This window comes from Macrotis lagotis, chromosome 3 (genome assembly GCF_037893015.1).
Source record: "Macrotis lagotis isolate mMagLag1 chromosome 3, bilby.v1.9.chrom.fasta, whole genome shotgun sequence".
Lineage (NCBI taxonomy): Eukaryota > Metazoa > Chordata > Mammalia > Peramelemorphia > Peramelidae > Macrotis > Macrotis lagotis.
In genome coordinates, this window is record NC_133660.1 from 282,776,929 (window position 1) to 282,845,527 (window position 68,599).

The window sequence follows — 68,599 nt, forward strand, 5'->3', positions numbered from 1 at the left end:
ACCTCCAGGGGCCAGAGCTCTGCTGTACCAGGGTCTCCTCCCTTGCCTCCTGGGCTCTGGTAATGGGTCCAGCTGTCTCTGCCTCCACCCTTTTATTCTGTCTAGAATTCCATTAGAGCCCTGTTCCAAAGTCATCGAGTGGAGAAGCAGAGCCTTCAGAGGATCCTGGGGGAAGTGCCCTTGGGACACTGAGGGTTCCCATCTCCTTGGCTGTGGGCAGCAGGAAGTCTGTGCTGGAGGGCAGTGGGGCAGGCTCAGGGGGGATCTGAAGGGAGAGAACCTGCCTACCACATACCTATTTACCAACTGTTGTGACTTGCCCCAACTGGGCCAATACTTGCTCTTGTTTTGCTTCTTGGGTTGTGTGATGGGGATATAGGTGTGTTCCAGCTGTCTCTAGGGATGTGTAGGGGGGTGTGCCCAGATCTCTAGGCCGGGAGGATACACATGAAAGGGAGAGAGACGATTCCTGATCTCCACCCCCCCCCCCCAGAAGCCCTAACAGGCCTCGTCTACCTACCACTATCTCCTGCAAAATCCTCCATGGAAGCTGAAGGGTGAGATTAGTTTTCCCACTTGGGACAGCCCAGTCTGGCCCTGGAGGATGGGCAGAGGCCAGGTCTAATCCCCCCACTCATTGATGTTTTTAATCTTTGTGTCCCCAGCCCTCTGCACAATATCTGGCAAAAGCTCTCGATATTTCCTGGGAGAGACCTGTGCCCTCCCTCTTCTCCCCTCCCCCTCCCCCTAGGCCCTAGCTTGGAGCAGGGAGAAATGAGCAGAAGAGGCAATTGATTCTTCATTTATTCAGACCGACATGGCCAATGTTCAATCACCAGAGCCTTTGGAAGGTCCCTCCACCCCAAGCGCCCCTGTGCCTTCCTGGGCAGTGCTGGGCAGTGCTGGGCCAAGCCAGGCCCTTCTTAGATGGGAACACAAGAAATCTGTTGAAGAGTGTTCTGCTTTTTCCAGGGAACCACCAGGATCTCAAAGTCACATTTGATTTTCTGGGGAAACAGAGACAAGCCCAAAGGTTGGAGAAGGTCCTCCCTCTCATTTGAGCCTTCTGCCCATGCCAGCCCCATTCTCCTTGGCCACGCTACCTGCCCCCAGGGGGATCGGCAGAGGTTGGCCAGCTGGTCCAGAAGCACCAAGGGTCCCTTGTACAATGAACTCACTCAGACTCAGCCTAGGGGGCTCTGGGGATGGAGAAGCTCCAGCCCCCCACTCCAGCAGCCTATCTCCCTGAGCTGGGGCTGGAAACCAAGGCTGGCCTGGCCAGAGTCTCTGGCTCTCTGGCTATAGCCCACCTCCCTTTTCTGAGCTCTTTTACTCCATAGCCTGGGAGGGAAGTGATGCTAAGTCTCTAAGGATCCTAAATCTGAAAGCACAAGCGTGTGGGCCTTATGGTGGCTGGGACCACCAGGCCAGGAAGAAGCATCTGACCAAAGATTTAGGTCTGGAAGGGACCCTGAAGTCCCTCTTTCTCATTTTACAAGTAGAGGAAACTGAGGCCCAGAGAAGGGAAGGTTTCCTGGGCAGTGCTGAGATTTGAACTCAACTCCTTTGACGCCAGGAGGATGCCAGAAGCAGCTGGCCACACCCCCCTCCCCATCTGCCCCTTGGTTCTTGTGCCAACCCCCCCCCAACCTCTCCTTCCCTGCCCAGGAATCAGGAAGTGAATCAGAGGCCTCTAGGCCATTTTGGCTTCAATGGCTACTTCAGGAGACCAGGGATGGGGTTGGGGTGGGGGTGGGGGGCAGGTAAGGCAGAGGGGTCCCAGCCTGACAAAGATGGATAGGCCCTGATTCTTCTCTGGGAGTGAGACTTCTAGGCAAGTGAAGACAGACTATACACAATGACCACTAGACACAGACAGCACTTCCCTTGGTGCTTGATGCCCAGTCTCTCTGAGGTGGCTGCTGGGGTCTCAGGGGCTCACTAGTTTTCAGCAGCATTAGCTCTCCCCTCCAGCTCCCCTCCTCCCAGAGCCAAGGTGGACTTCAAGAGATAGGATCTTACCTCCTCTTCTGTGGAAAAGGGGCAGCCGGCCAAGTTCTCTCCTTCAAGGAGGGTCATGCCCTTCCTACATTCTGTGCTCCCCATCTCCATGGTCAGGAAGTATTTGACACCAGACACGAGCTAGACACAACATTTCCTTAGGCGTGGGGCCAGTTGCCAAACTGGCCAGCACCACCCGCTCCCCATGCCGGAAGGGGCCCCATCCAAGCCATAAGGGAATTAGAATCCCTCCTGCAGGTCACTCCTAGCAGGTTACCCCTCTAGTCTCTCCTTGAATATTTGCAGGGCTGGGGAAATCACTACCTTTCAAATCAGTCCATTTTGGATCCTTCTAAGGATTTAGCTTTTCCTCACAGACCTTCCTCCCAGCCCTCCAACAACGCTGCCCTTAGTTTAGGTGTCCTGCCTAAGGATGCAGACCCTTGTATGGGGATCCCACTGCCCTGGGGCTCTTCCCAGGCTACCCAAAACAAGATGAGTTCAACAGAAAAAAATAAGATGGAAACCTTCAAGACCCACAGATGGACCTGGCAAAAGCTGGGATGGCTTCGAAAGTTGGAAGCTGAGGACGATGGAGGTGGCCCAGACCCTTCAGAGCTCCCACCTGCCCAGCTCCAGTGGAGGTCTCTGGGAAAGGCCCCAGAGCCCAGCAGACTCGGGGCTCTGCTCTCTAGGCCTCTCTATGGACCTGTCTGGGTCCAAGAAGTCCCTTGCCCTCCCAGTCTGGCCCACTGCCCATACCCCCGGGGCTCTCACCTGCCTCTCGGCTTTGAGGATTTTGGTGTCTCGGAAATAGTACATATTGTTGCTGTCTTTGTTGAAACTTTCCACAGCAAACTGAGCCACCTTCTTCACCTCTGGGTGGGAAGGAGACAGCTGTGTCCGGGCACCCAGCATGTTCCCTGGTTGGGGAGGTGAGCCATTGGTACTGCCACCCTCGTCTCCATGGGCCAAGGGCAGAGTTAGGGAGGCCAGACAGAGCACCAGCAGGCCTAGGAACATCTTGGGACTATTCAGCAGGGCCTCAAAGAGCACTGGTGAGAAGGCCTGGCCCCACCAGCCTTTTACCTGCTTTGGGAGCCCCACCCCCTGGGCAGGGGGCTGGAACTTCTTGGAGAGTCCCCTCCTCCTCCTCCTCCTTCTCCTCCTCCTCCTCCTCCTCCTCCTCCTCCTCCTCCTCCTCTCCCACCTCCTCCTCTTTGGGCAAAAGGCCCCACCCAGTAGAGTTGTCTGACAGGTCTTGGACCTCATTCCTCCCCAGTCTCAGGGCCTGGATGGAAACTGCCTCTGCCCTCCCTGCGTCCTCCTAGGACACAGAAGCCTGGAGTCCTGGGGGACAGGGAGGATGAGGGGGCTCGGCTGAGGAGCCCCCAGCCCATCCCAGAGCTCGGGGCAGAGGGCTAGCTCCCTCAGTTTGGAAGCTCTCTCCCATCCTTTGTTTAAGAGGAAAGGATCTAGAAGACAGGAGAGCCCTGGGAGGATGGCATTGGTGGGGGGAAGAAGTGTGAGAGGCTTTATTGAATGAACCCTTTCCCACCCTCAGTGCTCGGCAGAGAGCTGGCCAGCATACAATTAATCAACGAACGATTGTTGCCCAACTGCACGACTGGTAGTCTATGATTCCCTGAAACTAGTCCCCTACAGAGTTCTCTACTCCCCCCACACCCAATTTGTTTTGAAAGCTGGCCTCCCCCTAGCAGCCTCCTAAACTATGGCCTGTCCCTCATCTCTTTGGACCTCTCAGAGCTGACCTTTGCATCTGGGCAAGGAGGCAGAAAATGGGCATTAGATGGCCAGATCTTTATTCTTCCCAGAGGTGGGCAGGCAGGGTCTTGTGGGAGATGCCAAAGAACATTGGGCTGTCTTCTATGTCTATGCACTAGGCTATCCAGATGACACAGCAGCTCCTCCTGGACATGTCAAGCTGAGGTGGGGATGGGGGACTGTGAACCCTAAAACTGTACCAAAAACAATAATATAGGATTAAAACAAAATTGATGGGGTGGCTAGGCAGTGTAGTGGATAAAGCACCAGCCCTGGAGTCAGGAGGACCTGAGTTCAATTCTTACCTCAGACACTTAATCCGTTTTCCTTGGAAAGAAGAAAAAAATCCACAGATTATAAATTAGACATAAAGTTTTAGTCTCTGGGATTTACCATCTAACCCTTAAGGTGGAGGCCATTTCAGAAAATAGGACAGACTTTGAATTATATAAAAAAACAGAGAATAGTGAAAATTATTCACCTCCTTTGTGTGGTCTGACAGTGAAGGTTGCACAAGCTCTCTGCCCAAAACTGCTCTTCAGACTCTCATCCTTGTACAATCCTATCTGGTCTCTTTTCCTGGCAGGACCAGTCTCCCAGTATCCTGGTCATTGTCCTCCCGAATCAGTAGTTAACATAAGAGAGACACCCAGGTGTCTGTATTTCTTACAAGTTTGACCGAAGGTGACCAATTTGAAGGCCGAGTATGCTCTAAAGAAATCAATTGTTTTACCAGGAATATAGTTTTGAGAATCTTATGCTTTGACAGGACAGAGAACTGAGAGACTGGACATAGCTACTCCCCCCCAAAAGAAAAATGAGAATGGTTTGATTAAGGGACCCTCTTGGGGTCAAAAAGAACTGAGAACATCCTCTGATGCAAAATCGGAACCATGGTTGATGGAATCTAACCCTCAACTCTTCATTCCAAAAGCAATTTTTTTCTGAGTTGGGTTTTCTCTAGGAGGGAAAGGAATCAACTTTGGATTGGGTCAACAAACAGAATCCTAAACTTGGAGCTCCGAGGCACCTGAGAGGCTGTTGGATTCCATCTCTCCATTTCAGAGAGGAAAGTGAAGCCCAAAGGGGTCTCATCCCTTACCCAAGTCATCCTGAAGGTCAAATATAAACATTCATGGAATTGGACTGAATTGAATCCACCTTGACTGGTCTAAGTGACCAACATTTCCTGTGGGGTCCTTATTGTGTCCCAACTGAAAACTAGAGGGTGAATCCTCTTAAACAAAGGTATCCCCAGACCCAAAGCCCTTTGGTGGAGCTGAATTTCCTTGGTCCCAATGGGACCCAGAGAAAGTTCCCTGAAATCTCTAGTGTAGCAGACTGGGGCCAGGGATGTGAGGAGTCTGCCAGTTCTGCTCATGCTGGCTTCTTCCCAGCATCTATTCTTCTGCCTTCCATCTTCCATCTTCTATCTTCAAGCCTGTGATGCCCCAAGAGACTGAAGATGATTTGAAGAACACTTGGAGACTTTCCTCTCTCTCCAATTGTGCCCACCCTATGTAGGGACAGGATATTCATCTCCATCAATAAGGATAGAGTCCCATATCAATGGATAACAATGGATTTCACAGATCTTGTCAGGACCTTCAGGCAGAGTTAGGGGCTCCTCATCTGCTCCACTGCTCTAAGCCCCCTCTCTCCCAATCCCCTTCCATTTCTTGCTCACTCTCCCTCATAGATAAAACACCATCATCTTGTTCCTGGGAAGGGCCAACTGCATTCTGTGATTCTATGTCCTAGACAGCCCAGACTGAAGCTTCCTTCCCTGACCACCACTTTCCTCTTCCTCAGACCTAATCTGGCAGACTCCATTCCTCTTGTAACTTTACATCCTTTTAGCCACTCCTTCCGTTGTGCCCTCTGGAATGCTTGGTTTATTGTTAATAAAATACCTTTGAATTAAACTTGCAGCAACTATATACCTTTGAATTAAACTTGTAGCAACTATCTCTCCCTAAAATTATTTTGTTTGCATTTTATATTCAACTGTCCATGTGTCTCCACCCCCCACAACTTCCTCCCCCTCGTGTAACCAAGAGAATATAAACTCTCTGAGGACAGGGCACAGCTAGTTCTGTTTTTGCATCCTCATCACCCAACAGGAGCCTCAACACAGTGCAGGGGATGGAGCTCCTGGCCTGGAGTGGGGAAGACTCACCTTTGCGATTTTAAATCTGGCCTCAGATACATCCTAGCTGTGTGGCAAGTCACTTCACCCTATTTACCTCAATTTCCTTATGTGCAAAATGATTTGGAGAGGGAAATGGCTAAAATTATTCCAGGATTTCTGCTTGAAATGACTAAAAATGACTGGACAGCCACCTCTAGCCCCAAGCTTATCAAATCTTATCAAGATTTTCATTGTTAAGTGACAAAACTTTCACCCAAGTCTTCTGCTCTTCTGCCTGCTAGGTCTTTTGTGTGCCTTCACCCTCCCCATAGTCCTGAGCTCTGGAATCAGAGGACCCAAGTTCGAATGTCACCTCTGCTGCTGGGTGACTTTGGAGGACTTTTGGTCTCTGGCTCTCTGTTTACTCATCTGTAAAATGAGGGGGTGGCACCAGATGGCTTCTAAGGACACTTTCTGCTCAGATCTATGATCCTGGAACTTTCTGTTCATTCCAACACCCTCTCTGAAACCCCGGTTTAGAAACCAGATGTGATGGAGAGTGGGCAGCTGACCAGGTTGTTACCTTAAAGGGACAGAAGGAGCAAAACATGGTGGGCAGCTGACGAGCTGTTCCCTGTGGGGGAGAAGCTGGGCAGGGCCCAGAACAGATGAGGAGGCCAAGTGAGTCAATCCAACACATTCACCTGGACTCATTCCTGAGGTTTGTGTCCTCTTGTGTTCCTTGGCTGGAGGCCTAGCCCAGAGCACCAGATGAAGTTTCTTCTCCTTCCTTTTGACTACAGGCAAGCCCTAGGTCCAAGAAGCCTGGGTTGGTTCTGGATCTGGCCTCTTCTACAGTTAGTGTAGCATAGTGACGCCCCCTCTGCTCCCTGGGCCTCAGTTTCCCTATTGGTCAAGTGCAGAGGGTTAGATGAGTTGAGCCCCCGGGTCCCTTTCTGCTCTGACAGTCCATGATGCCCAGGATGGCAGAGCCATCCCAAGAGTTGGGAAGCCAAGTACCTGAGCCATAGTCAAGAGAACCCAGATGAAATCTGACTGGCCGCTGGCTGGCTCAGTGCCCTTCCCTGTCTCGTACCCTCTTCTTCAGCTATAACATAGAAACAACAACTCCTTGCAGACAGTGACTCAGACCCTTGTCATTGTTATTCTTTTATTTTATGTCCTTCCTGTGGGGGTCCAGCCTCCGCGGGGTCCTTGAAACCTGACAGGAGGGAGAGAGTCGGCGAAATGAGTTGAGTCAACAAATGGATAAAGGCAGGAGCAGGTTGACTGACTGTCAGCTGCTTGGATTTATTTTTATAGTCTTAGAATCATATGAAACAAGCAAACTAAAATCATTTCCTTGGTTACAAGAGTGTACAATTTTCATCATTAATAATATAGTTCATATGGTTACAAGTCTGATCATGTAGTGGTTACAAGGGTGATTATCAATCATGTCGTTAATTTTCTTGTCCCTGCTCAGACTGTGAGGACCTCAACCTGCCTGTTGCCTAGTTTTTTTTTTTTTTGTTTTTTTTTTTGTTTTTAGGTTTTTGCAAGGCAATGGGGTTAAGTGGCTTGCCCAAGGCCACACAGCTAGGTAATTAGTAAGTGTCTGAGACCAGACTTGAACCCAGGTACTCGTGACTCCAAGGCCGGTGCTTTATCCACTACGCCACCTAGCTGCCCCAAAAGGGGGACCATCTGTTGCCTAGTTTGTCGCTGCATAGCAAAGTTATTAATTAAATAGAACTTTCCTTATAATAATCTTTGATATAATTTCTTTAATGGAATGCTTCTATGTTTTTGTACCGCATATGTAATGTTTTTGATATGCTCCCTTGACAACCTATAGTGCGGGTAGTTAATGTTCGTCCACCTGTCCGTTGACTCCTTCAATAACTAATTTTCCTTTGAGCCCTTGTTGGTAGACGCTACGGTTTCTATGACTTTTTATTCTTTCCCAATAAACTAAGGCTGTTAGAGTTCACATATTGGTTACCTATACTATTCTCTCACCATCTTTATCATATATTCCTGTGTATGATAAGGGGGGCAAAACTGTTAATTTCCCTGGAATTCTATCTGATCCATCTTGTATCTGGTTTCCCTGTATATATTCTGACATCTCCCTGGAACTCCCAGTGCTGTATCTTCCAAAGATTTCATAATGCTGAAGCCTTTTGTATGTCTCAGGGAGAGGCAGTCCTGTTAAATTTGGACAGAGTTCACAATCTGTTTTATTCAAGGAATTTCTCTGAAATCCTTCCTTTATAGTCATTGCACTATTAGGATGAGTAAGTTTTGCAATCAATAATAGACCTATAAATATGGGTATATGTGGAATCCCTATATATATTGAAGAAGGAAATGTTGTTCCACCAGGCAGTGTGACTGCCCTGAGTCTTCTTGCCACGACTGTGTCAAACAGCTTAGAGACCCTGGCTCCCAACACCTTCCCACCCCCCATGGTCACAAATCTCTCCCAATGACCGACAGGCAGGACTCAGTCCCTAGCCTTCCAGGTTTAGGTCATTGCTTAGATTAGTTCACATTAGCAGAGAGAGCAGGGCCAGAGGAGGGGAGACACAAGAGACATTTGAAAGGGACTATTTACAAAGATGAAGGGAGGAAGAGACCCAGGGGAATGGAACACAACCTGAATGTTACTCAGTGCATGTCTCTCTAGGCCTCAGTTTCCCCACCTATATAATGGGGAATATGCCCAAATGATGACAGAGGTCAGTCACAGACCCTAGCACCACCTCTAACAGGTGACCCTGGAAACAGTTGGTCATCTAAGTATTCTCTGGGCTGGGGTCTCCCAGGACTCAGCTTGTCCTCCCAAGGGAGGCAGCTTGGGGAAAGGAAGGGAGTGACTTGGCCTGGCCTGGTCCCATCAGGTTCAGCCCCAGGACCATTTTTTTTTTTTATCTGTGGCCAGTTAGGAGGGGGGAAGGTTCACCTTGGGGAGGACTATTGGAGGAAATCACTTTCCACGGAAAGGGGAAGCCCTGAATGTCCACCCTTCAAGAAACCAAAAGTCATTTCCCTGAAATCACACTCTCTTCATTCTTGAAGGACAAATGACAATAACAAGTGGTCAACAGACACACTTCCTGTCCTGTCACTACTCACCCATCAACACCACGGAGCCCTGGACTCTTCCTGCATCTGTTCTTCTACTCACAAGGGCCTGAACACGAGGTGAAGGAGGTCCTGCATTCACTACACACGCACCCCATCTACTCTCCAGTCGGCCTCAGATACTTCCTGGTTGCGTGACCTGGACAAGTCACTTCACCCTCCTTGCCTCAGCATCCTCACTCGTAAAATGAGCTAAGGACATGGCAAACCAGTATCTTTGCCAAGAAAACCCCAAGTGGCATCACCAAAAGTTGGACATGGCTGAAACAACTAAAAAAATCTCAACTAGACCCTATTTCAGCCAGATAATTCTTTTTTAAAAATATTTTTTTCAATTACAAGCACTTATTTTCTCTCCCTCCTGTTTCTCCACCCCCCCAACACACATTGGACACACACACACACACACACACACACACAATCTATGTAATGAATATGAAATGTCTAAATGCAGATTTCACATCCCTCTCCTACTGCATCACTTCTCTATCAAGGCAGTGCTTTGACTTTTCCATGACAGATCTGCTCTCTCTCCACAGGGGTGGTTCCCAGCCTTCTCTTCTCATCCCCAGCCTCCCACATCTGGGCAATTGAGATTAGATAAGATCGAATATAGAGATAGTTTGCAGGTCAATTGGGTGACTTCCTCAAGCTCAGTTTCAGCTGGTTAGGAGTGGGAGAAGAATAGATGGGATAGTGGGAGTGATCCAGAGTTGTCTTTTATTGAGGTGTGAGCAATGAAAATGTTGGAATTTATCTCTCCAAAATACTGGAGTTTGGCATAAGATGCCTGAATAAGAATGCATGAGGCATGGGCTCTCTCCAGGCAAGTGGGCATTTTATTGGGCATTGTGATGGCACAGTGGACTGAGAGTTGGAAGATGCTGTGGGCAAGATGGATCTGACATATTCTCATTTATATAGGGAGAGTTGGAAGGAGAGAGAAAAAATGCTCTCAGATAATTAAGTCTGTTTTAAGTGGGTCTGGTTGTTAGAAGTTAGAAGGGACAGAACTTATAACTGAGTTATTAAAAAGATTGTTAAGGGGGGGGGTGTATCAAAGAAGACCCAGGTGCTGATAAGAAGTGATTAGAACTCTGGGTAGACTGGACCTCAATCTTCACATAAAAGGTTAAAGGGCAAGGATGACCCTAAGATAATAGGCAACCAGAAGGCCAAAAAACCTTTGGCAAAAACAGATACAGCAGAACCAGTAATTAAGTCATAGCTAAAATTTCTGGTTCTAGCAAGGACATGGGAAGGATACTCAGACCAGATCTGAATAATGGGGAAGGGGATCATTAATTATAAACTTCATCAGTAAAGACCAGGGCTGGGGTGGGGGTCAGGAACTAGTGTGGCATGGAACCTTGTTTTCATATGGTTTTAGAGGCTGCCAAGTGGCACAGAGGACAGATCACTGCATCTGAGGTTAGGAAGATCTGAATTCAAAAGTGGTATGAGATTTATTAGATGTATGGTCCTGGGTGAATCATTTCATCTCTGCTTGCCTCAAAATAATAGGACCTATTTCACAGGGTTGTTGCAAGGATTAAATGAAATCTTATTTGTGAAATGCAGGATACTTACTTATTCCCCTTCCCCACTCCCCTTCACCCCCTCTCCTCCCATCCTCTCAGTTGTGGACTTTGTCTCATGCTATAGTAAGAAAGAGGCCATTTCCCATGAGTTTCCTCTTCTCCCTCTTTCTTCATCTCCTAAACCTTTACCATGGATCCTTTACTTAATCCAGTGTCCTTACTAGGACTAGTCCTGGCCCCATTTCCTCCCTTCCTGGCAGACAGTGCCTTCAATCGCCACCTTTCCCTCTCATCTCAAACTCTTCCCATCTGCTACATTCCCAATGGCCATCCCCTACAGTTCTTAGCCTGTGGCCTATCCCAGCTCTCTGTGTCCATCTCTCTGCATCTCCTCTTGTTCGGTTCTCAATTCCAGCTGCATCACTCAACTGAAGCTGCTCTTGCCTCAGACACCAGAGATCTTATACGATGCCCAGTCTTAATCTTTCTTGACTACACTTTCCCTTGGCAACCTCAAAAGCCCCCATGGGCCCATGATCATCTTTGTGTAGATGACTTCCAGGCCTCTGCATCACTGACCACTTATTGGATACCTCCAACTGGATGTTTGGTCAATCTCTTAAACCCAATATGGCCACAACTGACCTCGGGATCTTTCCCCTGATCCTCACCTTTTCTGGGCCTCCCTATTTCTGTGGAGGGCCTCACCAGCCCTTCTCCTGGCTCTCCTGCTCTCCCCCTAGCCAAATGTGGTCATTTTTCATACTGACCCATCTCTCTCCACTCATAAGGTGCTGAACATTTCAGCTGTCTCCTGATTGGTGTTCTCCCCCTCATCCCTCCCAATCCCACTCTATCTCTGCCTCCTACAATTTCAAACTACTCAAGAACCACACACACACACACACACACACACACACACACACACACATACACACACACAAACCCTTCAGTACCCCAAGAAAAGTTATGTTGTGTTTGTGTTGGGTATATTCTTTTTTTTAGTTTTTTTTTGCAAGGCAATGGGGTTCAGTGGCTTGCCCAAGGTCACACAAGCTAGGTAATTATTCAGTGTCTGAGGCCACATTTGAACTCAGGTCCTCCTGACTTCAGGGCTGGTGCTCTATCCACTGCGCCACCCAGCTGCCCCAGTATGTTCTTCTTAAGGGCAGGGTCTGAAATACCAAAGGTACTTAATAAATGCTTGGTGATTGAGAGAGAAAAGCAAAGGAAAATAATTTTGAAGCTTCAGTTCACACCCAGCACTTTGGAAAAGATGATGATGATGATGTTTGTCCTTCATTCTCAAAGAAGACCATGACAGGGGGTGGCTAGGTGGCGCAGTGGATGGCCCCAGAGTCAGGAGGACCTGAGTTCAAATCTGACCTCAGACACTGAATAATTACCTAGCCATGTGGCCTTGGGCAAGCCACTTAATCCCATTGCCTTGCAAAAACCTAAAAAAAAAAAAGAAAAAAAGAAGAAGACCATGACATCAGGGAGGTGATACCATGATGATAATCATGAATTGAATTTGAGTGGGGGAGTGGGGAGGCTGTTCTTAGTCACCCGTCACTGTCTCCTCCAGAGCCATCTGGGTCCAGTGCAGTGGCCAGATAGGAATCTGGTCATTTGGAGATGGACCTGGATGGGAGGCAATCAGGCAGGGTTAAGTGACTTGCCCAAGATCACACAGCTAGTGTCAAGTGTCTGAGACTGAATAAAAATAGTCTATATTGGAGGGAGTATGGGAAGACAGTTAACCAACTAGGTGGCACCATAGTGTATAGAGCCCTGGGTCTGGAGTCAGGAAGACTCATTTTCCTGAGTTTGAATTTTATCTCAGACCCTTGGTAGCTATGTGACCTTGGGCAAATCACTTTATCTTGTTTGTCTCAGTCTCCTCAGCTGTAAAATGAGCTTGAGGAGGAAATGGCTAACCATTGTAGTATCTGTGCCAAGAAAACCCCAAATGGACTCATGAAGCATTGGATGGAACAACAAGAATGATGGGAAGCCAAAAGCCCAAAGACATGGTTGGAAGGTCTGTGAAATGGCTTACAGATGGAAAGAAAGAAGGAACCTCATGGAATCTAGCCCCTTGTTATAGAGGAGGCTCCACAAAGTGACATGATTTGCCCAAGGTCAAATGGTCAAAGGGGCAGGATCTTGCCCCTGATGATTCCAATTCCAAAACCCTTTCCACCTTCTGCCTCTTAAGGGGTCTGATGGGATTTCAGTTCAAGAAAAGGGATTCCTAACTTTTGCATCCTCAGCTCTTGACTCTGTGATCCCACAATGGAACTTGCAAGAAGTCAAAGATAGAAACGCGATTCCCCCATCGACCACAATATTCCTAGCCACACTCCTTGTGGCAGGCACCTGGTAGTGGTGTCTGCCAAACAGAGAAAAGTAGAAAAAGGAATGTAATGGAAGCAAGAACCTTCTCTCCCAACCACTTCCCATCCTGGCTGTTCTTGTCCAGGCACTCTCTGTCTCATGCCTCTCTGCCAGGTGAGATGAGCCTAACTCCTCCCTAATCCAAACATGAGGCGCCAGCCCTTCTCAGTTCATGTCCCCCACTCTTGTGGCATCATGACCCTCAAGTCTTTGTAGATGATCTGTAATCTAGCTAGGCCTCCTCCCTCCCACCATCTCCCCACCATTTCCTAATCTGTTTTAGTTCCAGTGGCTGCCCTCCATTCACTCTGTTCCAGTCAGACTGGCCTGCTGGCTCTTCCCCATGCCTGACATTCCATCCTCCTTGACTACATCTGGAATATGCTCCTTTTTCACTCCACAGAATTCCTGGCTTCTGTGGCAGCTTCCTTCAGGTGGCATCTCCTCCCTACCGGAGGCCCTTTCCTACTTCCCCCTAGTTAAGGGTTTCTCTCCCTTGTTATTTTGTTATTTAATCATCTTTTATACTTGTGTATGTGCTGGCTGAATACCTCCTTGAGAGTGGGACCAATTTGACTTAATCTGCCAGCCTGGCACACTTGTGAACCTAAGCAATATTTGTTGGACGGATATGGATTTGAGTCTTGTGATGGCAAATTTGGTGGTGGTGGTGGTGGTATAAATCCATAGATACAAAAAACATTAATGAAGTGCTCACTGGGTGTCAGTCATTGTATTAAATCACAAATTCAAGCCTGTAATTCAAGGCTCTGCCCTTAAGTAGCTTATCTTCTAATGGGGAAAGATAATGCACAAAGGACTATTAACATTTGAAAGATTGCTCCAAATCATTAATAATAAAAAGAAATGGAAATCAAACAATTTGAATGTTTTACCCAATAAGCACATTGCCAGATGCCAATGGATGACAAGTCAGTGTTGGAGAAGCTGGGGAATGACAGTCACATTAATACAGTGTATTTTGGGGTGGGAGTACAATGAATAAAGTATCTGAATTTTACTATTCTTTTTTTTTTTAAGGTTTTTGCAACACAATGGGGTTAAGTGGCTTGCTCAAGGCCACACAGCTAGGTCGTTATTAAGTGTCTGAGATCAGATTTGAACTCAGGTCCTCTTGACTCCAGAGCCGGTGCTCTATCCACTGTGCCACCTAGACCCCTCCCCCAATATTCTTTAAGATGGAATTGAATATTTCTAGAGCAATCTATTTCTGATCAGAAGTTAATCTCAGATCAGGGATCCAGTTGAGAAAACTCCTGCTTTTTATATGACCAGAAATTAGAATTTCAGGGATCATGCTTTGTCTAAAGTGGCAAAAATTAACTAGTGACAATCCTCGGCCAAGCTGGCTGAGGTGGGGATCTTTTGACAGGACCAAAGATAATTATCTTAAGACAAAATTTAAAACTTGTAAAACTTCTGACCATGAATGGTGATGTTTCTATATTGGTACAGAGAAATATTAGAGTTAATATAAGAAAGAGAAAGAAAATCTGAGAGGCCTTATTTGGGGCCAGAAGAAAAGTATCTTCTGAGAAGAGGCACAAAGTCCCTTGGCTGCCTCTTCTCAGGCCGAGGTCTCCACCCTTCCCCATCCTGAGACAGGAGGGTCAGCAGGGAGCTTGCCACCACCTCATTCTCTCGGCCCCCTCCTGATATCCATCTCCTCCCTTTTCCTGGCCTTTTCCCCGGCTCCAGATAGAAGCCTAAAGGAGTAGGGGTCCATCCTCTCCAGGTAGTCAACACCCCAGGTCCCCAGGCTCTTCAACCTGGAGGGAGCCCACCTCAGAGCTGATGTCAAGCTCGAGATTAAAACTGTTGTTTAGAAGGAAGGTGGAAGAGCATCCAGTAGTCTGGTGGGTTAGCAGAGGCCTTCCAGGCAACCTCGGGGTGGGGTGGGGGGCAGGAAGAGGAAGGAGGAGGAGAGACTCAGTTTCTCTTATTTTGTTAACAATCTGCAGCCTGCTCTGTCCAGAAATATTGAGATAAGTGAGTGAACCAGCAAGATGGACATCCTCAATACATGGTCAAACTGGCTCAGAAATTGAGTCAGCATTTATAGAGTGCAAAGAAGGTGATCTCCAAGAAAAGAGAATTCCAAGCAAAGCAGGTTAAGATTCTGACTCTGCTTCTGGCATCCCCCACCCAAGACCCCCGTAGCCAGGAGGCAGTCTGAAGATCAGGTAGCCAGGGTTGTCATAAAAAACCAGGATATTAGAGCAAACAGTGTAGGCCCCTTCTCAGGGATTTAGAAAATAGTAAAGACCAGAAATGAACAAGTCCAACCCCATGCTCTTTCCAAGTTTTTAAATATACTTTTATTTCTTTTGCAAGGCGGTCACACAGCTAGGTAATTATTAAGTGTGTCTGAGGTCTGATTTGAACTCAGGTCCTCTTGACTTCAGGGCTGTGCTCTATCCACTGCGCCACCTAGCTGCCCCCCTTCTTTCTGCTCCTCTTGAACACAGCCAGTTTCAGCCACTGTGCTGCCCCCTCCATGGTGTGCAGTCCTTCCTCTGCTGACCTCTTCACTGTGGCTGACCAATGCAATGGCTACTTCCCATACCTGTTCCTTCAGCTTGAAATACTGGGGAAAGTCAGCCATCTGCATGGACAGACTTATTTTTAAAATTTGCTTTGAAATGTAATTGTTTGGAAAAGGAATATGCTCTGGATTTTTTCCTCTGGTTTGTTGGAGATTTGTCACCTTTGGTGGTGGGAGAGGGCTGAAGATTTATTCTTAAAGAAACATAAAGGAGTTGTCTGCCCCCCGCCTTGTCTTTGTCTGTGTAGTGTTCAGGGACCCTCCAGGGTGAGAGCAAGGTGGGGTTTCCTCCTGGAGTTCGGGGGCCTTCTCTAGTTTGCTCCTTTATGTATTTTATATATGTTTGTGTTAATTTACAGGCAGAGGGAAGCTCCCCTGTCTTGGCATGGTCAGGTCTGCTGGTGTCTCTGTGTTTGGATTGGCCAATCTTCCTCCCCATTCTTCCTTTTCAAAAACAGATCTTTTTATTTTCCAAAAACTCATGATTTGGCACCATGGGACAAATTTTCCTGAAAATCATATTGCTTTGGGGGGGAGAAAGGAGGTTTTATTATTTTCTATTGTGACTTTTCTGATCTGATTGACTAGTAGGGTTTTATTTATTGGTTTGGCAAATTAGACATACCCAAGGTACTTAACGAAACTGAAATTATCCCTAAGATTATTTTTTTGACTGGTCTTAATTAGCATGTTAAAAAAACCTTAATAATAATAATAATTTAGATTAAAAGTCTCTCTGTGTTCCTCCCTCATCATCTCTTCTTTCATCTCCTCTGGCCCGGAGATCTAAGAAGAGGTCCCTGGACCTTTGAGGGATTTGGGAGAGCTAGGCCAGAGCCCCTAAAATCTCACAACACAGGGTGCCATTGTATAATCTTTGGTCAACTAAAATTGTGTCTCCAAACAGTGCTGGTTTGATGAGTTCTCATAAAATAATTGTTGATTTCAGAACAAAGAATGGAAGCTGAAAATCTTATTCTAAATACTGTTTCTCAGAAACTGCAGAAGGAAAAGTTTTTGTTTTGTTTTTAACAAATTAAAAAATAGAAGAGAGGAATATCTACAACTTATGTGTATATGTTAAGGACCTAGAAGTCCAGATTTTGGGTTAATTTAATCCAACATTTAGTTCTGAAGAAAAAGGTAACAAGCCTATATAAATTAAGATCACCTTGTTTTGTTTTTTTTTTGGGGGGGTTTTGCAAGGCAAACAAGGTTAAGTGGCTTGCCCAAGGCCACACGGCTAGGTCATTATGAAGTGTCTGAGACCGGATTTGAACCCAGGTAGGTACTCCTGACTCCAGGGCCGGTGCTTTATCCACTACGCCACCTAGCTGCCCCTAGGATCACCTTTTTAATGAGATAACCATACATGGACTGATTTTCTGTTTATACAGTGTTTAACTTGAAAAGTTTTTTTTAGTTGGAAAATACATAATTTGAATCATGATATTGTGATATTTATAAAAATTCTAATATTAAGAAATATTGTCCAATAATTGTGAGTTTAGAATTGTGCTATTAACAAACAGAATAGGGGCAGCTAGGTGGCACAGTGGATAAAGCACCGGCCCTGGAGTCAGGACTACCTGGGTTCAAATTCGGTCTCAGACACTTCATAATGACCTAGCCGTGTGGCCTTGGGCAAGCCACTTAACCCCGTTTGCCTTGGAAAAAACCAGAATGAAAAATGAAAAGTTTTGTTTTGATTTTTCAAGGCAATAGGGTTAAGTGGCTTGTCCAAGGCCACACAGATAGGTCATTACGAAGTGTCTGAGTTCGGATTTGAACCCAGGTACTCCTGACTCCAGGGCTGGTGCAAAAATGAAATTTCTTATGCATTATTGAATCATAGTTTCTGACATTTTACTCATGACCTTCATAAGGTTGTTAAGTACAAAGAAAATCTTGTGATCATGAAGAAAAAGGATTTTTAGAACCACCAAGTCATACAACTTTATCAAGAATTTTTCTGTAAGGAAGTCTGATGGGCATTTAACAGTTTTAGCCACCTGATTTTAGTCATTTTAATTGCCATTGACTAGGTTAATTATGTAATGTCACTTTTTAAAGCCAATGTTTGAAAGGAATTTGACTTAAGGTTGGTTGTAAGATTCATTAATTAATTATTTTTTTTTTAGGTTTTTGCAAGGCAAACGGGGTTAAGTGGCTTGCCCAAGGCCACACGGCTAGGTCATTATGAAGTGTCTGAGACCGAATTTGAACCCAGGTAGTCCTGACTCCAGGGCCGGTGCTTTATCCACTACGCCACCTAGCTGCCCCTGTAAGATTAATTTAAACAGGTTTATTTCTCCAGGCCTTAAATCAACAGACCCTTCTTTTTTGTACACACCCTCAAGTTCAAGGAATGTAGTGCTTAGAAGTTCTATGGTAATTGGGATTTATTGCCTGTGATGAATTTGTGGGATTAATTTATAATACATAAAAAATAAATTTTTATACTAATTGAGGTTTGATAAATTCCAATTTCAATTTTTTTTTGTTTCAAGGTTGAACGAGAGGGGCAGCTAGGTGGTGCAGTGGATAGAGCACCGGCCCTGGAGTCAGGAGTACCTGTGTTCAAATCTGGCCTCAGACACTTCATAATGACCTAGCCGTGTGGCCTTGGGCAAGCCACTTAGTCCCATTTGCCTTGCAAAACCCCCCCCAAAAAAATAAACAAAAAAAAAAAAGAAAAAAGAAATTAGCATGTATGAGATTAAGTTCCTGGAACTATTCCTTGAAGTACAATATCAATGTTTGTGAAATTCCTGCATAGAAAGGGGTTCCTGACATTCTTCTGGGCCCTGAGAAACTCCTTAGAAATATAACTTTGGCTAGGCACCTCTGAATCTGAAAATAATCAGACAGGACCCAAATGATTGACTCTGGGGGTCACAGATATTCCATAAATTTGCAATATCAATATTTGTGTATAGACTGACAGGATCAAAATACTTGACCCTGGGGGTCACGGATATCCCATGAAATTGTCTAAAGATTTACAAAGCGCCCTTGGTAGCCTAATTATCTTGCTGTATCTGTAAAATTCCTGTTTCCTCCCAGGACTGCCTCCCCTTCCCCAGATGCGGCTGGAACCATAAGATAGTAAATTTCAGTCCCTCAAACTTGTGGGAAGCCCATGAATATGTGACTCCCTCTATCTCAGGAAACATGTTCAGAAATCACACAAAGACCCTGACCCTTTTCCAACTCTGTCTAGCCCCCCTATCTATACTGAGCCATATGCTTGTATTAGTATGACAAGACAATACATCTAACTGCTGTCTTTGCTTCTGTATCCTGCTTGCTCTCAGTACCTCCCCCCCAAAAAAACACTATAAAAACCCTATCCCCTGAACACTCAGGTGCTGTCTGATTTGGGTACTCTAGTTCCTAGGAATAAAGATCTCCAAACTTATCAAATTCTGGTCTCTGTCTCACTCTTTGGGTTCAACATCCTTTGGTGAATAAAATAATGATATTTGTAGTCATATCACATGATATGGAAAGGATAGCTGCCCCATGGTCACATGAGGAATGTTTAAAAGAATTTCCCCTCATATCCTCCTAGGAAATGTAACGCTGAAAAGGTCCTTTTTCTCTCTTTTGGTCCGCAGCTGGCATTATGTGCCCCTTTGACTAAAATGGGGGGAGTGATGAAATGATAGTGAAATAAGATTTTGTATGATGGCTAGTATAATTTTGTAATGGTAGTGTTGCATTTTAAAATAGGATGGTAGATATTCTGTAATAATCAAACATATGAATAATGTCCTCAACTATTCTTGCAATCAGTTGGGCTCATTATACTTTAAATTTTTTTAACTATTCATTTTTCTTTATTTCTTTCTCCAATGTATATTGATTGTTACAGTGTTAATTCAAAACAGCTGTGTACTTTTAAATATGCATGTGTTGGAGCATATTAATGGAAAATTTCAAAGAAAATTTTTGTTTCTATGTATTATGTGATTCAGACCTTTTGTTGTAAAATCACCTGTGCCACAGGATTAACATTTTGTCATTGTTACCACTATATGATCATAATCAAAATATGACATTATTTCTGATCCTTTAGTTTATGAAGTTTAGAGATGAAACTGATTATAGAAAATTACTATAAAAATGTCACAGGACTGAAATTGGCTTCCTATTTTAAGTCTGAAACCCAGGTATCAAAGGAAAAAGACTAGTTGGTGGCCTATAGTCCATAGAAGCCTAAAGAAGGGAGTAAACCTAAGAGGGCTTTTGTTGAAATTTACAGGTGAAAAAAAGTGTATTTGGGGTAAGCGAATGGAAGAAGTGACTTTTCAGGCTGATATGAGACCAGACATCTTCCTGACATTTCAGAAAAAATGTCTATCACATGACTGAAAGAGGGTCTGGCTTGAGACACCTGGAACAGACATCTAAAATACATAAGGGACCATTGTCCTTTCTTTTATGTCTCTGATTTTTATGGCAAATTGCTATGATCATATCAAGCAATCAATATGTAAGTGGAAATGGGGGAAATACATATATAATGATAAATCATCAAGATCTAAGTAGTAAGAAGGTTTCAACAGAAAAGGGAAAGAATCTCTACAAGCAACCCGCTTTGAAGAAATCTCTGAAGCCACACCCTAAGCCACAGAACTTCATAAGGGGACTTCAGAGGAAATGGATTTGAATCTTCCCTTGCTGCTGTGTGTTTCTATCTATCAATCTATCTATCTAATCAACATTATCCCCCTTTTTGAATCTCTGTAATTTATTATTATTATTTGTGATTGTATTACTCATTCCTATTATAGATCTTACTTACCTATGGTTCTCAGAAAATCTAAAAATCTCACTGCATTATCTTCCTAAGTTTCTATATGATCGATCTCTGAATGACAGTGTCAATAAGATCAAAATGGGGGAATGAATAACCCGATATTCTTTAAGATGGAATTTAATATTTCTTGAGCAACATATTTCTGATCAGAAGTAAGTCTCTTAACGTTTAACCTGGGTTATAAAAATGCAGTTGACTATGTAAAGCTTGGCTCCCACAATGTTGACTACACCTGTGTCAGTATTATCTGGTTATCACAATATTAATTAGTATCTGATCAACAGACTTCAAAGATAAGAGACATCCTGGATGAGCAGAGAAAAAATGCTATTGTTGTTCATAAACATTTACTGTGCAGCATAAGTGGAATTCTTGTCAATAGGAATGTTCAGTAAATATAAGATTTCAGAGAAGAATATTATAAAACCATGTCATATGTGAAATCTCATTGGTGGGCGGCCTAAAATTTTATTGCTCTTTGTTTAAATTGTATAAAAATTCTCCAAAATGTTGGGTCAATGTTGGCATTTGTAAGGATGGGTTTTGATAAGATCCTAGAGAATTAAATTTTATTTATAAAACTAACTTTGTGGTTTCATTTTAGCCAAAGGGAAATTATAGTTAACAGTGGCAATGTCTTCTCTCTCTTCTTTGGAGCCGACTATACCTGCTTTACACCTGTTTCTTATCATTTCACAAGATTCAATGGATTATTCTGTGGTGGATTTTCCTATTCCCGTTGCTATTGTTGTCAATGGGCACAACCTTCCTGATTCTGCTGACTTCCCTCTGAATCAATTCATGTAGATCTTTCTATATTTCTCTATTTTCATGGTTTTTTTTACAGCAAGGCAATATTCCTTGCACTACCATTTGTGTAGCCATTCTTCAATTTATGGGAACCTTTATTTCCAGTTCTTTGCTATTACAAAAAGGCTGTTATAAATATTTGGGGGGGTCTACGGAACCTCTTTTTATCAATGACCCCCCTTGAGAAGAATATTATAAAACCATGTCAATTTTCAGTTAAGTATAAGATTTGAGAGAAGACTATTATAAAACCATCTTTATTAACCAATATTATATTATAAATCCATCATATTATACTATAAAATATTATATATTATAAATATTATATCATAAAACCATGTAATATGTGAAATACCCCCTTGAGGTATCTACCAAGCACATTAATACACTGTTTGTAGATCTACAAATTGGTCCAGTCATTTCGGAAAGTGATATAGATGTAAACAAAGTGATGCCAAAGATACCACTCATAGGCATATTTTCCAAGGAAGTTAGTGATAAAAAAAAGAAAGGCTCTACAGACACCAAAGTATTCACAGCCACACTTTTTGTGGTAGTAATGAATTGGAGACAGAGTAGATGCCCATCCACCAGTGAAGGGCTAAGCAAATTCTGGTACCTGATTATAAATTCTGGTACCTGATTATAAAAGCCTATTACTATGCCATAAAAACATTGAAAACAGAAGCATAGGAAAATGCATGTGAACAAGTAGAATCAGGAAGAGCACAGAACAAAAGAGGAAACAGCAGTAATAAAAGATTCACATATTAATGCTGAGAAATTCTGATGCCAAAGCTGACCCCAAAGAAGAGAATTCTCTGCAGAGATGGGGCGATGGGTGTGGAACACTGAACGTGTCACACTTGCTTCATGCCTTGACTAGTTTTACTGAGTTGCTGTTATTTTTTTTCCTTCTATATTATATGTATCATGAGGAACATAGATGAGGCTAAAAACAGATAACACACTTAAAAATCAATTTAGTAGATTCTGCTTAATGCATTAGCCTATCAAATGTTTTTGGATCTCAACTATAATTTATATAATATTAAAGCACATGCAGCCAGTCCTCAGTCCTCAAGATTCTGTTTTTGCAAAATTGTCTGAGGCCTAAAATTGATTTGTAATCCTCAAATCAGTACTCACAGTGCTCTGAGGACATGTTCAGAGAGGCAAAAGATCATTCACTGCCCAGACGTTCCCAAGTGGGGTTGAACAAAGTCACGCCACTCTACTCTCTCTTTCCAGCCCTCACACTGTAACCCCGTGTTCTTTTTTTTTTAAGGGTTTTGCAAGGCAATGGGGTTAAGTGACTTGCCCAAGGCCACACAGCTAGGTAATGATTAAGTGTCTGAGGATGGATTTGAACTCAGGTCCTCCTGACTCCAGGGCGGTGCCTATCCATTGTGCAACCTAGCCGCCCCCTAACCCAGTGTTCTTTTACTATCTGTTTAGTGCTGTGGTTTTGCTATTTTGTTTTGTTACAGTATTTTTATGTTTTTTGTTTGTGACTTTGCTATTGAAAATACTACTAATCTGATGGACCTATGAAGTTGATGATGATGATGTTTGTCCTTTGTTCTGGAAGAAGAACGTCACATCAGGGAGGTGATGCCATGACAAGCACATGGATTGCATTGGAGTGATTGAGTGTTGTGCTAAGTCACCAGCTTCATTTTCTCCTTCAGAGCTACTGGGGCTCACTGGTGGCCAGATATAGCTCAGGATGACTGGAGATGGCCCTGGATGGGAGGCAATCAAGGTTAAGAGACTTGCCCAAGATCACAAAGCTAGTGTATCAAGTGTCTGAGGTCAAATTTGAATTCAGATCCTGAGTCCAAGACTGTAGTTACTTTGTCAGGAAAGGAAATGAGCTTCACTCTGGTGTGGCCTTCTCAGGAAGAAGGAAACCCCGTTGCCTCTTTGGAGTCATCCCTTCTTTTTCTGAAGGTTCAGGTTCTAGCAACTGAGTCCTCTGCTTGGTTTTTTTTTTTTTCCTGAAAACTGGTCCAGCTGTCCTTCTACGGTCTCATGTCTTCTGCATCATCTTTCAGTCCTTTCATTGCCCACTTCATGTCCTCCAACCCTGGGATAAATGTACCATTCTTTTCTCTCTTCCAAAAATTCGAGGATAGCCTGGGAGTCATATGTATCAATTTTTTCATACTGAGCAGAGATTTCATCAGTCTGATACCCTGAGCTTCATTAGGGGTGCCACCCCCGGGCTCTGTTCCCCCCAAGTCCCCCTTTTTTAAAAAAATTGCTTTTTGTTGATAATTGCTATTTAAAATACGGGGGGGTGACTAGGTGGTGCAGTGGATAGAGCACCAGCTCAGGAGTACCTGAGTTCAAATCTGGCCTCAGACACTTAATTACCTAGCTGTGTGACCTTGGGCAAGCCACTTAACCCCATTGCCTTGCCAAAAAAAAACCAGACACATAAAATATTACTTTGGCCTGTGAAGTTGCTATTTGCTCTTCATTCTCAAAGACCATGGGAACAGGAGATATCTTCTCCAGAAGCAATTAGTCTTTGGTGCTGATGCTTCACCTGTTGTCCAGTTGGCCCTGGGTGATGGCCTTAGCGACTTTGCACATCCATTAAGGCTATGCTAGGATTGCCATTTATATTTCATGAGTGGCTTTCACAGTAGTTCTAGCTTCTGAATCAGCAGGGAAGGGTTTGTTGAACTCTTCACGAACTGTAAACTTTTCACGGGGCTAGCCTCCAGCAAGCAGGGGCCATTCCTGCAATTGGGGGATCCCTAAGGGTGGGGTTTAATAGCTCATTCAAGGTATGGGGAAAGTGGTTTGGCCAGCTCTTTGAGGAACCTCTTAAGTTCCACAGAAAAGGGTTCTTGCCCAGCTATATCCAGAATTCCAAATGGGACCTAGTCAAAAGTATGGAAGGAGCTGACAGAAAGGTGGAGGGTGGGAGGTGCTGAAAGGGTCAGGCTGGGCTCGGCTGGAGTGCAACAAGAGTGGGTGCTCAGTCAATATTTGCCATTGGTGGAGCCTTGCCACATCCTCACCTCTTGGTGAGCACACCCTGCCTGGGATTCCTGTGGGCTTAGGATCAGATAACACCCCCCCCCCTTGGGCAGGGCACAGCAGCAAGCTGATGGATCAGCTGTTCCCACAGATCTCCCCAGGACTGTCCGGCCCAACAAAAATCCTTTGTTCTGTCCTCCTTTGGCCAGTGTCACACTTTCCAAAGGTATGCTGTGGGGTGCCAATAGAACAAGTGACCTCACCACCCTACTTGAGGTGTTCTTCCTCCCACCCACAACCACAGGGATCAGCTGTCATTGCTTCTCCTTGCCTTACAGTAGCCTAATTCTGGTCAATAACCCAGAAGACAACGCACTGATACTTGTTTCCTGGGCACCCAGATGCCTGGCCACCTGGTGTTGCAACCTCAAGGAAGAAATCAGCCCTACTTTGCTCAATCCTTCCAGTGGAGTCATGGAACACGACCACACGTGTAGAGAACAATACATCAGTGTCTCGCCACTGTGGTGTAAGCTTGGATTGTGGGGTATGGAAAGAGCAAAAAAAAAAAAAAACCGTGGGTTGGAGTAGTCAGGGAAGGCTTCCTGGAGGTAGTGGGAGTTTCAATTACCCAATTTAGCCACCAGCACATTCCTCCTTCACCAGGAACATAGAAAGCCAACCTCTTCTTTCCTCTTCCTGTCAATCACAGGATCACAGATCCAGGGCTGGAAGGAGACACCCTCATTACAGTGGATGAGAAAGCCACGGGCCAGAGACCAAACTGCTTGGAAGTCATACTGGTCCTACCAGCGACGGAACTGAAACCCTGGATGCTTGCCTCCAAGTTACCTGAGCATACAGTGAACAGAGGTGGGTGGCAAAGCAGGGGCACCAGGCTGTGCATAAACTTCTCTAGTCAGTGAACGAATCAGCCACTTTCTTTGGGCATTCTTCAGGGAATTTTTTCCTTAGGGAATGGAAATGTTCTTTCTCCTTTGGCTCCTCCTAAGCATCCTAAGCATCTGGGCTAACGGGCTCCCTGGGTCCTCTTTCCAGACACAGTTGTTTTCTTGTGCCTGGAATGTTATGATTAACACAAGAATTGCGTCTTCTGCCGCAATTACTCCTTCACCAGACATGCCTGGGACCCAGAAGCAGCTGGAAGCAGACAGCTGCTCTCCCAACCCCGCCTCACCCAACACAGGGAAACCCCTGGAAGCCATCCCTGGCAGACGGCCCATCTTGGCCTGGGCCCACCCCTCACTAGACCACTCTGCCCATGCTCAGGTACTCAGGTCGCCAAAGTCACAAAAAGCATTCCCCCCCAACTGAGTCGGGGTATTACTACATTTGCCCCCGGCCCAAGATAGCCCAGGGGAGGCATGAGAGGGGTAGCGGGCAGGAACGTGTTCTGGAAGGCCGCGGTGGCTTCCTGAGCCCCGATCACACCCCGGCCCCCTCCCCATCCCTCTTCCACACGACTCAGACGAGGCGTCAAGGCTGCTGACTTTATTGATTTTTTAAAAACTCTTTACAATGGCAGTGAACGTCCTTCCGTCAAAGTTAACCAAACGGCACAAAAGAGAGAAGTGGGGGTTGGCATCGGGGAAGTCGCTCCAGACCCCCACCCAGGAAAGTTAATGACTATCGCCACTGGATTTCTGGGACGGGGGGCATGCGGAGGCGGTCTAAACGGTGGTGGCGAAGGGAAGGCGTTCGGGGTGGGGGCGGCAGCAAGACCCTTTCCTTTCGTGGGGCGCTGGGAGGGGAGGGAGCTAAGGGTGAAGCCCCGGCTTGGCGGGGGAGGGGGGCCGGCCCCCGGCACAGGCTCACAAGAAGGCGTCGCACCATTCTCGAAGGCAGCAGAAGCAGTCCCGGGACTGCTTGGCGTTGGCCCCGCACGTGTCCTTCAGCCACTCCCGGAACAGGTCCTCGTCCTTCTTCAGCACCAAGAACTGGCCCAGGACCACGTAGGCCTGGAAGAGAGCGCGGGCCCGCGTGTGTCGGGGGCCTCCCAGCTGCGGCCCCCCCCCCGGCCCGCCCCCTCCCAGCGCGCCCCCGGACCTTGTCGAAGCCCTTGTCCTCCAGCTTCTTGCCCAGCACCTCTCCGATGCCCGCCAGGGACGCCACGGGCTTCTCCCCCATGGGCTCGGCCACGAAGTCGCGGTGTTTCTGGGAGGTCGTCATGGCTGCTCGCCGCGGCCTGGGGGGACCAGACAAGAGGCGCTCGCGCCGCCCGCCCCGCCCCCTCCCGCCCGGGGCCCCGGCCTCGGCCCGGCGCCCGCCCCCGGGGCCGCGCGCGCGCTCACCGGCTCCGCTCCCGTCGGCGGCTCCCGGAACGGTCGCAGCCTCCCGAGCGGCCTCTCCCGCCGTTCGCTCAATCCCGCAGGCCGCGCGCCGGATTCCGCTTCCGGGTGGTCGGGGTCGCTTCCGGGTCAGATGCCGTTTGAATGGAGGGGCGTGGGAGCGAGGGAGCCGGCGCCGGGGGGGGGGGGGGGGGGGACGTTGGAAACGGGGCGGGCGCTCCCGCGCGGAAGCCGGCGCCGCGCGGTCGCCATGGAGACGGCGGGCGCTCGGCCCTCCCCCGCTTCCGGCGCCACGCGGCGGAACTGAAGGGGCGGGCTCGGCGCGGCGCGGCGCGGGGGGAAGAGGTATCCGGGGACGCCGGGGCGCCGGAAGCGCGGTCTCCGGAAGTCCCGGGCGCGGGCTGGCGGCGGCGGCGGCGGTGGCGGCGGTCAGCGGGAAGGTAAGGCGAGGAGGGCCCCGCGGAGGCGGCGCCGCTGGGCCCGGGCCTGTCCGGCCGCCTCTCCCTCCCGGCTAGTGGGTCCCCCGCCCCTCCTCCCTTCCCCCTCCCCTCGGCGCCCGGCCCCGACCCCCCGCGCCCCCGTCTGCAAAGGGAGGGGCCGAGGGCGGCCCCGGGGGCCCCGGGCGGCCTCTGACCCCGCGGGGGGCGCCCGGCCCGGCCCCCACAGCCCCGGAGCCGGCATGTCTCAGGCCACCAAGCGGAAGCACGTGGTGCAGGAGGTGCTCGGGGAGCACCGGGTGCCCTCGGCGCAGCAGCAGATCGTGAGGGTCCTGGGGACCCCCGGCAACAACCTGCACGAGGTGGAGACGGCGCAGGGCCAGCGCTTCCTGGTCAGCATGCCCTCCAAGTACCGCAAGAACATCTGGATCAAGAGAGGTGAGGCGGGCCGGCCCGGGCCGGGGGGCGCCGCCGCGGGCCGGGGGCGCCCCACCTCACGGCCGCTCCCCCCGCAGGTGACTTCCTCATCGTGGACCCCATCGAGGAAGGAGAGAAGGTGAAGGCCGAGATCTCCTTCGTGCTCTGCAAGGACCACGTCCGTTCTCTGCAGAAGGAGGGGCTCTGGTAGGGGCAGCGCGAGGCCTGGGGGATTGGGAGGGGGCTTCAGTGACCCAGCTCCTTCTGCCCAACTAACCCTTTCCCCTTTTTAGGCCTGAAGCCTTCTCTGAGGTAGCTGAGAAACAAAGCAACAGCAGAAACAGGTGAGGCTGGGCCTGGGGGCATGGCACTCCCCTCCCCCCAGCTCTGCCGCCCAGGCAGTAGTGTGAAGTGGCTCCCCCAAGGCCACACAGCTAGGTCATTATGAAGCGCCAGAGGCCGGATTTGAACTCGGGTCCTCCTGACTCCAGGGCCGGTGCTCTAGCCACCCCTTGGTTGGATTTTCTCCAGTCTCCTGAGCTCACTAAGATGGCGTTTTGGGAGGGGCAGCAGGATGTCATGAGAGGTGCCCAGCCTCAAGCCTCCTGTGTCCTCAGGTGTCTCACTCACCCCTCTTCCTCCTCCCCACAGGCCACCTCAGCCAGAACTCCCAGGAGAACCCCAGTCTTCAGAAGATGACAGTTCTGAGGACGATTCAGACCTCTTTGTCAACACCAATCGTGTCCAGTATCAGGAGAGCGAAGAGGAGAGTGAGGAAGAGGCCTGAGATCTTGGCTTCCCTTCCAGTCAGAAGCCTCTTTTCTGCCTGACCATGCCTCTATGGACATGAACGGGTTGCCCTGTGGATCCACCCCCTGGATGGGGATGAGGCAGGACTCCCACCCGAACTCCTACTCTTCTCTGTAAGAGATTAAACCCCTGGTGGGTTGAAAGAGAGCCGGGCGCTGACGTGTACCAGTGTGCCTAGTAAATCGATTCCGACTTTGATGTGTTTCTCCAGTGAAAAGGAGGGACCAGAAAATGCCTGGGTGGGGGCTAGCCATTGTGTGGACCATTTCAGAATGGGCCCCAATAGAGGGCAATATCTGTTTCTATTTCCCACATCCAGGGGAAAATGGAATCATAACTTAAACAAGGGGAAAAAAATAAGGAGCAATTTTATTTAATATTAAAGGACTGGGGAAATGGGATGTCTTCACTTTGTGATGGTGTTCCTGTGGAAAGAAGAGAGTCGAGATGAAGGAGGGAAACAGACACAGGCATACAACCACTGCCCCCTCCCCCCCAGCTCTAGCCCCTACTCACGCATTCATGCTCTTCCCACTGCCACTGAGCACGATGTATGGGGTCTTCTGGGCTTTCTGTTTCTCCTGGAGCAAGGCCACTGTGCCCAGGGGGGTGTCACTGGAGCTCATCTTCTTCAAGAGCTGTTAACAAGGAGACCTCTTGCACTTAGCAGCAATTGTCACCATTGTCTGTAAACCCTTGAAAGAGATCCCACCCTATCACTCCCCCCCCCAGGTCTATGGGATCACTCACAGCTTCCTCATCGAGTTTCTTCATCCTCCGCTCAGTCTTCATTTTGCCAGAACCCTTTCCATGGAATCGGTGAGATAGTTGCCTGAAAGCCTGGGCAAAAAGATCACTCAGTGATTATCTGAAGCAACAGAGCCATTTCTGCTTTTTTTCTCTTGCCTTTTTTTTAAGGTTTTTGCAAGGCAAATGGCATTAAAGTGGTTTGCCCAAGGCCACACAGCTAGGTCATTATTAAGTGTCTGAGACCGGATTTGAACCCAAGTACTCCTGACTCCAGGGCAGCTGCTTTATCTCTGTGCCACCTAGCTGCCCCAGAACTATTTCTGCTTTAGGAAAATGAAATGCTAGCCACAAGAGCAGGGTAGGAAGGAGTCAAAACTCCATAATGTGAGAGGGGGAAATGTGGGAAAGACCAGAACTGGGGCTTCTCAAGATCTCGACTGGAGAAGAGGATAAGAGGTTTGGGGAAGAACAAGGAAAGAAGGTAGAAGCTGATGACCACATTACACTGTATCCATGTCAACGACAGTGAAATCTTAACAGGTGAGAAGCTTGGGGAAGGGCACAGAACTAACAATGGTTTTCCAAAAGAAATAGATGATGGGGGATGATATTCCTGTCAAATTAGGACATGAGAATTCTGCAGGAACTTGTAGACCTACAGCCTCTGCCAGATTCAAGGACTGGATCGGACTGGGGAGATCAGGGAAGACAGATGTAAGGAGTAAGTAGAAAAGGATGGAAGATTTGACAAGAGAAAGAAATCTTCCCAAGGTCCACAGGGGTCAGGTGAGACACAAATGAGTCACTGGGGAAGCTCTTGGCAAACCTTCAAGCCTTCAATCCATGCCATCTAGTGATTGGGTTCCAGGGTAGGCCCCTTCACAGAAGGTAGGGCTGGTGCTGAAGTTAGTGACATCTGATGAGGTCTAGTATCTCTCCCTAAACCCCAGGATTGGGGCTTAGCTCTTGACTTCCAAGGATTCCAATGATACTTTCCCCAGACAAATACCAGAAAGCATTGCTACATGATAGGATCCTTGCTGAGAAACCCAGCCTAGAGAGACCAGGTGACATTTGTGCATTTTTGGACGGAAGTGAAGACTTTGGGTTCTGAAAACACAACTGGTACTTACGGTAGGCAGTGGCTCAAAAGAAGTCTGACCAGAGGGGACAGTTCACAACAAGACCATGATCTTGGAGACAAGCCAACAATGAATAGGTCAGCCTAGCTGCACCGACAGAACCATTTAGAAGGAAGACCAAATGGCTCTAGGACTGTTATGGAGCTGGCAGTCAAGAGCCCTGCATGCTACCCCATCTGGACAAAGAGCCAAGGATGGGGAATGGCCAAAAGGCCCCTCTCCAGTTTTGCCAAAAACAGAGCCATCAATCTGAGGCCTGCTTTAATACTAACTTCTGAACAACAAGGATTCAGGGCTCAACCAAAGTGCCAGTTTCACCCATAAATAAAAGGGCATTCAAGACATTACATTTGGGTTTAGAGGTCAGGAAGTGAGCAAGTTCATCAGAACCACATTTTCATAATGCCAAACAAAAAAAAAAATGAGGCTGAAGTACACAACACTGAAATAAGCAGCTGACTGAGAGGGAAGCTAATGGAGCAAGAAGCCAACAAAAAATCATGCAGCTGAGGATCAGCGATGCTGGAGCTAATGTTGCATCTAAAAATGGACACAAAGAACAGGGAAAAGGACATGGATCTGGGGGAGGAAGTATCTTAAACACTTCGCCTGCTTTTTTTCTCTGGAGAGTATTGGATTAGCAAAACCAGAACAAAAATGAATTTGTCACCTGACCCTGGAAAACTGCACCCCTCAGTCCCTATTCCTGAAGATTCAAAAATGGGAGAGAAGCAACAGGACCAAACATGAGCTCGCAACAGGACTAGCAAAGGACAGGACATGCTGATGAACCTGACTGACTTGGCAAAACTGGAGCAGATGGGATTAAAGGAATGGTTTGTGAGGGATCTCAGAGCCAAAGTGGCCGGGCCAGATCAGTCTTATTTTGTTTCTGACTAGGCACTCTGCAAACCCCTACAAGATACTGGAGGCTTGGGGTGGCTAGGTGGCTTAGTGGATAAAGCACCGGCCCTGGAGTCAGGAGTACCTGGGGTCAAATCCAGTCTCAGACACTTAATAATGACCTAGCTGTGTGGCCTTCCTTGGGCAAGCCACTTAATCCTGTTTGCCTTGCAAAAAACAAAAAGATACTGGAGGCCGGCTGCCGCAGTGACCAGAAACAAGGAGTCATTGATGGGTCAGTGTCTGATGAGTGCTTCAGGGCACTGGCCTTCATTATCTTCACCAGTGAGAGGGCCTGCTCATCCAGTGAGCAGAGAGGTGAACCTATAACAAGCTGGATGACAGGATTGAACCCCAAAAGCTTGAGCAGGCCATGGTACTGGTCCCATCTGATGATGTTCATTTTTCTGGTAGTTCATCTTCCAAGTCCTGTTGCCAGCCTAACTTTAGGACAGCTAGGTGACTCAGTAGATAGAGCACTGGCCCTGGAGTCAGGAGAACTGAGTTCAAATCTGGCCTCAGACACTTCATAATTACCTAGCTGTGTGGCCTTGGGTAAATGCCTTGCAAATACAAAAAAGAAAAGACAGCAGGAGATCCTAACTTCACAAAATACTTAACTGGGAAAAACCAAGCCAGCTTAAGTCTCAGAATCCTAGATTCTGAGCTAGGAGAGAGCCTGAAAGCCAGTCATCTAGACCAATCCATTTACTTCCCTGATGAAACAGGACCAGACATATAAAGTGACACTGAGATCATATGGAAGATCATAGGAAGAGGCAAAGTGGGTACTTAACCCAGACTGCTCCCCATACATGGGATGAGGGATCCATGTGAACCGTCAGCAAGAAAAGCGAATAAATACCTCCCTAGGCATTCCCTGAGAAGCCCAGAATTAGCAAGGGAGCTCGTGCTCTTGTCCTTAACCCTGACCACAGGACATCAGGTAGAACGTGGTCAGATTAGGCAATATTCAGGAGGAAACCTCAAAAGCAAACCACAAAACCAGGCAAATTAACCCCACAGAATGTTTTAGGAATTGCTGCTGGTATCTGAAGGGATCAGAAAAGTAGGGCGCAGCTTCTTAAAGAGCCATCTAAAAGGGGAGCACATCTCCTTGGGAAGCAGGACTTCCTGCTTGGGTTCAAATTCAAACTGATCTGGAGGTGGGGGGTGGTGTGTGGCATGTTCCCTACCTCCTTGGGTGTCAGCTTCCTCCCAGTCTCATCCACATACTCAATCTTGACATCAGGCTTATAGCCATCTTTCTCCTTGAAATCCTGGGTGAAGCCCCGATACTCTTCCCTACGACTGTACTTGTCATCAATGGCCCTGTGGGTAACAACATAAAGGAGGTCTCTCAAAAGACTGACTCCACAGATCTCCAAAGGGCCAAGGCCCTGGGGGTCAGTCAGGGGCTCCCTGCCCCACTCACATCTTGTCCTCAATGCAGTATACAGCAGAAGGCAAAGACTTATTTGGGGCCTTCACCCGAGCCACCTTCTGCACAGTTGTCTCCAGCAGCCCTGAGAAAGAAAGAGTCCTTAGGATCACCCCTCCCTAGAGGCCCCTTCCTCGGATGCCCTCATGGGGGGGAGGGGGCCCTCCAAAGCCTATTTGGTTACCTTTGTTCTGACACAAGAGCAGGGCAGCAGCCAGACCTCTATTCACAATGGGCTCTTCATCCAGAATGGTGGTAGAAGAAGCAGAGAACTAGGGAAGAGTTGAGGGTAAGGGGCCTCTGTCAATGGCCAGGTCACCAGACCCCATTCCGACCTTCCCTGCACCACATGGCCCCGGCCTCCCCACCCCGGATCCTCGCCTCCTCACATCCTGCTGCTGCTTCTCCTCATCCAAGTTGACGGTACTCCAGCCAATATTCTCCTCCCCATCAGATTCTGAGCCACCATTGGCAGACCTTTCTTCATCTCGCTCAAAGTCCTAGTGGGGAAAAAACGTGCATCAGGCCATGTGAACAGGAAAATGGCACTAGATTCCCAATGTCTGGGCCCCCACTCTGGCACTGACTGGGAAACAGGCGCACAGAAGCCAGAAGGGCCTAAGTACGATGGTCCCACCCACCTCCTCGGCCACTTCAGACCCAAGTCTCTTTGTTTCCTTGCCCAGTTCATCACTATGGAGCCCCATCCTAAGAGGACTCACCATGAGCTCTTCTTGGTCCTCCCTGTTGCCCGCTAGCCCATAAGTGGGGATCTCCCCCAGGGTTCGGCAGAATTCTGATGTGGCATTGAACACAATTGCCCCTTTCCGCTCTGGATCTTCATCCTCTTCCCGGCTCCGCCGTGTCTCCAATTTCTTCACGATCTCAATCACCTATGGGGAGATGGGGATGTTTAGCCTAGAGAAGAGAAGATTTAGGGGAGACGTGACAATTGTCTTCACAAGAGTGGAAAAAAGGACTGCTAAATGGAAAGAGCATTAGACTATACTTTGCTCAAAGATCAGAATGGGGGTCAAAGTAGTTAGAAACCAAGATGAGAAAATACCAGGAAGGCTTAGGGCAGTTCTATAAATGAGGCACAGCATGCTGGACCCTCTTCACACCCAGCTGGAGCCCCCCAGGGGCCTGCTGTCTCACCTTCTCCCCACTGTCTTTGAGCTGCTGCAGCTGCCTCAGCCTCCGACCCTTCTCCAGCTGCTTCTGTAGTTCGGCCTCCACTTCATCTTCCTCTAGGATCTCCGGGGAGCCCGTCCCGTGGGCCCCACCCTCTTCTATGAGACAGACATGAACCCATTGGGAGCCTTGTCTGACCCAGCTCTCCCCAATCCTTGCTTTGCAGCTCCTCCTGCTCCAAGCTTCACCCAACCAAGCCAAACCTTCCCCTCACCATCATCACTGATGTCCATGTTTTCCACTCGGGTGTCATCAGACTGGGGGGGCTGGGAAGGGGCCTCCCTCTCATGTTCGCCAGGGGCTTCCTCCTCGGTCTCAGGGACACGGCGACGGCCCCTGCCCCGCAACCTGTGGGAGGGAGAGAAGAGCACTAAGCATGGTTCCTTGGCCCCCCTTCCCTGTTCTCATGTGGGCAGTGCTCAGTTACCTGGAACCAAAATCTCCCTCGCTCGTCTCATTGCCAAGAGGAAGCAGATCATCCGCACGAACCACAACCTCTTTCTCCTTCTTTCGAATTTTCCTCACCCTCCGTTTTGTCTTTTTGAAAGTCACCTAGAGGGAAAGGGAAGAGAACAGTCACTCCTCAGTCTGAGGTTTTTGTTTCCATTCTCTGCCAGCCTCAGATCTGAGACTTCACCACTGCCCCCAGGACTATACTCGTCCTAAACTTCTGTATTTTCTCTGGGTCTCCCAAGTCATGACTCTCTTTCTAGTCCTTATTTGCCGACTTTCAGCATTGGAAGTGGTTTTGGTGGATTCTCTTGCAGATAGTCTTCCATCAGTGTGAGCCCCTCACCTCCTGGGGCAGGCACACAGGCCTACCTTTGTCTCTGTGTAACTACCCCCACTGTGACTCCTTCTACCACCTGGAAATGAGTGGAAAGAGTTGGAACCCCTTTCCCTGTGAGATTCTTTCCAATATCTGAAGCCGAGTCACCTTCTGGGGGATTTGTCTCGACCTACCCTCCCCATGCAAAACTCAAGGTGGTCCCTCCTTCATTACCCTTTCCTGCCTTCCTCTGGATGCTCTCCAGCTGACTGACATCTTCCCTACTATGTGCTGTCCAAGGGGTAAGGCTAGGGACCTCACCCTCTGTGGCTCTGCCCAGTTTAAGGCCCACAGACAAATTAGCACCCTTGACCCATTGTACTCCTGAGTCAACCCCTCCCTCTTCTTTAGACAAACCCGTCCAATGGGGGCTCCTGTCAGACCCTTCCTTTATCTGTATTCCACTATATTCTCTCAAAGTCTGGCCCAATGGTCTGACCCATTAAGATTCATTCAGAAACTGACTCAGCTAAGGGTCATCCGGACACCCACTCCAAACCCACTAGTGAGCAAATGACTGCGCTAGAATCCCAACTACACTTATCTTTCCACAAGACTACCAAAGGCAGCTAAGAGCAGCATCCTGAATCACCAGTATAGAAACCCTGGCAAAAAGGAAAGGTCAGCCTGGCACATTTGCCCTCTTCCCTTCCAGAACTGCCCCTCCTCCACGCAGCATCCTAGAGTACAGCACACCACATCTCTGTTGCCTCTTTGGTTTTCACAGCCTCTTCCTCCTTTCCAGAGGTCTTACCCCACCCCAGCTCTACCTGTGTGACCTTCCTGTTCTTATCACTTCCAAGTTTTGCAGACTGCTCCCAGGCCTGGAATTCTGACCCCTCCCTCCCCATCTCCACCTCCACTCTCCTTCCCTCCAGTCCCCAATTAAGTCCAATTATCCCTCCAGGCCAATCACTCTCACATCTACATTTGCAGCATATATGCACCATCCCTACACCTCCAGCTACTAGAGAGCTCCATGGACAGGACATAGTCCTGTCTGGCCAACAACCCAATCCAACACCCCCCCCTCACCCCCATCTTCTCAGCCTCCAGGCTGGTCATTGTGGGGTCTACACTTTTCAGTCTCCAAGTCTTCTTTTCTTTCACCCCACGTCTCCCATCCAGCTGTCACCATATTATTGGGCCCTTTGTTCTTCGAGATGCCCATCTTGCCCTCCTACCATTCTATTTTAATTCTTTCTCCCTTCCATCCATCCTTTAAACTGTTGTCAAACTCTGTCTATGCACTTCCCCACTACAAGTCCCTTTGAGGCTTTCACTTCTCAGACACTGGATGTCCTGGTCTGACACACTGTCCCACCCCAATTTCATCACACTTGCCCTTTCTCATTCAGGACCATTTGCTCGATTCTGGGAGTAGGCCAATCCCCGTGCCTGTATAGCTCCATTCAAGAGCCCTTGAAGCAGAGAACTTCCAGGTCTCTTCTGGCAAATCCTCCCAACCCCACAACAGTCTCCTCCTTCCTCATATTTTCCCAGGATCTTCTGGCTAGAGCTCCCTGATACCCTCCCTGAGTAGATGTGCCTGGGGTCCCTCATACACAGGGCAGGGGATGCCATGGCCCTGGTGGCAGTCCTCTTCCCCATCAGAATGCTTCTCATCATCAGTGAGCCATCCCTGGTGACTCTGAACACCTTTATCCATTTAACCTGTGCTAGAGACTCACCATCTCCTGGGGGGTGAGGTACTCTGAGGCAAGCCGGGGCCCAGCCGTTGTTAGGGACTGTGCCTGCTGCCTCAGGTTGGCCCGGATTTCTTCCAGCTCCCGTTCTCGGGCTCCATCAGCTGCCCCGCTTCGATCGAGTCGGAAAGAGTGTGGGCGTTCCCCTTCCAGCTCCTCGTCATACTTGGCCAGAATGGACCGGGGCTTAAACTATGGAAGTGAGCAAATTCACTCTAATTTCTGCCCTCCCAATCCCTCTCCTCCTTTCCCACAATATCCACAGCCCACTCATCCAGTTTTTTAACCCCTGCCCCCCCCCTTGTTCCCTACAAACCACAGCCATGTCATCCACGCTCTCATCTTCAGCATAGGGTCGGTAATCTGGCTTCTTTTTCCGAAGTTCCACATTCTTTTCTGCCCGCTCTTTGTCAAGGAGGTTCACATTGACCAGCACATCCTCCTCCTCCTGCAGCACACCTACAGGAAGAAGTGGCCTTGGACACCCATGCTCCAAACCCATAGTTTGACACTCTTGCATCCCTTTCTCCCCAGCTGTGTCCCTCACAAAAGCCCAGAGGCTCTGATCAGAATTCCCCCAACCTGGTCATACCTTTGTCCTTAAGGGTAAGAATCATGGTCTCCCCCTCTCGAAAGGAGTCGATAGTATGCTCCACAGTTAGCCCCTGAAGGTCTCGGGCACTGTACTGGTCCTAGAGCAGGCACATAAAGGCAACATCAGTGGCTGCTGGACAACTCAGGACCTGTCCATCTGGGCGATTCTCTCCCTATAGAGAGGAGCCTGGAGCAGCCCCTTGAGGTGTTCACTGTGACTGCAACTCTTCCCCAGGCCTCACCTTCCGCCTTTGTCCAAACTCCTCTTCCACCAGGCTGCTCACTCCAAACTCTTGGTCCATCTCCTCCAACAGCTTGGCCTAGAAGATAGGGTGGGTAAGAGGACAAGGTAGGAAGAGTGTGGGAAAAGAGAGCACATAGAGACACAAATGAAAAACAAAGCTTCAGAAGGAGGTAGCTATTTCAAGAGCAAGTCCCTTCCCAGTGGAAGAATCAAAAGGAAAGAGCATCTCTTAGTCTAGCTCTCACTAAAGCCCATCTGTCCACAATCTTGGGCTTCCTGAGGCTCTCTTCCTAACCTTCCCAAACCAGGTTCTTACTCTCTTCTCAGCTAAATCTTTCTCTTTCTGAAGTCGACGACTCTTCTCGATCCACGCAGCTGTGTCATCTAGCCATGGATCATCGTCCCCCAGGGTCTTGATCTTCCTGAGGAAGAACATGGAAAAGAATGCTCCACTCATTGTATGGGTCCTTTTTGCTGCCAACATTTCTGATGTCAGGTCTAACTCTGTTCCTGCCTCAAAACACACCCCATGCATGCATCCATCTGTCCATTCATGTGTGTGCCCCTCCCACCTCCCCAAGATTTTCTCCACTCACCCCAGTTTCTGGTTGAGAAGACGCTTTTCTTTGGCTGCTGCCAGCTTCTCACGGAGCTCCTCACGCTGTCTCAAGGCCATGGGGTTGATCACGTCAGCCAGCACTGGCTCCTCCTTGGTGCCTGCTGCCTCTGGAAGGAAAGGGTCCAGGAATGGTGACCTTTTCCTCCCTGTTCAGCAGTTCACAGTTAACTGGCCTCAGAAAACCCCAAATCCCATCCTAGACCAAGTCTGTCCCTGACATATTTTCATGGCCTTTACCCTTTTTCTCTGATCTGATGAGCTGTAGAATCTCTAAGGACAAAGATAAACTGACTTGGGTTTTCTTTGTATCAGATAACATAAGCTTCACAAACCTTAAAACATGATATAAATGCAAGCTATTAGATGACCCCCCCCCCCCGGAGCCTCAAACATAGGGCAGTGTGTTTAGCTATCAAGGTTAATTCCCCAATCTTGTACTTTGCTCTGTGTCCCAACCCCTTCCTGACCCCCCCCCAACCCTCTCTCAATCTTACTCGATATTTCTTGATCAGCCCATCTCCCAGCACTTACCCTTTTTAACAGCAACGACTTCCAAAGGTTTGAGACCCAACTTGGCTCGGAGTTTACTGAGAACAAAAGAGAAAGCTATAGGTTATGAGGCTACCAGGAAACCTGGGCGTAACTAAATTCTGGGTGGACTAAAGAGAAGAAGAGACTGGGGAGAGATCATGCAACACTAATTTGTAAAGATAAGAACAAGGCCTCCTTGGGTCCATTAGCAGACCACTGGACAGAAGACGTTAGAGGAAGGCAGTGCTGAACTGCATCATCCCAGCCAGTTACTCACTTGGTCTCCTCAATGCTGAGAGATGAGGCATCTCCAGAGCTGACTTTGGAGCTCGTAGCTAGAAGAAGGAGAATGTGCTGGTCAAAGGGTGAGGCCCATTTACTGACTTTCTATCCTGCTTTGAGGGCATCCTGACCAGGCTCAAAGAATTATGAGATCCATCTAAGAGCTGGAAGCCCAGAACTCAGTAGTTCTAAGCCCCAAAACAGCACCTGACAGAGGCACAAGGGGTGTGCTTCCTTTTCTGGTCTTATCTTGCTTCCCTAACCCTTCCTGGGGAAAACTCCTTTGACTCTAAAACCCAGCTTTCCCCTTCAATGTTTTGGGAAGGCTCTTCTTGTTTTGATCTGGCAAGAACGAATTAAGAGTTGGGGGGATTTATCCCTTCAAATGTATCTATACCAATCTCAAGCCCAGGAAGGGAAGCATTAGACAGAATTCTGGCCTGGGAACCAGAAGGCCTGGGATGGAATGCTATGTAGGCCACTTAGAATCAGAGGATTTCACATGTGGAAGGAATCTCCAATCCAGTCTGCAACTAAGCAGGAATCACAATCGCAGAGAAGCACTCACATGAATGTCTCCTACCTAGAGCAGCCTGTTTCATTTTCAACTCTCCTAGCTCTGATTTCCCTACGACTTATAGTGAACCAATCTATTCTCTCTGAAGTCCTAATTCTTCAAAGTAAAACATGCTAAGAATATTCACACCCCCTCTCCTGTGGGGTGGTTGTTGAGGAAAACATTTTCTAAGACTAAAGTATATAAAAGCAAGCTATTATTTAAGTCAAAGTCCTCTAATAGTGTCTGTTAGAACAAGAAGTCAAAACTATGCCCAAAGGGTAACAAAAATGAGCATACCCTTTGACCCAGCAATACCACTCCTGGGTCTATACCCTGATGAAAAAGGGTAAAAACATCACTTGTACAAAAATATTCATAGCAGCCCTGTTTGTGGTGGCAAAGAATTGGAAATTAAATAAATGTCCTTCAATTGGAATGGCTTGGCAAAGTGTGGTCTATGCATGTCATTGAACACTATTGTCCTATTAGAAACCAGGAGGGATGGGAATTCAGGGAAGCCTGGAAGGATTTGCATGAACTGATGCTGAGTGATGAGCAGAACCAGAAAAATACTGTCTACCCTAACAGCAACATGGGGGTGATGGTCAGCCTTGCTCATGGGGACTTGCTCATTCCATGAGTGCAACAATCTGGGACAATTTGGGGCTCTCTGTGATGGAGAATCCCATCTGTATCCAGAGAAAGAACTGTGGAGTTTGAACAAAGACCAAGGACTATTCCCTTTACTTTAGAAAAAAACAGATATCTTATTGTCTGATCTTGCTATCTCTTATACTTCATGTTTCTTCCTTAAGGATATGGTTTCTCTCTCATCACACTCAACTGAGATCAATGTACAACATGGAAACAAAGTAAAGACTGACAGATTGCTTTCTGGGGGGGGAGGGAAGTAGGATTGGGGGAAAATTGTAAAAGTCAAAAGCTCAAATAAAATCTTTAATTAAAAAAAGAACAAGAAGTGTCAAGAAATTTTGGTGGTGGAGAGCTTCCGATCCGGCTGGTGACGGCCCACTTTTCCATCTTATCCCCATCCCAGTCTCCAGTCAGACTGAATTACTCCCTTTCCCTGTTCAGCTCCTCAGATTTCAGGCCTCAGCAATTTCTAATCCCTCTCCTCCCCTCAATTCCTGTTCATCCTTTAAAAAGTCCAACTTCAATGTCGTCTTTCTCTAAGGACGTTTTTCTGGTCACTGATAATCTTTCCCCTCTGATCTCACATCCTGTTTACACTTCTTGCCTTCATCACTTATCTAAGTCAATCTGGAGCTCCATGAGGTCAGGAGTCTTAAACAAGAGACAACATTTTTGGTTAAGGTACAGAGCCAAAGCTGAAAAACTTGGCGGAACTGAGCCACATAGCGGAAACAGATGCAGATTTGGAGTCAGTTAACACAGCTGGGCTGGAGCCTTGACATCATCTAACTGAATTCTCTTATTTCAGTAAGTTCAAAATCCAGGGCTGTCATGCCATCTTTGTAACATCTCCCTTCCTGCGCCCCCACATCAGCTCGTGACCCTCCCTGAAGGGCAGGTCTGCTCACCCCTACTCAGCCTCCAGGATGAACTAGCAGAGCCCTGCTTGGAACCCCCAGTGCTCTCCCATCCAGGCACCCCAGCCTCCTCCTGGCCTTCCCTCTCTCCCTTCCCCACTCGAGGCCAGGGCCTGGCCCGCGTGTCTGTGCTGCGAGGAGCCTTTAGTCCAGGGGGCTAAGTCGGCCTCCCGGCCCCGCCGCCCTAGCTGGATAATCCCTTAGGGGTCCGGCTGAGAATGGGGCTGGGGCACCGTGCGGGCCGCACACCTCCCCCACCCGGCCCTCGAGCCCCGCCCCCGCCTCAAGCCCCGCTTTCCCACTGGGCCACTCAGGCAGCCAGGCCCCACCCCCCGCTCCTCATTGGCCCGCGCTCCCCGGCCCCGCCCCCCGGGCCTCGCGCTCACCGGCTTCGTAGCCGTCATCGCGCTTCTCCCGCTTCACTCTCCGCTCCGCCGCCTCGGCCTGGCTGCGCTCGCGCCCGTGCGCGCTCCCGTTGCGGGCCTCGGCCTCGCCCCCGCGGCGGCTGCTCCCCCTCTCGGCCCCGCGCTCCCGGCTGCGCTTGCGCCGCTCGCCGGCCCCGCCCCCGCCGCCCCCGCCGCCGCCCCCGCTGCGGTGTTTGTGCTTCTTGTGCTCGCGGTGCCGGGGGGCCTGCTCGGCCGCGCCCGTGCCCGAGCTCCCCGCCGTGCCCGCCCCGGCCCCGGCCGCCGCCTCCTTCTCCCCGCGGTGCTTCTTCGAGGAGCCCATGGCGGCTGCACTGCCACCGAACCCCGGCCGCCGTCCCCGCCGGGCCCTGACGCAGAATGGGAGCTCTTCCGGGTGAGGCACCGCCCCTCGGCGGCTGTTGCCGGAAACCAATGGGCGCCGGGGCCGTTGTGCCCAACGCCCGACGGGAAGCCAAGGCCGAGACTTCCGGCGGCCTCGGTCACGGCGCTCTCGCTATCCCGTCTCCTGGGCCCCCCCCCCCCGCCTCGCCGCGGCAGTGCCGCACGGCGCATGCGCCCGGCAAGGCGGCTCTCAGACCTCAGCCCGGAGCCTTTGTGTGCCGGGAAGATGGCGCCGGGGCGGCCGTGGGCACGCATGCGCAGCGCGCGTTGGCCCGCCAGCTAGCGGCGAGGTGGAGGCTCTGCTTCTGCCGCCTTTGCCTCCGCCCCCTGGGCAGCTTTGCCCCCTGGCAGCCGCCTTGCTCCGGCCGCGGCCTTCTCCTGGGGGCCCCCAGACTCACGCGGGGCTCTTATCCCGTGGATCCAGCCCGGGATTCCGCGTTTCCGTGCGTCCTGCCCAGAGGCCTCGCTCCGAAAGGCCTGCTCCAAGGATGCCGCCCCGGCCCTCGGCCCAAAGCGAAACGCCAGGCGCAGCGCCGGGCACATGGCTGGGCCTGGCAGGGGAGCGCCTCCAAACCTGGAACAGGACCACCGGCCCCAAGAGAGGCCCTTGGGGCCTGCAGAAGACCGCCTGTCAGGAAGGCCCGAAGAGGGCCTTGAGGCAGGAGAGGGCTGCAGGGTCTCGAAGCGGGCCAGGAGGCCTGAGAGAGGGCCAGGCCCCGAGAGGAGAGAACTAGTAGGCCCAAGAAAGGGCTGTGAGGCCCAGGCATCCATCCCCAGGAGGAGACAGCCCCGGTAGCCAGTCCCCAGCATGCCAAGAGGGCGCCACCCCTTGCTGGCCTAGCGTCACTTCTCGGAGGAGAATCTATAGCAAAGAACAGTATTGGGCAAGATAGTTAAGATCTAACCCTGAAGCTGTTGAAAAGCAAAAACTCTGAAGTTTTGAAAATCAAAAAGAGGAAAATGAAAACCCCACAGGGACTATTAACTTCAAGTCAGAAGTTAAACCAGTGTAAATAAACTGCTAGAATAGGGAGCCCTAGAGAGTCCAGGAAGCTTCTTAGAAAGTATTAGACTATTCATCAGACAGAAATATCTAGCATAGGCAATACAGGTTTAGAATATAAGCACATTGATCAACCTTGTTGGATGCAGCTCTTCGCAACAGTTCAGAGAGCCAGGACAACCCTAGGAGACCAGCTATGGTCAATGCTATCCCCATCCAGAGGAAGAAAAGCAAAACGAAATAAAAAACACTTACAGAATCTGAATGAACATTCACTTTTTAAAAATTTCTCTTATGTATTTCCTTCCTATGTATTTCCAATCTCTTCCTTCCTGTTTCATGGTTTTCTTTCTTTTCCCTTAATCTTAATCCCTCAAACAGAAAATGACTAATCTGTAAATGTTAAACATAAATGTGTTTGTACAATATCCAGATTGTTCGAAGCTGAGGGGAGGGGAAGGGAGGGTGGAAGGAAATTATGTAACTTAAAATATGCATTTGCATGTGGATGAGTGTAAAAGATCTTTTACAACATGTAATTGGAAAAATAAAATATCAATAGGAAGAAAAAATGCTTACAAAAGAATACAAACTTCTTTTTAAAACCTTACAAAGGAAAATAGATGATTGTGAGCAGAATAGTCTCATGAAGCAGAGAAACCATTCCAAACTAAGCTTGGCAGGATTTCCAATGAAGCACAGTGACACTGAGGGAATTCAAAAAGGGAAATGGAGAGAAGACTAGACAGATTGACTATTACCCAAATTTTAACCCACATGCAAATTGGCAACTTACAGAGCTTGACTAACAGTGTAAATTGCTGTGATAGACAGGAGAGGAACTGTGGATCCAGAGTTGAAGAGAAAAATTAGATTGCTTTGGGGAGATTGCAAAGCCCTTTCCTGACCCCTTGTTTCCCATGATAGCAAAGTTCCAGTCTTTTTAACATTAACCAAAGTTACTGTATGACAGTAAGACCTGAAACTCCATTGTCTTTAAAGACCTAAAGATTAGCATCATATCAAGAGTACCAGAAGGACACATGGCAGGTGTGAGCAGGCTGTGACATCTAACCAAAGAGGAATCACAAAGAATAGCCATAAAGGAGGATATCAAAGAATGAGTTGAAGGGTTTCAACATGCTGGGTGGACCCCATGTGGTGAACTTTAGCGGGGACCTGGACAAAAATTACCCAGGATAGACTGGCCTTCTACCTTGTTGAAGATCATGCCCAAATCAATGAACATTTGGACATTCCCCAGCACAAGCTTAATAACCACTGGTTTATTTTTTATGTAATTCCTTGTGACAAAAGAGCCTCCTCTGAGGGATGGTGGAAGTTATGTATATTAGGTATTTTTGTTTTCAGCCATTCTGTTTAGATTTGTTCTTCAGGTATCCAGGAAGGGAAATTCATGGTCAACTTTGTCTAAGATCCATGTCTTCTCAGAACCTTCCTTGCACTAGCAATGAAATCTGATACTTTCCAGCTTAGCAGAACTGGCCAGTGGATGCACTGCTGAGAGCTGTACATTCTAGAACCATCTCCATGAAGCTTCTCCTTAGTGTAGGGGGGGCAGGAACCATCTCATTCTCTGGAATCTTTTTTTGATCAATCTTTTCTTGTTAATGAAATTCTGTGATTCCTTACTGGGATGGCTGCCAAGTGCTGTGGGGATTCTAAATTCAGAACTTGGGGGCAAAATTTCAATGCCTTATCATAATCACATCTTTGCCAACTGAGCCTAAATTCCCAGATTTAGGCAAGAGTGGAAGATGTTAGTAAGGGTCAATCCTGCCTACCAACAATAGCATCATTAATACATTGTGAGTAATGTGGACATATGTTTTGCATGACTTCATATGTATAAAGGATGTTATTTTTTTAACTTCTAATGAGTGGGAGAGGCTGAAGGAAGAGAATTTGGAACTTAAATGGAAAATACATTGTGAGCAAAGCTTGCATTTGGAACCCTAAGATCCAAATAGTATGGCTGGTGACAATCTGAGTCCTGGACAGGTTCAGATCTGGAAGGAACTTAAGAGGCCATCTACTCTAACTCCATCCTGTTAACAGATAAGGAAACTGAGACCCAGAAAAGTCAAGTGGCTTGCCTGAAATCACAGAGATCATAAAGTTGAGGGAGCAAGATTCAACCCAGTTCCTGATTTTTTTCTTCTTCTGGTTTTTGCAAAGCAATGTGGTTAAGTGACTTGACCAGGAAACCTTCCCTGAACCTGCTGGCTAGTAAAGGAACTTCAGATCATAGATATACAGCAGGAAGGGAACAATCCTCTCCTTTACAGATAAGAAATCTGGGATAATTTACCCAAGCTGGCTATTCTTTTGAGAAATGAGATTCAAACCCAGATCTCCCTGACTCTCTGTTGTCAATTAGTTGTATGATTTCCTTCTTAACCCTCTAGTAGACAGTAAGCCCTGTGAGGGCTAGGACCTCATTGGCTATCTCCTTGATATCACACACAATAAGTGCTTAATATATGAATTCATATGGTGCTATGAAACCCACTGCCTCCCCCCCCCATTCCCAGTAATTTTTTTCCCCTAAATGCCTTTTTATGGAACCAAATGATGTTACTGTGGGACATCTTACTTTCCTGTGACCCAATAGAAGATCCCTTTCCCTCTTTGTGCCTCAATTTCTTACTTTGTAAGGCAAAAGATTGAGAGGTCTCTATGACAGAGTAAAGCTGGGGTCTTTAAGGAATGTCACTGTTCTTGAAGTCAGTTAGAGGGAAGGAGTTCAGGATTCCCCAAGGTTGGAGATGGTCAAGGTGTACACCTGGTCCAGGCCAGAGGTCTTAAGAACATGAAGGATAGATACTCTTCTCTGACTGACCCAGATCCCATGCTTCCATCTAGATTCAGCAACCCCAATCACCTTCAAGCATCTGTCATTGCTGCTCACTTGCCCAGACACACCCCAAGGTCCCAAGAGCTCTGGCCAGGCAGGAAAGCAAACACTGAGCTTAAATACAGTATTTTCATTTTTCTTCTCCTTTTCCATTCATCCCCAAGTCCCAATTAATGCCCTCCCTGTACTTGGCTCGCTGACTGCGGGCATTCTCCAGTTCTGTTCACTCCGTCTCCCACAAAGGCTGCTCCACTGCGATCCTGGTCATCTTCCTGGTCTTTGAAGACCTGGGAAGAGACAGTTGTCCTTTGGCATCTAGGCTCCCCTTGGGCTTACTGTTGCCAGAGCTGCCTCCTTGGAGTACCCCTTCAGTCTGGGCTGGCAGCAGGAACCCCCATTACTCCCAGGAGGGTTTCTCATTCTATAAGGGGGTTGGGCAGCAGCATTCTAGTGGGCTCTGAAACTGAGGGTCTCCTCTTTCCTCCATTTGCATCTCAAGCACTTAGAAAGATCCCATCAAGTTTCTCCAACCAGAGTTAGTCACATGCCCTCCCAGTCCTTTGGGTAGCAATGAGGTGGCTGCCCTGCTATCCAGTCAAACTAGGAAACCAAGATAAATTAGGAGATGATGGGGGAAGAACCTGAGCATTTCAGGCCCGGGGACCAGAAAACAGGAGGCAGAGTGTGGTGACCAAGAAGGTGCTGACTCTTCAAGGGTTCTCATCCCACTAGTTGGGGGGCCCCAGAACTCCTCTGTGGCCCTCGGGCACCCCTGTGAAGTGAGCTTGCTTAGACCCTCTAGACCTCCAAGGAAAGTCCAGTTCCCTACCTGTGTTTCGAGGGGATTTCCTCAATCTCATCTTTCAGTGCTTCAGCCAATACTTGCTCCTCATCCAAACCCTGGGCAGAAAGCACCTGAGAGAAGCGTCTGTTCGCTGAGAGCCGGGCATTGGCCTGTTAGGGAGAGGAGAGCCCCTGAAACCAGTGGGAGGAGGGAGAGGAATGCTCCCTCTGTCTGGGCTGAGGGCTCCCCTTCCCAGTCTGGGAGGCTCCTCGAAGGCAGGAAGCAGTTGCAGTTTAGCACTTCATTTTAACTGGGCAATAGTAGGGCCTCAATAAAAGTTTGTTCTCTGATACAAGTGTTGTGGGGGAGGCGTGGGGTGACAGGCCTAGGAGAAGGGCTGGTGGAGGCTTGGCCCCAAGTGTTCTACAGGAGGAGCCCATTCTTTGCTTTCCCACTAATCCTCCTTATCCTTCCCACTCCTATCTGTCCTGGGCATCCCCTTTGACCCTGCCACTTGGGTGTCTCACCCTGCGTGGTCAGTGAAACCCAGCTCCCCAGCACCCTCATCTCTAGTCCCACAGCCACTCTTGAGAGCAGGTCTCATTTCCACCAACCTTTGCCCTCCCAGTAGGTGACTTCCTCCATACCCTTCTCCAGTCCCTGGACCCTACCTTCCTACTCTATAAAACAAAGGGATTGGAATAAGATTGCCTCTATGGTCCCTCCTAACTCCAAAGCAATGAAGCTGCAACCCTTTGTATCCCTGCCAGCACCATCTTCTGCCTCCCATTGCCTACCAATGAAGAGTTCCAGCCTTCCTGAAGGGCTTTGAATGCTTTCTGCCCTCTGGCACCATCCCACCTTTCTGACTTGATTCCCATTCTTCTTCTCCCAGCTCTCTGCACTTTAGCATAATCAGACCAGTCTTGGGCCTGGCCCCTTCCCAACTTAGTTCACACTTTTTTGTCTGCAGTGTCCTCCTTCCCTTTCATGTTTCCTATCATCCTGTAAAACCCAGTTCAAAAGTAGTCTCCTCCAGGAAACCCTTTTCCACCAAATTGGTAAATGAGTGAGAATCTGAGACCCTTATTTTATAGATAAGGAAACTGAGGCTGAGCAGGCAGAGATAGATGATGAGAGGCATTGCCAGAGAGAGATCTTATCCTCAAGATCTTGGTAGCAGTGGAATTTTGTAACATTTGTAACTTATCCCCCTCCCTGCATACAGAAGGGGCCTAATCAATGTGCCTTTTGTTTTGGGCTGACACTGAAGGTCTAGGGGTATGGTGTTGGGGAGAGAGGGCCCCAGATTTGGGCAGATCTATTTCTCCCTGGCTTCACTGCTGCCAGGTGCTGAGGGAAGGAGGGCAAACAAAGCTGAGGTGGGAGCCCGTACTTGCATGACCTGCTGGAAGAGGAAGGGGCGACTCTGCACCCGCTGATGAATACCCTGAAGCTCAGCCTGGTACTCTGCCAAACGCTGCTTCTCCTGCCGCCTGGCTTGGGGAGATAGGGCAGGGTTACCAAGAGTTGCGGCTCAGTCTCTGAAATGATCCTCCTATGAGAAACCGAGGGCTTGGCCAGACTCTGGGGATGTCTCCAGTGACTTGAGATCTTGACCAAAAGGGAAGCCAGGGCCACATGGCAAAGAAGCATGTGGGGCAGGTTTTGCAGTTCATCTCCCAGATTCTGCATCTGAACCCTGAGCTTGAGGGAGGAAGGCCTGAGGCCAAATCTACTCTAGTGCTGACTGAGTGACCCTGGGCAAGTCACTGAATCTCTGCCTGCTTCAGTTTCTCCCTCTGCAATACTGAGAAGCTTTTGCAGTGGTATTCCATTCTGGGCCTGTTTCTATGGCAGGGAAAACAACCCCCTGAAGAAGGTAGCACTCTCCCAACCCCAGGCAATAGTCAATCAGTTTTGAGACCAATGACCACATTTTATTTCTCTGCTCTCTTGATTTTTTGCACGCAGTGATGTTTGTTGAATGGATGAATTGTGGAAAGGAGCCCCAGATTTGGAGCCAGAAGTCCTGGAACTGGATTTCCCTCTTTCCCCCCAGCTCCTCCCTGGCTGTGTGACCTTGGGCCGGATGCTGCCTCTCTCTGAATCTCAATGACCCAGAATCAGGGCGTGGAAACACAGCTATAGGCCTAGGAACTTGTGCATTCTGCCCTTGGCCCTGCTGCCGCCACCATTGAAATGGGCCTGGACCCACGGTGCCCCACTGCTGCTGGCCTGGACAGCCCTGACCCTTTTGAGAGAACAGTGGGACAAGGGCTCCAGCTGAAGAGGATACTGATCCCTGAAGGGGATGTCAGACGAGGTGCAGGGCTCTTGGTCCCACTCGCAGCCAGATGGTGCAAAGATTGGATTTATGGAGGGGGAAGGCAAAGAGCCATCTTCCTCCTTCAGCCCCTAACCAGCCATTGTGCCCACCCCAAGCCTTCTGCTTCCTCTACTCTGTCAGCTTTGTTTCCTCGATGGCTCTCTTCCTCCCCACCCTCAAAGAGAACCCTGGGGGAGGCAATCTTTCATACCTCACCTGGACCATTCCTACCTCTGGTTTTGGTAGCCCCTAGCTCCAACCTACATCCTTGTCCAGAGGACTTCCCCCCATCCTCCTTTCTTCCCAACCAACCCCCAAATGAGGTACTGCCCTACTCCATCTTTCCTCTCTGGAAGTCTTCCACCCTAGCTATCAGCTACCCCTACCCCCAACCCCAGTACTTTCCCTATTTCCCTCCTTATACCCCACCAGAGTTTTTCTCCAATTTCCCCAGCTTCACCTCCCCCAACCCAGAATACACTCTGGCCCATCCAAATTTTGAGCCTTACTCCAGAGCCAAATCAAACCCTCTCCTCCCCAGCAGCCTTCCCTACTTCCCTTCTATGACCTCCCGAAGCTTCTACCTTAGCACCCCAGACTTTAGCAGGGGCTGGTCCCTCTTTTCTCCCCACTTGTCCTGGAGCCCCAAGCACAGGCTCCTGGGGGGGCAAGCTGTGCCTCCACTTCCAGAGAACCTCTTCCCCGACCACCCCCAGTGGTGGGCACCTGAGCTCATCAAGCTTGCGATGGCCTGTCCCAGAACCCTGGAGCCTGGAAGGCCCATAAGCAGCCAGGCACCGAGCCACCTGCTTCTGGACCCGCTGCTCCTGAGCTCGGCGTTGCTCTGCCCTGGTCTGTTCCTCCCGTTTGTGGCGTTCCCAGTCCATCATCAAGGTCCTGGGGAAGAAGGCAGGGGAGGAAGTGAGTCCCTACCCCAGGATCTGGGCCACCCCTCCAATTCCTCCCACCCAGATGCCCATCACGGTATCAAGGTTCAGAGAGAGGAAGGCCTTGAAGTGCAGCTGGTGAAGACCAAAGCTGAGGACCACCACTACCTAACTCTCAGACCATTCTCCTTTTCTTAAGTCTGCAGGGGCACTGCATAAAGGCAAAGACCACCGAGGGTCAAGGTTATAGGTAGAAGGGAATATGGGCAAGGAGGGGTCAAAGAGGAGCAAAGTCAGTGAAGATGGGGGCCAAGGAACAAGTTCTCCCTGGGGTGAGGACACACTGTATGGGCTAGACCCCCAGGGGGCCTTTGCTTTTGTCTCTTACTGGACCCTCAGGGATTGACCCATCTGCCTCCCTAATCCTAATCATCTGCCTTTCCCTCAGTTTAGCAATTTCTTGGATTTCCTTCAGAGCCCAGTTCAAGGGCCTCTATCTTTAGGAGGCTCTCCTTGAGTTCTTCCCTTCCCTGTCCTCTCACAAAGGAAGGGGCTCATCCAGGAGAGTAGAAGGCCTGTCTTCTCTGCTGCCTCCAGAGAGGCCCCAGCTTTCCCCACTGAGACACACACACACACACACACACACACACACACACACACACACACACACACAAAACCTCTTCCTTCATCCAACCATCCCCTTGAGCTAACAACCTCTCTTTCTCCCTCTTTTTGCTAATATTCCCAGGAAATGCTATTGGCCATCTATCGGGATTCTAGCTTCTGATTTCATTGAGCTGACACTGCTCTCTCCAGGTTCCAAGCTCTTCCTTGCCAGATATGATGGCCTTTCCTCAGTGCTCATCCTTTGGGGGTCCCCCTGGATATTTGCCCACCCTCTATGCTCCTGGATATTCTCACTTCTCTGGTCTAGCTCTATTCTCATCTCTCTTGATTCCCCAATATATAACTTCTCCATCTTCATTCTTTGTTGAGCTCATATCCCAGTCCCCTAACTGCCCTATCCAAGGGTAATCCCTAAGACTCTTCTTTTCTGCCTTGACTCTCTGTGGGTTCAATGACCCTTAGCTCCAGGCCCTAGGCTCTTCCCTGAGCTCCAGTTACTCAGCACCAACCTCCAGTCATTTCTACTTAGACATCTCATGGGCCCCTCAAAGTTAACACATCCAAAGCAGACTGCAATCTCTTTCCCTCAAATTGATCTCTCTTATCTAGAATTCACCAACCTCCCTCCCAATCACCCCCCAAGTAGCCTTCCTGAGTCATCCCTCTCCTCTCCCCACAATCAGTTGCTGTCTTGATTTTCCTCCTCTACATTTCTTCCATCAGTCACTCTCACTACTTTCATAGCCAAGCCCCTTTACCAGACCCTTGTTGCCCTCCCTGTCCTAGGACTCTGCCCTCCCTGCAGCTGCCACAGTGATCTTCTTCTTTATTTTTTTTTTAGGTTTTTGCAAGTCAGTGAAGTTAAGTGACTTGCCCAAGGCCACACAGCTGGGTAATTATTAAGTGTCTGAGGCCACATTTGAGCTCAGGTCCCCCTGACTCCAGGGCCAGTGCCCTATCCACTGAGCAACCTAACTGCCCCCCCCCCCCCACAGTCCCACAGTGATCTTCTAAGCTATGCTCCCTGTCTCAAGAAGCCTCACCAGCTCCCAACTGTCTCTGGGATCTAATATATACTCTCGGGTTGGCATTTAAAGTCCTTCCCATCTGGCCCTGGCCTTGTGGCCCTTGACCACACCAAGGTCTGATCAACATGGTGACATCTGTGTGTCTTGGCACTTATACCATGGCTCTCTCCTCATCTCCTCCTCATGGCATCTCTAGATTTATTCAATTTTTTTTCTTAAAACACTCGGCCACCCACTGCTAGTGCCCCACCCCCAATCTTTACCTTGTATGTTCATTGTATGTAGCTTGTATCTAACTATATCTAATGTTATATCCTCCCTCTTGCTGAATGAAGCTCCTTGAAGGCAGGGCTTGTTGTAGAGAATGCCACAGCTGGGCAAATATTAGACTCTTGGTCAGTACTAGATTGCAATTAATTTAATTGTATCCTTCACTGGGGCAGGCCAGCCAGCCTGCAAGCATTTAGTAAACTCCTACTGTTTGCCAGGCAAAGGCCAAAAATAAGATTAAAAGATACCAGTCCCTCTCCTCAAAGAGCTCAGTCTAACAAGCAATGAAAGTAGGCTCAGGTCATATAGATCTTGGGCTGAAAGAGACTTCAAAGGGCTGGAGAAGGTGAGGATCACATCAGTCATGCTAGCCATGAGGGAGGCCAAGCCTTGAGTGTGTAATCCTCCTTCCCAAAATTTTGGGGGCACTTTGGGAGGGTCTGCACAGTGGTCATGGCAGAGCCTCCCACTAACCTTGGGAGGCAGATGGTAGAATACCTGTTTTACAGATGGGGAAACCAAGACTTCCATCATTGGCAAGCAGTCCTCAAATAGTTATTAATCCCAGTGGGGTTGATCAGCATTGGGGTACAAAGACCAAACTTACTGTGAGCCACTAAGGGTCTGGGACAGAAACTGAACTGAACCTAGAACAGACTCTATTCCCTTCCACCCTGTTGGCTCCTGTAATGTGAGTCTCATGTCATGAATCTCATGTCACTTTGTGGATCTAAGGCTCTGTGGAGCCAAGAGGGCAGGATACCTGCCTTCCTTGGCTATGGTAGCCCCCAGCATGCCAGACCTAGCTCACCGAGCTCACCACGTGAGCCTGTCAAGCCTTTTGGTTTGAGAAGAGAGAAGGTTGGCTTTAATTGAATGCCATGGAAATTCTGAGCCATATAGTCATTGAACCTTATAATCCTAGGGCAGGTAGGTCCTATCCAAACTACCAAGGTGTCGCTGCCTTGGAATGGCTTGGCATTTTTAGGGAACTGAGGTTTAGGGCCGGGCTGGGTGACCTTGGCAAGTTCCCAAACACATTCAGGTCTTAGTTTCTTTAACTTCAAAATGAGAGAGTAGAAGGCTTTTCCATCTGTCTGCAATGCTGTCTTTTCACTCTGTGTGGGTATGCATATTTATCTCTATCTATTATAGGGGTACTAGGAGTGTGGTGATTCAGTAGTGGGGTAAAGCACCAGATGAGAAGCTCTTCCAACCAATGTGGACATATTGTACCTCTGTAAGAATCGGAACCTCTGAATGACCAACCAATGAAAGGGATAAAAATTGGGTGACAAATGATGAATGAAGGAGCAGGTGTCCTTCATTTTCTTCCTGATCCATTGTCCACTACCCACTTGCTATCCAGCCTTGTGGGGGCGGGGAAAGGGAAGGGACAGGTACCTGGTGGCCTCTCGTCGCTTTTGGAAGCTTTTGGTGGTACCACTGGAAGGTAGAAAGGTCTTAACATCCTCCCAGGCCTGGAACTTCTCCCCTCGAAGGTGGGTGATATCCTGGGGAGGCCAATGGGAGGCTGGCAGCAGAGGAACAGAAGTCAGGGGTCCCTCTCTACTCTCCTGCTCCCACATTTACCCTGTTCTCGCCATCCTCCCCCAACAATACATCTACATCATGCCTGCCCAAAGGTAGGCCTAGCAGAGGGACCAGGAGATTCAAAGGAAAGTTGGTTTCCAGATAAACTGTCCCCATATGTCTCTGCCCTTTGAAATAGGCTGTGTGGCTTAGTCGGGGATAAACCTGGATTTGGGGTCAGAGCCATAACCTGCTGGAACAGCACCGAAGACAAATAGGACCAAAGAGGTCCTAAGCTCAACTTTTGGGATCAAATTCCACTAAGTAGAGGAGAACCTTGGGAAAAGAGCTCAGATTCAGAACATTGGACAGAGATGCTAGGACAACAGGAAGCCACTTCTTGGAAAGGAAGGCCAGGCTGGGGAGGAGACTCCTGGTAAGAATTGAAAGGGTTATGTTGCCTGGTGGTTTCTTAGTTTAATGAATTATTTTGGCTGATCAGCTTTCAATCCACAAATGTTGATGGCCAACTGGGGAAAAGCCCACCCCCCAGCTGATCATTCTGAGGGGGTCACTGAGCCCAACCTCCTCCTTTGACCAGAGAGGGGATGGGAGGGGTGGAACTCACAGGAGATCCCAAGCTCCTTGGCCTCTTCCTGCAGATGTTTCTGTAGCATCTCCATGTCCTCTGACTTTACCAACTTCCTCTGGAGCCCTCTCAGGAAGGTGAAGCCAGTCAGATGGAGGGCCTTCCACCTTCTAAGCTGGCTTCTCTCTTCATCTCTGTTCCTGATCATCAGAGGGACAGACTTGACTGCTCTGAGGTTCTACCCCGACTCCCTTCCAGCCTCCTCCCAAAGTCTGGCCCCTCCCTACCCACCTTCAGTTTTCCCAATCTTTCCCTATGGGCCCAGGTCCTTGGAGTGCCAACCTTTTCTCAACAGACAAAAAAGAGGGCCAAAGGCTGAAATCCTTCCTGCCCTCAGGCCCTTCCTCCTCCCTGTCATCCTGGTCTTCTTGCCCTTCTTGTTCCTGGTCATCCTGACAGTCCTGGCTGACTGTCTCAGATTGAGCCCAGCTTTTCAGCTGCTTTTTTATGTCCTGACACTGAGTCTCCGTTTTCCAATAGAATGGGAAGTTGGCTGGCTGGGGAGATGGGGGCACAGCCTTCCACCGGGACTTCCGAGCTGTCCTGGTAGGTGGCGGGGCTGCAGTCTGGGCCCTCTTGGGCATCACAGTCTGGTGGGAAGAGATAGGGGAGGCCAGGGGAAGGCTCCGGCCATCCACCAAGAAGCTCTCCCAGGCCCACTGGAATGGGAAGGAGGTCTTCCGAGGAGGTGGTGGAACAAGGCTGGGGATTGGGAAAGAGGTAGCCAGTCAGAAAATTGGCATCCCTGAGCCCCAGGTCCCCTCCCTGCACCCATGGTTACTTACTCTTCAGCCTCAGAAGACTCATTTCCTTTCTTGCCTTTGTTGGCTGTATCTTTCCTTCTGACATTCCCTGCACTCCGAGCCCTAGGTCGACCTTGAATCAGCACCCCATCTCCACTCCCATAAGCACCCTGAAGGAGAAAGTGAGGGAGCCCAGATGAGAAATTACCTTTCCTGACCAACATAGATCATAACAGCAAGTCATGACACTACATCCCAGAGTGAGCAGTTCCATCATCAGCCTGATGCTCTGAAAGGGGAAGAGGTATCCCCAAAGTCATACAGAATGTTGGGTCTGGGGACAATGAGATCGTTAAATTCCTTACATCTGACTTTCTACTGACATGAATTATCTCCTTATACACATCAGTGACCTTGGGGCCTAGAGACAGGATTCTTGGAGCCCTAATCTTTTCTCAGGAGATGAGCCCACCAAGGATCCTTCCCAAACCCTTAGGGGAACTTGCCCAGTTTCTCCCCTTGCGCCTCCATGGACCTAGGCATTCTGTTGCCCAACTCTAGGGTCTTGGCAGTCAGAAGCCACCTACTTGTTGGGCCAAAGGTACACCAGACAGGATTCCCAATAGTCCAGCAGCCATTCCCTTTTCAGATGAGGCTGAAGAGACCCGAATCCGGGCATCTTGGTTAGGTTTCACTGCAGAGGCAGCCAGAATTGACTGTTGATGGGTTCTTCTTAATATTCTTCTTCCCCATCCCCCCTTTTCGGAACTTCTACCAGCCTGGTCCTGAACTGTCTCTACGGAGACCAACAGGCCTCTGGAGAAGAATGGCATCCTGACCTCTCAGAGCAGCCCAGGGCTGCTGGCCTCCCTGACCATGTTATCACATCTTGCTGTGTATCTGGTCATTTGTAGTACCCTGGGGTTGTCACCTCCATGAGGGCAGCATTGACCCAAACATGCTATCTATCTCCTTGAGTGGGGTAGGAACATCCTCACTTTAGGAGATCAATGGCTAAAAAGGGAAACTAGAGAAAAATCTTCATTTTACATAGGGAGAAACTGAGAGCAGAGGAAGGGAAGTGGCTTGACCAAGTCACAAGTAGTAAGTGGTAGAGCCAATATTTGAACCCAGGTCCCCAAGTCTAAATGTTTCCCATGACCTTATGCTGGGTTCTGAAGTAGTGCTTGGCCGGATGAAGTTGAATGGCCTGGAGAATCATGGGCAAGTACCTTCTCCCTCAGCATCTCAGTTTCTGTATGTGGACAAAAAGGGAGTTGGACAAAAGAATGGCTTAAGGTCATGTCCAGCTCCAACCCTCTTCCTGAAATGGGGATCCTTCCTCTGCTTGGTCTACTTCTGCCAAGCATGGGGCCCTGGGTATCTATTAGGCCCTCTCTCTGAGCTGACCTCAGACAGTTACAGCAGCAAGATGGTGAGTCTGGCCTCTGCCAGGAGAGTAACACTCTCTGGAGCAATAGGTCTGGGCATGGACCCCAAAGGGGCTCAAGTAGAAGCTGAGAGCTTGAGAGCTGATTCAAGCTCTCGGTGGAATCAGGTACGATGCCCTCCAGTGCCAGATATGGCCATTGGACATCTTATGTAAGAAATGGGAGGCTCCCACCTTGGGTGAGGACTCAGGATGTGACAGCCTGAAATCATCCTGGGGGGGGGGGTCACCTTGAAAAGACCTCATTTGCAAGTTTACAAAAATTCTCCCTGCCCCAACAAGACAGATAGTATAGATAGTCATACCAGTTGTCTTCTAATGTTACTTAACCTGTCTTTTCCATGTCTCTTTTTCTTATACTCAGAGCTGGAAGAAAACTTATCAGAGGCAGCAAGTCTAGCAACTCCCTCCCTGAGCCAACAGGCCTCCCCTTTTGAACATTGCTTACAGGTAGGCATTCATATTTTGCTTGCAGACTTCCAGTGATGAGGAGCTCACTATCTGTCTTAAGGCAGCCCATGCTGCTTTTGGATAGAAATGGGGGTTAGGAAATTAGAAGAGGCAGTGTGAAATGACATCCAAATGACCTGCCTCAATCACTCTTCTGTAACCTTGGGCAGATCCTTGACCACTCCAGGCTTCATTTTTCTCCCCTGTCATATGTGAGGTCACCTCCAACTCTGACTCTGTGAACCTATAAGTTCTTTTTGCAGACTTTATATTGAGCCCCAGCTGGACTCCCCAGTCTTATCCTGCCCTCCTGAAGGCTTCAGCCACCCCCCAGTTCTGGCATCTCCCCCATCCACTTTCCTTGAACAAACCTCTCCATTAACTCCCAAGTTTCCCTGGGGTTGCCCTATGTCAGGAATATTCTCCCTCCTCCTCATCACCTCCTGGGTTCCTTTCTCAGAAAACCTTTCCCCATGCTCTTGAATCTTGTGTCTTCCTTGGAGTGATTTTATGTAGTCTCTAGTTTATTGGTTCTCACCATTAAAGCAGATGCTCCTGAGGGCACAGGCTAGGGTTTGGTGTTTTGTTGATCTGGGGTTTTTTCATCTTTGTATTGCTAATGGTCTAGCACAAGGCCTGAGGTATAAGAGGAGCTTATGGGGAGGCTAGGTGGCGGTAGTGGATAAAGCACCAGCCTTGGAGTCAGGAGGACCTGGGTTCAAATCCGATCTCAGACACTTAATAATGACCTAGCTGTGTGGCCTTGGGCAAGCCACTTAACCTCATTTACCTTGCAAAAACCTTTAAAAAAAAGAGGAGCTTATGTATTAAATGCAGTGGACTTGACTTTGTGAAAGTCTTCCCTTACTTCAAGATTCTTTCAAATAATCCCAGCTAAAGGGTGTCTCCTTCTTGCTCAGATTTCCAAAAATTCTTTGAATCTCTCCTTGGTCCTGATCATTTCTTACCTTGAACACTCCATCCCCCACTCAGAGGGTCGCCTGGCAGAAAGAGGATTGGGAAAGTGGGCACCTTTGGAGACCTCTTGCTGGTGCCAGAGAGAACCTGTAGAATTGTTCATCTAGGATTAATGATGATGTTTGTCCTTCATTGTCAAGGAAGACCATGACATTGGGGAGGTGACGCCATGACAAGCTCATCAACTGGATTTGAACAAGGAGGTGCTGGGTTGTCATCAGACTCAGTTTCTCCTCCAGAGCCATCTGGGTCCAGTGGTCAGATATCAATCAGAAAAACTGGAGATGGTCCTGGATGCGAGGCAATCAGGGTTAGATTACTTGTCCAAGGTCACACAGCTAGGGTCAAGTGTCTGAAGCTGGATTCGAAATCCTTTTCTCCTGACTCTATCCACTACGCCATCTGGGATTAATACTCATAGAGATACCAGGATTTATGGTTGTGCTCAGCAAAGCCTTTAGGAATTGAACATCTAGCTGGTAATCGTGACAACCAGATTACAGAGAGAATGTTGAAAGTACTGGAGCACAAACTGTTTTCAGGGTCTGAAGCATCCTGAGAACATGGGCAAGGTACAAGCCATTCATCTTTTAAAAGAGGTTCCCTAAGTATCTACCAATGTTAGATGATGATGATGATGATGATTACAAGTCATAAATATCTTTATCCTTTCGAGGAGGTTCTCTAAGCACCTGTTAGAGTTTGAATGAGATGCTGCTGCTACTGCTGATGATGATGATAGTGATGACAAACCATTCATCCTTCTTTTTGAGTGTTCCTAAAGCACCTGCCAAAGTTAGAGTTTAAATGAGATGATGATGATGATGATTACAAATTATTCATCTTTATCCTTAAAAGAGGTTCTCTAAGCACCTATGCTGCTGCTGCTGCTGCTGATGGTGGTGATGGTGATGGTGATGGTGGTGATGATGGTGTTCTGCTTTACAAATATGACCTCTATTTTATCATCCCAACAACCCAGGGAGGGCAGCGCTTTTATGATCTCCATTTTACAGATAAGGAAATTGAGACCATTGACAACACTTTAGTAATGGAATCTGAAGCTGAATTGAGTTCAAATGTTTCCCGATTCCTGGTCCAGGACTCTGTGCACTGTGGTGCCTCCTAGTGGCCACTTAAAGAGATACAATGCGGTGCAGGGATCAGCCAACTAGACTTTGAAGCTAGATCTATATGACCTTAAATGAGTTGTTTAACCCTGCTCTGCCTCAGTTTCCACATATACAAAATGAGGTTTTAAAGTCACTTCTCTCTCTCTCTCTCTCTCTCTCTCTCTCTCTCTCTCTCTCTTTCTCTCTCTCTCTCTCCCCCCTCTCTCTCATCCTATGATATGATGAACTAGGCACCTGTTTCTTCATCTATAAAATTGGGATAGAATTTTCTTCATCATAGAAGCACTTTGCAGACAATGACTCCCACCCTCTTATTTTCCAGAAAAGACAGAAGAACAGAGCCCCAAGGTCTGGAATGTCTTCCTACCTGCCCTGCCACCTCCAAGTGAACCTCAAAATTCACCTCCTCCTTGAAGCCTACCCTGATTCCTCCTTATGGATGGTGTGGTTCTGGCTGATGAAGCACATGTGTTTTCTTGGTGCTGTTAGACCAAAATGAGCATAAGCAGCAGAGAATCGATCCCTACTTTGTTGTATCTCGGCTTCAGAGGTTGCACTGGGTGCACAATGATTTTTAAAAGGAAGATCCTGTATGATTTCTCTCTCCTCACACTCAATTTGGATCAATGTATAACATGGAAACAAAGCTGACTGACAAATTGCTTTCATGCGGGGGGGTGGGGGGAGGGAAGTAAGATTGGGGAAAAATTGGAAAACTCAAAACTCAAAATAAATAAAATAAGTAATCAAAATAAAAAGGAAGATCCTGCACCACCACACTCTCTACTTTGGTCTTGGCTTGTAGCCTTTTCAAGTTAAAGAATTTACCATCAATATGGTAGCTGACCTTGAAGCCCTGTTCATCCTCAGTGAAGGTGTTTGATAAAACGACTGAAAACATCATGCTAAAAAGTATAGGAGCAAGGAGACATCCTTGTTTTACTGCATTGGTGACTGGGAAATCTCAAGAGCATCATCCACTATCCAGAACTGGGGCACACATACCATCAAGGAACTGACACACAATACTGATGAACTTCTCCAGGCAACCAAAGTCTCATATAATTTCCCATAATCGCACACAACTGATGGTATCAAAGGCCTTGGTCAGATCTACAAATGTTGTCTACAGACCTCTGCTCTGTTTCTGACATTTTTCCTGGAGTTGTCAGGCAGCAAACACCATATCGATTGTTCCTTGACCCTTTCTGAAGCCACACTGCCTCTCAGGAAGGTGACCAACCTCCAGGTGAAGGATTAGTCTGTTGAGAAGGATTCTGGAAAGACCCTTACCAGCAGTGACTAAAATAAAATAACCCCGTGATTGTCACAGGACAAATTTCCTTTCATGTATATATATATATATATATATATATATATATATATATATATAATATATATATATAACATGGAAAATTTCAGTCAGTTTTTAGATGAGTAATGGACACCCCAGCTTGTAGATCTCAGCAGGAATAGAATCAGCACCAGGTATCTTGCCACTTGAAAGGAGCCTAATGCCATTCCAAACCTCTTCTTTAGTTGGGACTTCAGCAAGGGACTGACTGACTTCCACTTGAGGTAATCAGTGGTTTCTGCATTGATTGATGATAGTCTGTTGAGAACACTATGGAAATGTTCAGCCCATCTCTTTAGGACCACATCCCTAATTGTTAATCAATGTGGATCCATCAGCACTGAGTAGTTGAGATGTGCTATATGTCTTTCAAAAAAGCATTTTGGTTTATTTTTGTCTGCATAAAACTGAATTTCATCTGCCTTGTTACTGAGCTAAGTGTCCTGCATCTTTCTAAGCTTCATTTAGACTTTACTTTTGATGGAATTAAAAGCTGAAATGGATAAACAAACCTGCTGGTAAATCTTTCAGAATTCTCGTTTTTCATTTAACAACTTCTTTATTTCCCCATCATTTTCATCAAACCAGTCTTGGTGCTTGTGAGTATTCTGGCCTAGAAGAGCAAATTCAGTGCTGTACGCCAGATCTCTGAAAGCCTGCCCACTCCTTTTCTGCTCCATGTTGCCAACTGTGTGATGGCTCAGTTTTCCCCATGTGGAACCATCGTTTGCAGCAAATGGAGAAGTTTTGAGTACTATGGACAAGTTCACTTCCCTTGGCAGTGTCCTTTCCAAGGAGGTGTACATTGACAATGAGGTTGACATATTGCCAGAGTTAGCTCAGTATTTAGGAGGCTTTGGAAAAAAGTATGGGAGAGGGGCAGCTAGGTGGCACAGTGGATAGAGCTCCTGGAGTCAGGAGGACCTGAGTTCAAATCTGACCTAAGACACTTAACAATTACCTAGCTGTGTGGACCTTGGGCAAGCCACTTAACCCCGCTCCTAGCAAAAGGAAGGAAGGAAAGAAGGAAGGAAGGAAGGAAGGAAGGAAGGAAGGAAGGAAGGAAGGAAGGAAGGAAGGATGGAAGGATGGAAGGAAGGAAGGAAGGAAGGAAGGAAGGAAGGAAGGAAGGAAGGAAGGAAAGAAAGGGAAGGGAATGGAAGGAAGGGAGGAAGGAAAAGGAAAGAGAGAAGGAACAGAGAAAGAAGAGACATAAGACTGACTACAAAACTGAAGGTCTACAGAGCCGTTGTGCGGACCTCATTGCTATATGCCTGTGAAATCTGGAGCGCTATATCAGAAAACCAAATGGCTTCCATTTAAATTGTCTTAGGAAGATTCTGAAGATCCCCTGGCAGGAGCAGATCCCAGACACTGAAGGCCTTTCTCGACCTAAACTGTCTAACATTCCAATATTACTACAGAGAGTGCAACTATGATGCCAGAAGTATGCTTGCCAAAGACTATTTTAGGGCGATCTCACCCAGGGCAGATGCTCACAAGGAGGTCAGAAGAAGCAATACCGAGATACCCCAAAGGTCCCACTGAACAACTTTGAAATTGATTGTGCAGCATGGGAGACCCTGACACAGAGTCAATTAATGAGATCCCTAGTGGGTCATTGATAAGAAGAAAGTCTTCAAATATACCAAATATTGCTGGCAGCACTTTTTGTGATAGCAAAGAATTAGAAATGAAGTGGATAGCCATAGATTGAGGAATGGCTAAACAAAGTACATTCCATGAATAGAATGGAGTAATTGAAAAGTGACATATGATGAATACAGGGAACCATGGGAAGATCTACATGATGCAGAGGGAAGTCAGCAGAGCTAAGAAAGCAACATGCACAGTCATTATAACAGAAATATAAAGAACCAAAAAAACCCAAAAGTGAATGTTGTGAAATTATAAAGAACAAGGCTGGCCCCAAGAGATGTAAGAAGCCACCTTCCACCCATCCTACCCCTTTGCAGAGGTGGGAGAAACCACAAGGGATAGTGGGACATTATATTGTCAGACATTTATAATATATATAATATATATATATATATATATATATATATATCTTCAAATTCAGCTCTCTCCTGTGCCTCATCTATAAAAGCTCCATCTATCTATTCTATTAAATGAAGTTTGTGTGAGTATTATCAGTATCCAGATATTTTCAGCATATTTGCTCAGTTATGTTGATCATTCTCATTTTTTTTCTTTAAAAGTATTGTTATATAGGATGATCCAACTCTTTATGGTGTATCTTGGCAAAGATAACTGAAGTGGTTTGCCATTTCCTTCTCTAGTTCATTTTATAGCTAAGGAAAGTGAGACAAACAGGGCTAAGGGACTTATTCATAGTCAGCTAGCTAGTAAGTACCTGAGGCTGGATTTGAACTCACAGAGATCAATCTTCCTGGCTCTAGACAGGTCACTCTATCCATTGTGCCCATTGAGAGAAATTATACTAATTCAAAAAAAATCAATCAATATTTATTTTTTTAAAGTTTATTTAAGACAATGAGGTTAAGAGTGACTTGCCCAAGGCTACACAGCTAGGTCATTATGAAGTATCTGAGGCCAGATTTGAACTCAGGTCTTCCTGATTCCAGGGCCGGTGCTCTATCCACTGCACCACCTAGCTGCCCTACCACACACCAATGCTTCTTTTTAAAGAATGAATCTGTGAGTTTCTGCATGTAGTATTGCCTATCCTGGTGGTCTTGGAGAGGCGAGGTCTAGGGTGGAGTTGGAGTTAGGTCCCCCCAAATAAATCCTTTCTTCTCTGAGTCTGAAACACCAGCTCTGGAATAAGGAGCTGAAACTGGTGGCTTCTTCAATCTCTGCTAGCCTGTGATTATGAGAGTTTGGTCAGGGCCCTGAATGATGGGCAGGCAGTCCACCCCTCCTCCATGTTCTTCCTCTTTCCACATGGAGAGATAGATTCCCTCTTTATGCCAGGCCCCAAGTGCTTGCTGGGAGCACCTACTGTTGCTCAGATGCTTCCTTTGTCAATTCTTGGGAGGTCCTGAAATGTTGTTCCCAGTATCCCTTCAGCTTCCACAAAGCTGCAACCTCTTATCTAACTCTGGAAGTCAATGAGATGAATCTTCAGTAGCCAGAAGGCCCAGCATTGGCATGCTCAGCCATAAACATGCCTGACCTATTTAGGTACTGCCTGTTTCCCCCTCCCTTCACTCTGCCTTACCCTCCCCTCTCTTTCCTTCCCATCAAGTTCAGTCCTGCTGGTACTTTGAGATCTATTCAAATCTCATCTTATTTAGACAGAACAACGTCAGGACATTCTGAGGGTAAACCCTTAGGAACATGTGAAAATGATCTGGAGTTCTTAGTGGACTACAAGCTCTAAATTAATGTGAGAGGATAGTAAAGAATGGCAAACCTAAGAAGGTTTGGTTAAGATAGGTGCAGTGTCTGGAACAAGGAAGGTTTGCTCCAATATGATCAAAACCCAGTTGGATGGTGGATGAGATTTCTCAATCACCAGTGGAGTGAAACAAGGATGTGTCCTTGCTCCCCTGCTTTTTTTTTTTTTTTTTTTTTTAGTTTTTGCAAGGCAATGGGGTTAAGTAGCTTGCCCAAGGCCACACAGCTAGGGAATTATTAAGTGTCTGAGGCCAGATTTGAACTCAGGGACTACTGACTCCAGGGCCAGTGCTCTACCCACTGCATCACCTAGCTGCCCCGCTCCCTTGCTTTTTAGCATGATGTTTTCAGTCATGTTATCAAATGCCTTCACTGAGGATGAACATTACCTCGAGGTCAGCTACCGCACTGGTGGTAAATTCTTCAACTTGAAAAGGGAGTGTTGGTGTAGGATCTTCTATTTGCAGATGATTGTGCCCTCAGTACAGCCTCTGGAGCTGAGATGCAACAAAGGATGGCTCTCTGCTGCTTGTGCCCGTTTTGCTCTGACAAGGAACACCAAGAAAATCCAGGTGCTCCATCAGCCGGAACCACACCATCCAGATATGGAACCAATTGTTACATCAATGGAGTTTTGAGGACTGTGGACAAGTTCATTTACCTTGGTAGTATCCTTTCCAAGGAGGTATACATTGACAATGAGGTTGACACACATTGCCAGAGCTAGCCCAGTATTTGGGAGGCTCCCAAGAAATTATGGGAGATAAGAGGTATTAGACTGACTACCAAACTGAAGATCTACAGAGCCGTTGTGCTGACCTCATTGCTGTGTGCCTGTGAAACCTGGACAGTCTACCAGAGCCATGTCAGGAAACTGAATTGCTTCCCTTTAAATTGTCTTAGGAAAATTCTGAAGATTACCTGGCAGTAGAACCAAATATTGAGGTCTTTTCTCGACCTTAACTGCCTAGCATGCCAACTCACATAGGGCAAGCACCCACAAGGGAATCAGAAGAAGCAATACAGAGACATCCTGAAAGTCTCTTAAGAACTTTGGAATTGATTGTGCAACATGGGAGACACTGGCATAGGACTGCCCAGAATGGCATGCCCTCCTCAGAGAGGGTGCTGCACTCTATGAAGACAGAATTGAAGCAGATCAAAGGAAATGTGACATCTGTAAATTTAGATGTTCATATGGAATATTTGTGGTAGAGCATTCCGAGCTCATGTTGGTCTGATCAGCCATAGTGGGACAAACTGTAATTTGTCTCAAACATGGTGATGTCATTTTGATTTTTCTTTGATAATGAAAGACAAGAACCAAGATTAATGTGCACAGTGTTCTCCTGGTTCTCACTTCACTTAGAATCAGTTCATGTAAGTCTTTCCAGGTTTTTTTTTTCATTTCATATAGAATAAGAATATTCCATTATATTTATATACCATGTTTGTTCAGTCATTCCCCAGTTGATGGGCATCCCCTCAATTTTCAATCCTTTACCACTTCAAAAAGAGCCGCTATGAATATTCTTGAACATGTGAATCTTTTTTCCCCTTTTTTGTGATCTCTTTGGGATACAGACCCAGTAATGGTGATATTGCTAGATCAAAGGGAATTCACAATTTTATAGCCCTTTGGGCAAAGTTCCAAATTTCTCTCCAGAATGGTTGGATCAGGTCGTAACTCTGCCAATATTGCTTTAGTGTCCCAGTTTTTCCACATCCCTTTCAACATCTAGCATTTCCCTAATCTGATACCTCAGAGTTATTTTAATTTATATTTAACTGATTTAATAGTGACTTATTTTTCCATATGCCTATAGATAGCTTTGATTTCTTCATCTGAAAACTCATATCCTTTGATCATTTATCAACTGGGGGAATGACTTGTATTCTTATATATTTGACTCAGTTCTCTATATATTTTAGAAATGAGGCCTTTATCAGAAACACTGGCTATAAAAATTGTTTCCCAGCTTTCTGCTTTCTAATTTTGGTTATATTGGTTTTGTTTCTGCAAAAACTTTTCAATTTAATGTAACCAAAATTATCCATTTTGCATATCATAATGTTCTTCTCCTTTCCATAGATCTGACAGGTAAACTATTCCTTGCTCTTCTAATTGACTTATGGTATCACCCTTTTTGTCTAAATCAGACGCCATTTCGACTTTATCTTGGTACAGGGTGTGAGATGTTGTTCTATGCCTAAGTTCTGTCAAGCTATTTTCCAGTCTCAGCAGTTTTGTTGTTTTTATCAAATAACAGAATCTGGAGTCTTTGGGTGTAACAAATAATAGATTACTGGGGTGGCTAGGTGTCGTAGTGAATAGAGCACCGGCCCTGGAGTCAGGAGTACCTGGCTTCAAATCCGGTCTCAGACACTAATAATGACCTAGCTGTGTGGCCTTGGGCAAGTCACTTAACCCTGTTTGCCAAGGCAACAGCTAGGTAATTATTAGTGTCTGAGACCGGATTTGAAGCCAGGTACTCCTGACTCCAGGGCCAGTGCTTTATCCACTGTGCCACCTAGCTGCCCCAATATATAAACTCTTTAAATTGACAATTTTTTTTTTTTGCAAGGCAATGGGGGTTAAGTGGCTTGCCCAAGGCCACACAGCTAGGTAAGTGTCTGAGGCCAGGTTTGAACTCAGGTACTCCTGACTCCAGGGCCAGTGCTTTATCCACTACGCCACTACGCCACCCCTAAATAATAGATTTTTAAAGTTAGTTATTGCTTTGTCTTGTGAACCTAACCTATTCCACTGATCTACCACTGTTCCTTAGCCAGTACCAAAAAGTTTTGATAACTGCTGCTTTATAGTGTAGTTTTAGATCTAGTATGGTTAGGACACCTGGCTTTGCATTTTTTCATTAATTCCATTAATATTTTTATCTTTTGTTCTTCCAGATAAATTTCATTATTATTTCTAATTCTATAAAACACTTTTTGGAAGTTTGATTGCTATGACTTTGAATAAGTAAAATTGTCATTTTTATTTTATTAGCTCAGCCTACCCATGAGCAATTGATATTTTTCTGTTCATTTAGATCTTTGTGTGAAGAAATTTTGTAATTGTATTCATATAGTTCCTAGGCTTGTCTTGGCAGATAGACTTGCAAATATTTTATGTTGTCTACAATTATTTTGAATGGAATTTCTCTATCTTTTGCTGTTGGACTTTGTTGGTAATATATAGAAATACTAGGGGCAGAGGACAGAGCACTGACCCTGGAGTCAGGAGGATTGGAGTTCAAATCCACCCTCAGACACTTGACATTTACTATGTGACCTTGGACAAGTCACTTAATCCTGATGGCCCCTGCATCCAGGGCCATCTCCAGTTGTCTTGATTCATATATGACCACTAGACCCAGATGTGAAAGTGAGCCTAGTGACTTAGCACAGCACCTCCTTACTCATATCCAATTCATGTGCATGTCAAGGCATCACTGTGCTGATATCATCTTCTCTTCTGAGAATGAAAAAGAAAACATCTCCACTACCACCATATAGAAATGCTGATAATTTATGTGGGCTTATTTTGTCTTCTGTAACTTTGCTAAAATTGTTCAGTTTCAAAGTCTTTAAAAGGTTGATTTTTAAGATTCCCTAAGTATGCCATCATAGCACTTGCAAAGACTGATAGTTTTGTTTTCTCATTGCCTAATTCCTTCAATTTTTTCTTCTTATTGCTAAAGCTAACATTTCTAGTACAATATTAAATAATATTGGTGATAACAATCATCCTTGTTTCATCCCTAATCTTACTGGGAATGCTTCTAGCTTTGCATTAAATAAAATGTTTGTTGGTGGTTTTAGATACTACTTATCATGTTAAGGAAAAATCCTTTTATTCTTATCCTTTCTAGTGTTTTTAATAGGAATCACTGCTGTAATTTGCCAAAAGCATTTTTCAGCTCTATTGAGATAATCATGTGGTTTCTGTTAGTTTCTTTATTTATATAGAAGATTATGCTGATTGTTTTCCTAATACTGAACCAGTCTTGTATTCCTGGTATAAATCTTACCTGGTCATAGTGTATTATCCTGGTCATGCATTGCTGTAATCTCTTTGCTTATATTTTATTTAAAATTTTTGCATCAATATTCATTAGGGAAATTAGTCTATATTATTTTTCTTGGTTTTGGCTCTTTCTTTTTGAGTATCAGCACCTTATTTGTATCATAAAAGGAATCTGTAGGACTCCTTCTTCACCTATTTTTTTTTCAGTTTATATAGTATTGGAATTAACTATTCTTTAAATGTTTGGTAGAATTCTCCTGTGACTCCATCTTGCCCTGGCAATTTTTTCCTTAGGGAATTCATTGATGGTTTGTTCAATTTCTTTTTCTGAAATGAGATTATTTAAATACTTTCTTTCCTCTTCCTTTAAACCCAGGAAATTTATAATTTTGTAAATATTTATCTATTTCACTTAAGATTGTCAAATTTATTGGCATACAGTTAGGCAAAGTAGGTCTGATTTATTGCTTTAATTTCCTCTTCATTAGTGGTGAATTCATCCATTTCATTTTGATAAAAAATTAAATTATATAAAAGTTTATCTATTTTGTTAGGTTTTTTGATAAAACCAAATCTTAGTTTTGTTTACTACTTCAATAGTTTTCTTGATGTTAATTTTATTAATCTCTCCTTTGATTTTCAATATTTCTAATTTGATATTTAATTAGGGATTTTTAATTTGTTCTTTTCTTTAGCTTTTTTTTTTTAGTTGCAAGCCCAATTCATTGATTTTATTCCTGTAAGCATTTAGAGAGAGAGATATAATTTCTCCTTTGACTGTTTTGGCTGCATCCCTTAAGTTTTTGTATGTTATCTCATTACCATTATTCTCTTGGATGAAATTATTGTTTCTATGATTTGTTTAACCCACTCATTCTTTAGGATTATGTTAGTTTCTAGTTTTTTTAAAGTTTTTGCAAGGCAATGGGCTTATCTGGCTTGCTCAAGGCCACACAGCTAGGTAATTATTAAGTGTCTGAGGCCAAATCTGAACTCAGGTCTTCCTGACTCCAGGGCCAGTGCTCTATCCACTGCACCACCTAGCTGCCCCATTATTTAGTTTCCAACTAATTTTTAATTTATCTTTCCATGATCCTTTACTATATGCAATTTTTTTTTTGCATTATGATCTGAGGAAAAGGCATTTAATAACTCTGCCTTTCTGCACTTGTGAGGTTTTTTATGTCCTAACACAAGATCAATTTTGGCGTAGGTATCATGTACCACTAAGAAAAAGTTATATTCCTTTTTATCATCAGTTTTCTCCAGAAGTTTATCATATCTAACTTCTCTAAGATTCTGTTTACCTCCTTAACTTTCTTATTTATTCTGTGGTTAGATTTATCTAATTCTGAGAGAGGGAGGTTGAGGTCCCCTAAAAGTATAATTTTGCTGTCTATTTCTTCTTATAATTTACTTAACTTCTCCTCCAAGAATTTGGATATATCACCTGGTGCATATATATTTAGAATTGATATTTACTTCATTGTTTATGGTGCTTTTTAGCAAGATAGTTTCCTTCCTTTTCTCTCTTAATTAGGTCTGTTTCTGCATCTGCTTTGTCTGAGAGCAGGATTGCTACTCCTTGCTTTTTTTTATTTCAGCTGAAGCACAATATACTCTGCTCCGGCCTTTTTCCCCTTTATTCTATTTCTGCTTCAACATATTGAACATATTGGTCTTTAATTCACTCAGTCATCTGCTTCAGTTTTATGGAAGAGCTCAGTTTTATGCAGGAGCTCATC

At 47.1% G+C, this 68,599-nt stretch overlaps 5 protein-coding genes and 1 long non-coding RNA gene across 7 annotated transcripts; 2 read left to right on the plus strand and 4 right to left on the minus strand.

Annotated features, from left to right (window-relative positions):
• Positions 1-792: 792 nt before the first annotated feature.
• CST6 (cystatin E/M) lies at positions 793-3,088 on the minus strand. Its single transcript, XM_074227634.1, has 3 exons — positions 2,779-3,088; positions 2,023-2,142; positions 793-1,007 (listed from the first exon to the last, which is right to left on the minus strand). The coding sequence occupies exons 1-3, from the start codon at positions 3,022-3,024 to the stop codon at positions 924-926; spliced, it is 450 nt and encodes a 149-aa protein (XP_074083735.1). The 5' UTR covers positions 3,025-3,088; the 3' UTR covers positions 793-923.
• Positions 3,089-24,339: 21,251 nt separating this feature from the next.
• Positions 24,340-25,939, plus strand: LOC141518746 (uncharacterized). 2 transcript variants are annotated; one of them, XR_012477280.1, is made up of 4 exons: positions 24,340-24,429; positions 24,542-24,732; positions 24,916-25,076; positions 25,342-25,939. It is a non-coding gene; the product is annotated as an uncharacterized LOC141518746 (long non-coding RNA). The 2 variants fall into 2 exon arrangements; XR_012477279.1 differs by having other exon boundaries at positions 24,392-24,732.
• BANF1 (barrier to autointegration nuclear assembly factor 1) lies at positions 25,701-26,626 on the minus strand. Its single transcript, XM_074231031.1, has 3 exons — positions 26,516-26,626; positions 26,271-26,409; positions 25,701-26,182 (listed from the first exon to the last, which is right to left on the minus strand). The coding sequence occupies exons 2-3, from the start codon at positions 26,391-26,393 to the stop codon at positions 26,036-26,038; spliced, it is 270 nt and encodes an 89-aa protein (XP_074087132.1). The 5' UTR covers positions 26,394-26,409; positions 26,516-26,626; the 3' UTR covers positions 25,701-26,035.
• A 121-nt stretch (positions 26,627-26,747) lies between these two features.
• EIF1AD (eukaryotic translation initiation factor 1A domain containing) lies at positions 26,748-28,577 on the plus strand. The gene is made up of 5 exons (XM_074231030.1): positions 26,748-26,952; positions 27,179-27,387; positions 27,465-27,573; positions 27,660-27,710; positions 28,018-28,577. Exons 2-5 carry the CDS (start codon positions 27,192-27,194, stop codon positions 28,151-28,153), a joined length of 492 nt encoding a protein of 163 aa, XP_074087131.1. The 5' UTR covers positions 26,748-26,952; positions 27,179-27,191; the 3' UTR covers positions 28,154-28,577.
• On the minus strand, positions 28,528-41,410 carry SART1 (spliceosome associated factor 1, recruiter of U4/U6.U5 tri-snRNP). Its single transcript, XM_074231029.1, has 20 exons — positions 40,928-41,410; positions 38,407-38,464; positions 38,130-38,185; positions 37,576-37,705; positions 37,296-37,401; positions 36,978-37,055; positions 36,734-36,833; positions 36,458-36,600; positions 36,127-36,333; positions 34,034-34,158; positions 33,821-33,954; positions 33,571-33,704; positions 33,135-33,305; positions 32,802-32,912; positions 32,597-32,684; positions 32,407-32,497; positions 32,168-32,303; positions 28,927-29,016; positions 28,693-28,814; positions 28,528-28,601 (listed from the first exon to the last, which is right to left on the minus strand). The coding sequence occupies exons 1-20, from the start codon at positions 41,265-41,267 to the stop codon at positions 28,583-28,585; spliced, it is 2,439 nt and encodes an 812-aa protein (XP_074087130.1). The 5' UTR covers positions 41,268-41,410; the 3' UTR covers positions 28,528-28,582.
• A 3,933-nt stretch (positions 41,411-45,343) lies between these two features.
• TSGA10IP (testis specific 10 interacting protein) lies at positions 45,344-54,926 on the minus strand. The gene is made up of 9 exons (XM_074231032.1): positions 54,666-54,926; positions 54,121-54,248; positions 53,618-54,037; positions 53,315-53,475; positions 52,558-52,687; positions 49,068-49,238; positions 47,409-47,508; positions 46,058-46,182; positions 45,344-45,515 (listed from the first exon to the last, which is right to left on the minus strand). The coding sequence occupies exons 1-9, from the start codon at positions 54,909-54,911 to the stop codon at positions 45,452-45,454; spliced, it is 1,545 nt and encodes a 514-aa protein (XP_074087133.1). The 5' UTR covers positions 54,912-54,926; the 3' UTR covers positions 45,344-45,451.
• Between the last annotated feature and the right edge of the window lie 13,673 nt (positions 54,927-68,599).

Excerpts from the sequence above, each read along its gene's own strand:
- CST6 (XM_074227634.1), bottom strand. The coding sequence starts at position 3,024 with ATGTTCCTAGGCCTGCTGGTGCTCTGTCTGGCCTCCCTAACTCTGCCC. Across the intron at positions 2,143-2,778 it reads TCCTCAAAGCCGAGAGGCAG|CTCGTGTCTGGTGTCAAATA; the intron begins GTGAGAGCCCCG and ends TGTTGTGTCTAG. Across the intron at positions 1,008-2,022 it reads CCTTTTCCACAGAAGAGGAG|AAAATCAAATGTGACTTTGA; the intron begins GTAAGATCCTAT and ends CTGTTTCCCCAG.
- BANF1 (XM_074231031.1), bottom strand. The coding sequence starts at position 26,393 with ATGACGACCTCCCAGAAACACCGCGACTTCGTGGCCGAGCCCATGGGG. Across the intron at positions 26,183-26,270 it reads AGGACAAGGGCTTCGACAAG|GCCTACGTGGTCCTGGGCCA; the intron begins GTCCGGGGGCGC and ends GCTCTCTTCCAG.
- EIF1AD (XM_074231030.1), top strand. The coding sequence starts at position 27,192 with ATGTCTCAGGCCACCAAGCGGAAGCACGTGGTGCAGGAGGTGCTCGGG. Across the intron at positions 27,574-27,659 it reads CTGCAGAAGGAGGGGCTCTG|GCCTGAAGCCTTCTCTGAGG; the intron begins GTAGGGGCAGCG and ends TCCCCTTTTTAG. Across the intron at positions 27,711-28,017 it reads CAAAGCAACAGCAGAAACAG|GCCACCTCAGCCAGAACTCC; the intron begins GTGAGGCTGGGC and ends TCCTCCCCACAG.
- SART1 (XM_074231029.1), bottom strand. The coding sequence starts at position 41,267 with ATGGGCTCCTCGAAGAAGCACCGCGGGGAGAAGGAGGCGGCGGCCGGG. Across the intron at positions 37,706-38,129 it reads AGTCGTTGCTGTTAAAAAGG|AGGCAGCAGGCACCAAGGAG; the intron begins GTAAGTGCTGGG and ends CTTTCCTTCCAG. Across the intron at positions 36,834-36,977 it reads AGTTTGGACAAAGGCGGAAG|GACCAGTACAGTGCCCGAGA; the intron begins GTGAGGCCTGGG and ends TGCCTGCTCTAG.
- TSGA10IP (XM_074231032.1), bottom strand. The coding sequence starts at position 54,911 with ATGCCATTCTTCTCCAGAGGCCTGTTGGTCTCCGTAGAGACAGTTCAG. Across the intron at positions 54,249-54,665 it reads GTGTACCTTTGGCCCAACAA|GGTGCTTATGGGAGTGGAGA; the intron begins GTAGGTGGCTTC and ends TTTCTCCTTCAG. Across the intron at positions 54,038-54,120 it reads GAGTCTTCTGAGGCTGAAGA|CCTTGTTCCACCACCTCCTC; the intron begins GTAAGTAACCAT and ends CCCAATCCCCAG.